The following is a 72089-nucleotide window of genomic DNA, read 5'->3' as shown; positions in this document are numbered from 1 at the left end:
TCTAAACTGTCCAGAGGAAACCCACAATGGATCCAAATGGAATGAAACAGTCAATTCACAGGACTTTTGCGCCGTTATTCAGATGACATTTTCACTGCAGCCTAGAGTAGAATTTTGTCCTTACTTTAAAACAATAATGCAATTATTCGTTGCATTGTAGAGTTGTAGGCTAGTCTGTGTAGGATCATTTTATTGTCCCTAAACAAGATCAATAGGGAAGCTTTTTGAGCTGTGTGTCTCATGTCTTCAGTGTCCTTCCATGGGAATGATGCACATGGCCTGTCTGCTGCCTATCTGCTATTCGTTCTTGTGGATTAAAATTGAAAATGTATGCTTTTATGTGTGGTATGATTGCTAGTTAACCTATTGCAGATCTGGACAAACTATACACCTTCCACTATTCTCACTGTGAATGGTGGATAGAGGGCAGGATAGAGAGTTAGACTGGTAGACTATATTGACCTGAGGTATAGTCAAGCATTAAGGCCCGGGGGGGGGTGTGGTATATGCCCAATATACCACGGCTAAGGGCTGTTCTTATGCACAATGCAATGCGGAGTGCCTGGTACAGCCCTTAGCCGTGGTATATTGGCCATATACAATAAACCCCCGAAGTGACTTATTACGTTGGTAACCAGTTTATAATAGCAATTACAGCAGTAAAGATAAATGTTTTGTCATACCCGTGTAATACAGTCTGATATACTACGGCTGTCAGCCAATCAGCATTCAGGGCTTGAAACACTCAGTTTATAAAAAAAGTTAGTACATGGAAAAGCGTAGTGCATTAGGGAAGTACCAAAACACCTTGATATGGGGGAGGTGCATGCAAGCAGATGAGGAAATGTGGCTAGGATGGAAGAAATGATATAGTAAAACCTGCAAAAGAGCTAATGTAAAGCCGGGAAAAAAACACACTACCATCCCCTGTGTCGAATAACAAACCACACAAACCTTCCCCTACTTTGGATCCCCCCCATCTGTCCCTTATTTCATTCAGATCCCATTTGTCACCCCAGTGAAACCCAATTCCCTGAGTCCCCCGAGCACTGTTGAAATGTATCCGACTGTTATTGAGTAATACGTCAAATCAAATCACATTTTATTTATTTGTCACATGCGCCAAATACAACAGGTGTAGGACCTTACCGTGAAATGCTTACTGACAAATGTGGTGATAAAGTGAGAACAATTCACTCAAACAATCAAATATGCTTGATTAGCTAGAAGAGATTTACTCAAATGGCATCCCGATTCATGAGCTGTGGTATTAAGTATTCTGTCATGAAGCGTAATTGTTATGGCAGTCACCTTTCTCTTCTGGAGTGGCATTCACAGTCTTAATAAAGCTATGGTGGATTGACCTTGACATTGTTAGCATAAGATCTCAACATTGTAGCAAGATTAGACAAGACAGAGATTCTCAGATTCCACTGAAGCGGACAGGCAGACCGAACGCTTGCTAGCACACACACGATATGCATCAAGGTATTGAAGCAGTGGACTCATAAGTCAATACATTGTATTCAAGGCAAAAAACACTTGGTGATAAAGCTGCAATGGATAGATTGGTCAGACTCAGATAGACAGGCAGGCAGGCAGGCAGACAGACATATAAACTTAGACATGTCTCTCTCTCTCTCACTCATTCTCTAATCTCCCACTCTCACAAAAGTGTACCAGACTTGAAGCTTATCAATGAAATCATGTCGACCACACAGACTGTATATGCGCACACACTCATTGTGAGGGTGGAGGCGAGTGTATGGCATTTTCAAACATTTACTCTGAGGGCTCTTGAGAAACTGTTTAAAGAGCAGGTTCCAGCAGCTTGCTGCATCGGATTGAACCCCATTATTTCTTGACCTCTTCGCGAAAATGTCTGCTTGTGATTTATGTAGCACTAATAACAACCACTGACCGCTTATGATCAAAGGTGCAGTGTGAAGATGTAGAGATCTCTTTACTATATGAGTGATCATAAAGAATGAGCAAGTGAGACAAGCTTCAGAGATTGTGCTAATGCACAGTGGAATGTATTCATGGATGCCAAGGGAAGCCAAGCTCCCCAATCAATTGACCAAGAAAAATAAATAATAAAAATGATCTTTAGTCTCTCTGTGTTTTCATAACTTTCCAAAAATTCGAAAGAGGCTGAATGTACTGTATCTCACTAGAGAAAGCATACGAGCGAGCGAACAGCACCCCTCTGTATGTGTAGGCCATCTATCTGATGCTGTCTGGTCATAAAGAGTATGACATTGTTGCGACCCGTAGCATTGAATACAACATTTTTAAAAAGTGTCAAGGGAAGCAAGTTTGGATTTGGCTTCACTCCTATCACATCGCATCAAAGGAAATACGTAATTGACAGAAACAACTTGAATTGTTGCTTTTTGTTGTGTTGTCCTCCGGTGGCTAGCTAGCTAGATAAAATCATCCCTTTCCTAAATTAGCCATGGATGGAGATCAGGATTTGAACTTGTGGTTTTACTTCATTCTCCGTACTGGCCATTGACCATAAAGGCGATTCTGATCCAACCATAAATTCATACATTGTGCCCCTGGACAGAGGTTGGAAGTTAAATATGTAGCTCGATGTAGAAGGCTAATGTTAACTAGCTAACATTGCCCATGAAGGAAGTTAGGCTAGCGAGCAAGCATTTTAGTCAGCTTGCCTAAGGACAACAAAAAATAAGTGTGCACTGTATGACAGAGTGATAGACAGTTTAATCAAAATGAAAGAGAGGATGGCGGCATTGGCATTTCTCTACAAGTAGGGTGAGTCAACATGTTTTTTTCTGCGAATGCATGCACACAAACACACAAATCAGAAACATGGACAGCCACATCATATTTAGCTTACGTTGATTGGACTAAATAGTTTTGGTATCTTTTAGTGGTCACTGTATTAGACAAAGCATTGGTGATTTGATCATGTAATGCTGTAGGTTATGTAACTGTTTGTTACATACAAAATGCTTTGTGGACTTCACCGTACAGAGGTTGCTGTCCAGTTTTGTGATGAAACAAAGGTGTGGTTGAATTTATTCTGCCACTGTGTCTTTGTATTGTCTTACCCGTAGGCCTATATATCACTGTCGCAAGGCATATGAACTAACAGGTTATAGAGCAAACAACGCAATTATCACAACACATAGGTTGTAATATGGATTTTTTCCCCTGGCTTGGCTTCCCCAGTGATTCTATCCACGCACCACTACTCCTGCTACAGGTTCTCCCAGGAGGGGATGTGGTCCATTCTACTACAGCAGATTTAATGAGTCCTATTATGGGTTGTGTTAACACAGACGTGAATGGGCCATACAATATAAAACAACATCCTCGGGGCAAACTTAACATTGAACTCCTCTTCTTCTCAGGTTGAACATAATATGCTATGTGCTTATTCTGCTGTAAAAACCTTTTCTCCGGTTGTTATACAAGTTTCAGCATCCCCCCCCCCCCTCTTGCTGATGGGGGATGGCCTGTGCTCATGCATATCTGCACTTTTCCTTACTGCGGTAAGGTGATGAGGTGAGGACACAGGCGAGGGAACTTACTTCCAAAATGCTGCTCTTGCTGTGGAGAAATGAGAAGTAATATGCATGGAGTGACTTTTATGGAAGTGTTCCTGTCCTCAGCAGAAAGTGAGATGTGACAGACGGAAATGAAGCGGTGGTGGGAGGTGAGATGGAACAGGAGACGTTTCACTGAGATTCTACAGCAGGGGGCTAATTAAGGCATCCATGGGCAACAGCACAGTACAATCTTCAGTACATACAACAGGAACTAGAATAGCCAATAAAGGTGCAATATGGCCTCCCGAGTGCCCCAGTGGTCTAAGGCACTGCATCGCAGTTGCTAGCTGTGCCACTAGAGCCCAGGCTCTGTTGCAGTCGGCCGCAACCAGGAGACCCATGGGGCGGCGCACAATTGACCCAGCATCGTCTGGGTTAGGGGAGGGTTTGGCCGGCAGGGATGTCCTTGTCCAGTTGCGCTCTAGTGACTCCTGTGGAGGGCCGGGCACACTGACACTGTCGCAAGGTGTACGGTGTTTCCTCCTACACATTGGTGTGGCTGGCTTCCGGGTTAAGCGAGCAGTGTGTCAAGAAGCAGCGTGGCTTGGTTGGGTCGTGTTTCAGAGGACGCATGGCTATCGACCTTTGCCTCTCCCGAGTCCATACAGGAGTGGCAGCAATTAGATAAGACTAAAGTACCAATTGGATACCACAAAAAAAGGGTAAAAGTTCAAAATATATATATATATTCTAATTATAAAAAAAGGTGCAATATGGGGGAATCGCTCCGCCATTGCCTGGTTGCTACAATTCTAATGGTTCAGCTAGTTTGAGTTTTGTGTGACAAGACCAGCAGTGCATAGTCATTGTACCACCTAAACCTCGAAATGTATTGCAGAGCTCTGATAGGAATTCAATTTCAATCATATTGTATGTGTAGGCTAAGTCTGAGATTTTTTTGATTCCCACTTAAACGACCGTATTTCAACAACACCCTACTTATTCTCCCCTCAGCGCTTTTCTTGTTAACCCGATGCAATTAACAGAACACTTAGCTAAACATCGACCTGTTAGTAGATATTTTACACATCATTCTTAATGACTAGCCCAGAAAGTGTCTTCCGGCAGTTAAATTTAATTGTCCCGCCATTCAAAGTGACACCATAGATTCCATGCTCACCACTTAGTACATAGAGTAAAACCGTGACTAAAATGTTTTGCTGCCTCAGTATGGGCAATGTCTGTTTTCTACCTAAAACACCCTATTTTCTGACATGTTACAAATTCTCTTTCTTTTCCTGATGATATCTTTAATCTAATTTTTAATGTAATCTTTAAGTCTTTAATAATACGTGTTTATTACAAAGACCTATTATGTATCATTCATAGGTGACAGTGAGATGTGAAGTAATGAACAGTTTTATGGTCAGACTTGGTAATGATGGTAAGTGAGCTGAGAGATGATGGTAAGTGAGTTGATGGTAAGTGAATTGAGAGAAGCTGTGTAATAACTAAGGGCTGGTTTACATCCTATTGAAGGCCATTAAATGTGATTGTGTCCTCTGATGCTGAAGACAGCGCCAGGCTGCCAGCCATACCAGGCATAAATCCCAAGCTCTCCTTTGAGTCATCGAGTTTTCATATAAACAGTCCCAGCACAAAAGGCTAAGTGATCTAATGTATGTGATATGCTAAATATGTTAAAATGTGTGTTCAGTGATGCAGTGTCCCCAAAGACTCACTGTATCCCTCTGTGGCAGAGCACAGGAAAAGGATTTGATTTACTTTCTGCCCTGATTATCAACTCTTTCTCTTTCTTCTCCCATCTCTTGCTACTCTTTCTTCTCCCATCTCTTGCTACTCTCTCTTTCTTCTCCCATCTCTTGCTACTCTTTCTCTTTCTACTCCCATCTCTTGCTACTCTCTCTTTCTTCTCCCATCTCTTGCTACTCTTTCTCTTTCTTCTCCCATCTCTTGCTACTCTCTCTCTTTCTTCTCCCATCTCTTGCTACTCTCTCTTTCTTCTCCCATCTCTTGCTACTCTCTCTTTCTTCTCCCATCTCTTGCTACTCTCTCTTTCTTCTCCCATCTCTTGCTACTCTCTCTTTCTTCTCCCATCTCTTGCTACTATCTCTTTCTTCTCCCATCTCTTGCTACTCTCTCTTTCTTCTCCCATCTCTTGCTACTCTTTCCGTCCTTTTATTGCTGTTACCTATAGGCTCAACTACCTCTTAACAAACCTACCATGCCATTTCTGAAATAACTTTTGGCAAGAACAATGGAAGTGCTATAGCTTCCACATTTAAAATCAAATCAAATGTTTATTTGTCACATGCATTTAAAACAACAAGTGTAGCAGAGTGCAGAGTTAAAAGATAATGAAAAAATAAACAAAATATAAATATGGTGGGGGGGGGGGGGGGGGTCCAATGCCTCACAAAGAAGGGAACCTATTGGCAGATGGTGTAAAAATAAAGAAAAATCAGACATTGAATATCCCTTTGAGCATGGTGAAGTTATTAATTACACTTAATTACCCTCGATGGTGTATCAACACACCCAGTCACTACAAAGATACAGGCGTCCTTCCTAACTCAGTTACCAGAGAGGGAGGAAACCGCTCAGGGATTTCACCATGAGGCCAATGGTTACTTTAAAACAGTTACATAGTTTAATGGCTGTGATAGGAGAAAACTAGGGATGGATCAACAATATTGTAGTTACTCCACAATACTAACTTAATTGACAGAGTTAAAAGGAAGCCTGTACAGAATATAAAATGTTCCAAACATGCATCCTTTTCGCAACAAGGCACTAAAGTAAAACTGCAAAAAATGTGGCAAAGAAATTAACTTTATGTCCTGAAAAGAACGTGTCATGTTTGGGGAAAATCTTAACACAACATCACTGATGTATTGTTGTCTCTACCGTCTTGCTCTTTGTGTTGTTGTCTATGCTCAATAATGTTTGCACCCTGTTTTGTGCTGCTACCACGTTGAGCTGCTGCCATGTTGTGTTGCTACCATGTTGTGGTCATGTTGTGTTGCTACCATGCTGTGTTGGTATGTGTTGCTGCCATGCTATGTTGTCATCTTAGGTGTCTCTTTATGTAGTGTTGTCTCTCTTGTCGTGATGTGTGTTTTGTCCTATATTTTAATTTAATGTATTTTTAATTGCAGCCCCCGTCCCCGCAGGAGGCCTTTTGCCTTTTGGTGAGCCGTCATTATGAATAAGAATTTGTTCTTAGCCGACTTGCCTAGTTTAATAAAAGGTTAAATATACAGTATATATATATATTTTTAAATTAACTCTTCATATTTTCAAGCATGGTGGTGGCCGCATCATGTTATGGGTGTGCTTGTCATTGTCAATGACTAGGGAGATGTTTTTTGGGGATAAAAATAAATGTAATAGAACACTGGCAAATTCCTAGAGGAAAACCTGGTTCAGTCTGCTTTCCGACAGATACTGGATACAAATTCAGCATCTTTCAACATAAACACTGGAGTTGCCTTCCAAGACGATGTGGAATGTTCCTGGGAGGCCAAGTCACAGTTTTGATTTACATCTGCAAGGAAATCTATAGCAAGACCTGAAAATGGTTGTCTAGCAATGACCAACAACCAATTTGACAGAGCTTAAAGAATTTAAGAATAAATGGGAAATGTTGCACAATCCGGGTGTGGAAAGCTCTTAGAGACATACCGAGAAAGACTCACAGCGCTAATTGCTGCCAAAGGTGTTTCTATGTATTGACTAAATCAAGATATATTAGTGTTTTATTTCTCGTGATTTTTTTTTATACGTTATAATTATTTTCCACTTTGACATTAGAGTATTTTGTATAGATCGTTGACCAAAAAATGACATTGTTGACCAAAACATGACCCCTCTCCCCCATCAATGAGACAGGGGAGAGGGATGGACCTGGAAACAGGAGACAAAGGGCTGTGAGACATGGGTTTGACTCTGGACACATGAAAGGTGGTATGTATACAAAGGGTATATAGCAACAGAAGACGAACAGCAGAGGGGCTAATCATTTTGGAGATGGAAAATGGGCCAATAAAGCGGGGGGAGAGTTTGCGGGATTCCACCCGGAGGGGCAGATCCCGGGTGGATAGCCATACCTTTTGCCCGAGATGATACCGGGGAGCCGGGGTCCGATGGCGATCTGCTTGTTGTCGATACCTGGAGGTGGTCTTGAGGAGGGCCCACTGGGCTCTCCTCCAGGTACGACGACAGCGGTGGACAAACATCTGGTATTTCCCGACCTCCTCTTCCTGCTCAGGGAAGAGAGGGGGATGATACCCCAGGGAACACTCAAAAGGTGACAGACCCGTGGGAGGGAAAGTGTTGCGGGTGTATTCGACCCACACCAGCTGCTGGCTCCACGTGAGGGTGAGGGTGCAGAACGCCTTCCAGAACCGGGACGAGAATTGAGGCCCCCGGTCGGAGACCATGTCCATGGATCGGGAAGACATGCTGCACCATGAGCTGCGCCATCTCCTAGGCCGAGGGTAGTTTGGGGAGAGGAATGAAGTGGGCGGCTTTGGAAAACCGGTCAACCACAGTCAGGATGGCAGAGTTGCCCTCAGACGGAGGGAGATCCGTGACGAAATCCAGGTATATGTGGGACCAGGGACGGTGAGGGACAGACAGTGGTTGCAGAAGACCGAGTAATCTTGTTCTGAGCACAGACAGTGCAGGCAGCAGCAAATGTGGTGACATCCGGAACCATAGTCGGTCAACACAATGAACGGATGTCCTACCCCTCCAGCCAGTGCCTCCATTCCTCCAACGCCATCTTCTCCAATGCCATATTCACCGCGAGAAGTTCTAGATTCCACACATTGTAGTTCCTCTCCATGACGGTGAGGCGGTGAGAAAAGAAGCCGCTGGGATGCAGCTTAAGGTCCAGGGCAGAATGTTGGGACAGGACAGCCCCTACTACAACATTTGAAGCATCCCCAACGAACTGACAGGAAGAGCCAGGATGAACCAAGACGGGAGCAGTGATGAACCGCTGTCACCTTCCCGTGATCCATCTGGACACTATCAGCAGAGATGATGTAACCCAGAAAGGGGATGGTGGAGTGATGGAACTCGCACTTCTCCGACTTCACAAACAGCTGATTCTTCAGAAGGTGTTCAAGAACCTGCCGGACGTGGAGCATGTGTTCTTTGGGGGAGCGAGAGAAGACGAGGATGTCATCAATGTAGAGGAAGACAAAATGGTTCAACATGTCACGGAGAACATAATTTACCAGAGCCTGGAACACAGAATGGGAGTTGGTGAGGCCAAAAGGCATGACCAGATACTCGTAGTGGCCGCTGGACATGTTGAAGGTGGTCTTCCACCCGCCCCCCTCTCGTATCCGCACCAGGTGGTAGCGTTCCGTAGATCTAGCTTGAAAAACAGTGGCCCCCTAGAGCGGCTTGAAGGCCGAGGAAATTAGTGGTAGCGGTTAAGGGTTCTTAACAGTAATGTCATTGAGTCCCCGGTAGTCAATGTACGGGCACAGGGTCTTGTCCTTTTTCTCCATGAAGAACCCTGCGCTGGCGGGAGAGGAAGAGGGATGGATAAATCCTGCAGCTAGGGAGTCCCCAATGTAGGTCTCCATAACATTGGTCTCCAGTCCCGACAGAGAGAACAGATGTCACCAGGGCATTTTGGTGCTAGGGAGAAGGTCAATCCCACAGTCATAGGGTCCGTGCGGCAGAACCGAAGTGGCCCAGGCCTTGCTGAACACCTCCCGGAGGTCCTGGTACTCCACGGTGATGGAGGAGAGGTCCGGGGCACTTTCCGAGCCCCCAGGAAGATGTCTCGGGACAGGTTGCGCTGTCTTCAGGCAATGGTCATGGCAGATCGGACTACAGACCATGATGGCACCCGTAGAACAGTTGATGAGGGGATTGTGTCGCTGGAGCCAGGAGAATCCCAAAACCACGGGAATCTGAGGAGACTTGATGAGCAGAAATTGAATAGTCTCGCTGTGATTCCCTGACACCCATAGGTTGATGGGAGTGGTATTATGAGTGACCCGGCCTATAGAGTGCCTGTCCAGCACTCTAATATCCATGGGAATGGAGAGGGAATTAGTGGGGATGTTCAGCTTGGACGCAAGGGTAGTGTCCAAAAAGCTCTCATCGGCCCCAGCTTCAATGAGGACATGGAGAGATGTAGACAGGTTTCCCAACAGCAGAATGGCATGAAAATATGGCCCACCAGAGTACTCGCTCCTATCGGTGAGTCTGGTCTTTTTAAAGACAAGAGGACACAAAATGAACAAGAGTCTCGCAATACAGACAACTCTGCGTGTTGATCCTGTATTGCTGTTCTGCTGGAAACAGCCCAGGTCTGCCTAGTTGCATAGGCTCGGGAAGCGGTGACTCTTGGGGGAGGTCAGGAAGCCTCGGGTTCTCTCGGTAACGGGAACGTTGGGGACTTCCGGGATGACTCGGAGGCAAGGTGGAATGTCTGGATGTGCGAGAAAAATCTAATTTCCTCTCCCTCCATCGTTCCCATACTCACCCATTGATACGGATGGTAAACACGATGAGGGAATCGAGATCCATAGGTAACTCCTGAGCAGCAAGCTCGTCCTTGGCTTCTTCCGAGACACCGTTCAGGAACATATCAAACAACGCATCCTGGTTCCAAGCACTCTCCGCTGCCAGTGTGCGGAAATCCACTGCATAGTCTGCCACACTGCGGGTGTCCTGCCGAAGCTTTATTGGCTTCCAGGCAGCCTCTCTCCCGGAGAACGGGGCATCAAAAACATTCTTCACCTCTTCCACGAACCCCTCCAAACTAACACATGTGGCCATCTGTTGTTCCCATACAGCAGTTGTCCAGGTGAGAGCCCTCCTGGACATCAGCGTGATGAGGTAGGCTATCTTGGAGTGATCCAAGATAAGCAGGGCAACCCGCCCTCCTCACCCTTTTCCTCCGTATTTTCTTCATGCTGATGACGGGGATGTGGGCATTGTCTTGACAAAGCTGTATATCCTTCGCTTTGTCCAGAATCTTTGTCCAGTTCAAGGTGAGTCATCGCTGTTCTGATGTTCAGAAGCTCCTTCGGTCATAAGAGACGGTAGGTAGCAGCAACATTATGTACAAAATGAGTTACAAACAAAACAAAAAACAAGCAAAATAGCACATTTGGTTTGGAGCCCGTAGAACTGCAGCCCTCCCCTCCGGCGCCATTATCATTACCTTCTGTAGCATCTTGCAGTCAGGTGCCTTGCAGTTGCCGTACCAAGCGGTGATGCAGCCAGTCAAGATGCTCTCAATGGTGCAGCTGTCAACCTTGTTGAGGATCTGTGGGCCCATGCCAAATCATTTCAGCCTCCAGAGGGGGAAGAGGCACTGTCGTGCCCTCTTCACAACTGTGTGGGTGTGTGGACCATGTTAATTCCTTAGTAATGTGGACACAAGGAACTTTAAGCTCTCAACCTGCTCCACTACAGCCCCAATCTATGCGGGTGGGGGTGTGCTTGCCCCTCCGTTTCCTGTAGTCCACTAGTAGCTCCTTTGTCTTGCTTGCTGATGCTGAGGGAGAGGTTGTTGTCCTGGAACCACATTGCCAGGTCTCAGCCTACCTATAGGCTGCCTCATCATTGTCGGTGATCAATACTACCACCTTCTTGTCATCAGAAAATTTGATGATGGTGTTGGAGTTGTGCTCGACCACTCAGTCGTGGATGAACAGGGAGTACAGGATTGGATTAAGCATACACATCTAAGGGGCCCCATATTGATGGTCAGCATAGCGGTTGCGTTGCTGCCTACCCACACCGCCTGGGCGGCCCGTCAGGAAGTCCAAGATTCAGTTGCAGACTGGTTCTGTATTAGTGTTGTGCAGCTCCATGGAAGTGTATAGCATTGTACCTTCCTGGGGAGCAATGTGGAGTTGTATTTTTACTGTAGCTGTGGAAAAGCTGTATTTGTGATGTTGTGATGGACTGGGACTGCAGGGAGTGAAACAGACGGGAGTAGATTAAGCCCGTCTGGTTCTGATCCACCAGGTGCTGGACCTACTGGCAGAAGGGGACACTGGGTCACCTTGGAGAAGAAGGTTAAATCCACAACATCTAGAGTGGTCACAGCAGTCTATCATATAAACTACCACATCTCCAAAATATGTTATGTACCTCAAATTGTTGCTCTTTATAATTTTTCCATGACATATGGCACAATTTTTCACCTGAAGCATCACCTAAGAAAGTGTACCTGTGAAAAATGTATTGTTAATATCCAAAAATATCTTAAGAGTTGGTTGTAATTTAAAAAATGAGCCTGAAAACACTCTAGTACATTATTTAAATTATCCAGAAGAACCTGCTATCACCCAAAGATGCCAATCTAATTTACTATGATATAAAATAATAAACAGGGATTTTTTAAATAGTTTGAGCAGGTTACACATGAGTCCAGACGCAGACAAACAGAAGACAAAACCCCACTAAAACACTGGATGCACATCACTGAAATTGATCTAATGGATGTAGCTAAGGGCAATACAGCAAACAGTGGTGCAATTTTTGAACACGAACAAATCAAATCAAGTTTTATTTGACACATACGTGTTTAGCAAATGTTATTGTAGTGAAATGCTTGTGCATCTAGTCCTGACAGTGGAGCAATATCTAACAAGTAATATCAAACAATTTCACAACAAATACCTAATACACACAAATCACAAAACAAGTAAAGGAATGGAATTAAGAATATATAAATATATGGACGGGCATTGTCAGAGCGGCATAGACTGAGATACAATAGATTGTATAGAATACAGAATACATGCAAGATATGTACACATAATTTTAAATGACATTATTTAAAATGACTAGTGTTCCATTTATTAAAGTGGACAATGATTTTAAGTCTGTATGTAGGCTGCAGGCTCTCTGTGCTAGTGGTGGCTGTTTAACAGTCTGATGGCCTTGAAATAGCTGTTTTTCAGTCTCTCGGTCCCAGCTTTGATGCACCTGTACTGACCTTGCCTTCTGGATGATAGCGGGATGAATAGGCAGTGGCTCGGGTAGTTGTTGTCCTTGATGATATTTTTGGCCTTCCTGTGACATCGGGTGCTGTAGGTGTCCTGGAAAGCAGGTAGTCTGCCCCCGGTGATGTGTTGTGCAGACCGCACCACCCTCTGGAGAGCCCTGCGGTTGTGGGCAGTGCAGTTGCTGTACCAGGCGGTGATACAGCCCGACAGGATGCTCTCAATTGTGCATCCATAAAAGTTTGAGGGTTTTATGTGACAAGACATTTCCTCAGCCCCCTGAGGTTGAAGAGGAGCTATTGCACCTTCTTCACCACACTGTCTGTGTGGGTGGACCATTTCAGTTTGTCGGTGATGTGTACACAGAGGAACTTAAAAACTTTCCACCTTCTCCACTGGTGTCCCGTCGATGTCGATCGGGGGCTGCTCCTTCTGCTGTTTCCTGAAGTCCCCGATCATCCCTTTTGTTTTGTTGGTGTTGAGTGAGAGGTTATCTTCCTGACACCTCACTCCCAGAGCCCTCACATCCTCCCTGTAGGCCGTCTCATCGTTGTTGGTAATCAAGCATACTACTGTTTTGTAATCTGCAAACTTGTTTGAGTTGGAGGCGTGCATGGCCACGCAGTCATGGGTGATGGGGGGTCTGAGCATGGACCCTTGTGGGGCCCAAGTGTTGAGGATCAGCAAAGTGGAGGTGTTGTTTCCTACCTTCACCAACAGGGCCAGACCTTCAGGAAGTTCAGGACCCAATTGCACAGTGCAGGGTTGACACCCAGGGCCTTAAGCTAGATGATGAGCTTGGAGGGTACTCTGGTGTTAAATGCTGAGCTGTAAACGAACAGCATGTTAGGAATTATGAAAAACTGAGTTTAAATGTATTTGGCTAAGGTGTATGTAAACTTCCAACGGAAGTCCTCATGATGCCATCTATTTTGTGAAGTGCACTAGTCCCTCTTGCAGGAAAGCACCCCCACAACATGATGCTGTCACCCCTGTGCATCACGGTTGGGATGGTGTTCTTCAGCTTGCAAGCATCCCCCTTTTTCCTCCAAACATAATGAGGGTCATTATGGCCAAACAGTTCTCTTTTTGTTCCAAAAGACCTGAGGACATTTCTCCAAAAAGTTTGATATTTCAATTTTTTTTTGTCACAAACACATGGTTAGCAGATGTTAATGCGAGTGTAGCGAAATGCTTGTGCTTCTAGTTCCAACAATGCAGTAATAACCAACAAGTAATCTAACCTAACAATTTCACAACAACTACCTTATACACACACAAGTGTAAAGGGATAAAGAATATGTATATAAAGATATATGAATGAGTGATGGTACAGAACGGCATAGGCAAGATGCAGTAGATGGTATCGAGTACAGTATATACACATACGAGATGAGTAATGTAGGTATGTAAACATATACAAGGGCCATTGTTTAAAGTGGCTAGTGATACATGTATTACATAAAGATTGCATTTATCCCCATATGAATTGCAAACCGTAGTCTGGCTTTTTTATGGCGGTTTTGGAGCAGTGGCTTCTTCCTTGCTGAGTGGCCTTTCAGATTATGTCGATATAGGACTTGCTTTACTGTAGATATAGATACTTGTATACCCGTTTCCTCCAGCACCTTCAAAAGGTCCTTTGCTGTCGTTCTGGGATTGATTTGCACTTTTCGCACCAAAGTACGTTCATCTCTAGGAGACAGAACGCATCTCCTTCCTGAGCGGTAGCAAGGCTGTGTGGACCCATGGTGTTTATACTTGCGTACATTTGTTTGTACACATGAACGTGGTACCTCCAGGCATTTGGAAATTGCTCCCAAGGATGAACGAGACATGTGGAAGTCTACCATTTATTTCAGAGATTTTGGCTGATTTCTTTTGATTTTCCCATGATGTCAAGCAAAGTGGCACTGGGTTTGAAGGTAGGCCTTGAAATACATCCCCAGGTACACCTCCAATTGACTCAAATGATGTAAATTAGCCCATCAGAAGCTTCTAAAGCCATGACATAATTTTCTGGAATTTTCCAAGCTGTTTAAAGGCACAGTCAACTTAGTGTATGTAAACTTCTGACCCACTGGAATTGTGATACAGTGAATTATAAGTGAAAAAATCTGTCTGTAAACAATTGTTAGAAAAATTAGCAACAAATTTGAGTAACAAATTTGAGTCGTGGTCAGATTTGCTGAAAGGAGGGCTTTGTATGCGTCGCGCAAGTTAGAGTAGCAATGATCCAGAATTTTGCCAGACCGGGTTGCGCATTTGATATGCTGACAAAATTTAGGGAGCCTTGTTTTCAGATTAGCCTTGTTAAAATCCCATATGTGTAATTTCCTAGTTTTGATGTCTTCACTATTATTCTACAATGTAGGAAATAGTAAAAAATAAAGAAAAACCCTTGAATAAGTAGGTGTTCTAAAACTTTTGGCCGGTGGTGTATATTGTCAGAGCAGAGAGACAGGCTGAGGGCTCCACTCTGTATCTGTATCCCTGAACCAACACCAGGCCTCCAGCACTCCCCTGGCTTGGCCACCCCCTTCTCAGTCATGTCCTCAGCAGAGAGGAAGGATACACCCACTTCCTAGAGCTCCACCCTGCCCAAGCCAAGCGTACCGAGAGGAAAGAGGAGGGAATAAAAATGTGGGCCTGAAAGACTCCCCAGGGGATAAACCAGAGGGTGGGAACAGACAAACATAAAACACAGTGGATCCACCAGTCCAAAGCCTCTTCACTGCAAACATGATGGAATGCGGCCTCTGTCTGTTATGGTTCATTAGCCTATATACAGTAGTTGCATAATAGTTCCCCTTTGCCCAGCATTGCAGTGGTAGGCCTACCTGACAATGTTGAACAATGAAAAATATGAACTGCCCATAGCTTACTAAATTCCAGGTTATTTTTGTTGCTCAGCAGATGACATTCTATATTAGAGAAACATAAGATATGGCTCGACAGGAAGTATACTGAGGAGGACAGGAAATAGGAAGCTCAAGCAGGAATAACAGGGTTAAAATAGCCTGAGAATAAATATCCGTTCCTCTGTCTTAAGGCTTCTAGTAGTAATAGTCCTGTGCTGTCCTTGAAAGACACAGCCTGTGATTATCTGTCAGATGCAGTGACTGATAGGAAACATCCAATACAGTGGCACAGATCAGCACCGAGGAGACACCGAACCACAGAGGTACATAGGGACTGAAAAATCTTTGTACAACACTATGTGTGAATAATATACAGGGAACCAACAAAATAATGGAAACACTTGAGTAAATGAGGGATACAAAGTATATTGAAAGCAGGTGCTTCTACCCAGGTGTGGTTCCTGAGTTAATTAAGCAATTAACATCCCATCATGCTTAGGATCATGTATAAAAACACTGGGCAGATCATTATTTTGTCTACCATGGCTATGCCCCCATCCACAGGGTACGAGTGGTCACTGAATGGTTTGATAAACATGAAAAAGATGTAAACCATTTGCCATGGCCGTCTTATGTTTTTTTTTATCATAGGTACACTTAAAACCTGTTAAGGATATGGCAGACATACGCCCCCTTTGGAGAGATTGGGTACCCCTAGTAAACTGGAAAAAAAATCTGTCAAAAATTGCTAATATATGCAAATAAAAATTATTATTGGATAGAAAACACTCTAAAGATTCTAAAACCGTTGGAATTATGTCTGTAAGTATAGCAGAACTCACAGGGCAGGCATTCTTCCAAACTAGTTTTTGTGGCCATGAAAGTTGGAGCAACTTTGACGTCATGGCCCCCACCCTTCCCAACCAGTTATGATTCTGGGGACACTTTCTATCTCTTCCGCTAGATGTCCTCTTTCAGTAGAGCTTTGAATCGTTCAAATCCCGCGAGAATTGACCCTATGGGAGTGAAATTAGTGCGTGCCACGAGAGAATAGGCTGTGCGTATGGGCGCGAATTGGTCCCAGCCATTCCTTTGTTCCAGCACTCAGGAGAAGGGGAGACGATGGCCGATTGAATTGAAGTTTGTTTTGCGTGTCTAAAACATCATAAAGCTTGCTTCTGCACTTAGTTTGACCTGTTTAGTCGACATATAATATGTAATTTTGAAGTTTTGATGCGCAACTTTTCCGGACCAGAGGACGTTTTGGGTGCATTTCAGCTGATGTTATTAGCAGTAGCTAATACAAAGACGCAAGACTTGAAACCAAACGATGTATTGGGTAAGTATGAAGCCTTCCAGAACATTCTGAACGAAGACCATCGAAGGTAAGGGAATATTTATGCTTAAATCTGTGTTTCTGTTGACTCCAACATTACGTAGAAATGTAGCTTGGAACTGAGCGCTGTCTCAGCATATGGAATAGTGTGCGATTTCTGTAACGTTAAAAATAAATCTAACACAGCGGTTGCATAAAGAAGCAGTGTATCTTTCTAACTATATGTAGAACATGTATATTTAGTCAAAGTTTATGATGTCTATTTACGTTATCTTGCCGCGCTACATAGATTTCCTGCGGGCATTTTTGAGTAATTTCTGAACGTGAACTCACTGTAAATGGACATTTATGGATATAAATGGCATATTATTGAAAAAAAAAATATATGTACTGTGTAACATGTCATATTACTGTCATCTGATGAAGATTTTCAAAAGGTTAGTGAGCGATTTTTTTTTAATCCTGCGTTTGTTGATTGCATGTTTTGGCTATTCAAATGAGCTGTGTCTGGTGGTGGTTTTACATATATATGTGCTACGTTTTCGCCGTAAAACATTTTAGAAATCTGACTTGCTGGCTAGATGAACAAGGTGTTTATCTTTCATTTGAGCTATTGGACTTGTTAATGTGTGGAGGTTAAATATTTTTAAGAATATTTTTGCGTTCCATGCGCCACCGTTTCAGCTGAACGTGGGAGGGTTGATTCCCAATTGGGAACCAGTATCGTAGACAGGTTAACTGTGAGAGATGAAATCTAAAACTAAAATCCAGAAAATCACATTGTATGATTTTTAAGTAATTAATTTGCATTTTAATGCATGACATAAGTATTGGATCACCTACCAACCAGTAAGAATTCCGGCTCCCACAGACCTGTTTTTCTTTAAGAAGCCCTCCTGTTCTCCACTCATTACCTGTATTAACTGCACCTGTTTGAACTCGTTACCTGTATAAAAGACACCTGTCCACACACTCAATCAAACAGACTCCAACCTCTCCACAATGGCCAAGACCAGAGAGCTGTGTAAGGACATCAGGGATAAACTTGTAGACCTGCACAAGGCTGGGATGGGCTACAGGACAATAGGCAAGCAGCTTGGTGAGAAGGGAACAACTGTTGGCGCAATTATTAGAAAATGGAAGAAGTTCAAGATGACGGTCAATCACCCTCGGTCTGGGGCTCCGTGCAAGATCTCACCTTCTGGGGCATCAATGATCATGAGGAAGGTGAGGGATCAGCCCAGAACTACACGGCAGGACCTGGTCAATGACCTGAAGAGAGCTGGGACCACAGTCTCAAAGAAAACCATTAGTAACACACTACGCCGTTATGGATTAAAATCCTGCAGCGCACGCAAGGACCCCCTGCTCAAGCCAGCGCATGTTCAGGCCCGTCTGAAGTTTGCCAATGACCATCTGGATGATCCAGAGGAGGAATGGGAGAAGGTCATGTGGTCTGATGAGACAAAAATAGAGCTTTTTGGTCTAAACTCCACTCACCGTGTTTGGAGGAAGAAGAAGGATGAGTACAACCCCAAGAACACCATCCCAACCGTGAAGCATGGAGGTGGAAACATCATTCTTTGGGGATACTTTTCTGCAAAGGGGACAGGACGACTGCACCGTATTGAGGGGAGGATGGATGGGGCAATGTATCGCGAGATCTTGGCCAACAACCTCCTTCCCTCAGTAAGAGCATTGAAGATGGGTTGTGGCTGGGTCTTCCAGCATGACAACGACCCCAAAACACACAGCCAGGGCAACTAAGAAGCATCTCAAGGTCCTGGAGGGGCCTACCCAGTCTCCAGACCTGAACGCAATAGAAAATCTTTGGAGGGAGCTGAAAGTCCGTATTGCCCAGCGGCAGCCCCGAAACCTGAAGGATCTGGAGAAGGTCTGTATGGAGGAGTGGGCCAAAATCCCTGCTGCAGTGTTTGCAAACCTGGGCAAGAACTACAGGAAACGTATGATCTCTGTAATTGCAAACCAAGGTTTCTGTACCAAATATTAAGTTCTGCTTTTCTGATGTATCAAATACTTATGTCATGCAAAAAAAATCAAATTAATTACTTAAAAATCATACAGTCATTTTCTGGATTTTTGTTTTAGATTCCGTCTCTCACAGTTGAAGTGTACCAATGATAAAAATTACAGACCTCTACATGCTTTGTAAGTAGGAAAACCTGCAAAATCGGCAGTGTATCAAATACTTGTTCTCCCCACTGTATGTGAGATTCTTGAGAGGCGCCCAAGACAGCGTTTTCAACCACCATCAACAAAACACCAAATTATGGAATTTCTTGTGGAAGAATGGTGTCACACCCCTCCAAGAGTTCCAGACACTATAATCTATGCCAAGGTGCATTGAAGCTGTTCTGGCTCGTGGTTGCCCAATGGCCTATTAAGATGCTTTATGTTGGTGTTTCCTTTATTTTGGCAGTGACCTGCATCATGCATGATTATAGATCCCAAAACAGATTTCCAACCCAATTAGTTGGTGAATGCTCTACTGTACTATGTCAAGCATAAACATTGTTAGATGACAGAAGAAATTGCCCTGCAGTAATTCAAAAACATTCTACGATCAAAAGTTCCTATATTTTCCATTGCTTATTCAACATGAATATGCTGTGTTTGGGCAATTATAAACACTGGGATCAATGCGTCTCTGATGTGTCTCTGATTGAGCCAACACCACAGTGGCAGGGCCTCTCCTCCATCTTAGAAAAGCTCCTGGGGACAACAGCGGGGAAAAACATGTGAGGCAAGGTCAGTGCAAGCCCTCCACCCCTCCTGGCAGGAAGTGCAGAGCACAAACTGCCTGTATGTGGGGCCCTGCCCATCAGAAAGAGGAAGTACAAAGTGCCTGCTACGACGTCCCAGCCTGCCCTCACAACAGAAAGACAGCAGAATCCAGAAGATGTTTTATTCAACTCTGTGGTTGTTTTTTAAAGACTGATTAAGACTGGTCTATGTATTACAGCTTGACTGATACCATTATGATGATGACAATCCCAATGCTGGCACAGTGTCAGTTGTTAAAGGGATAAAGTAAGGGTCAATTAAATTCAAAGCATTTTGGAGATTAAACTGTACATGGACATGAGATATTGCACAAGTTGGAAGATAGAGAGTTGAACACCCCTCAAATATATTTATGTGTAGCCATCTGTACTCAGTCATTTGACATTAAATTATCCTCTTTTATTACATCTATGTACTTACTTCCACCACTTCATTCACATCTAGGGACTCTTGACTCTTCCACTCTGTCAACCAGATGACAAAGACAAACTAGAGCTCACAGACCTGAACTATCAAAACACACAAAATTCATTTTCACAGCAGATAAGAAATATTTACTGAGCTTCTGAGACACAATGACCACACTCCAGGCAATTTCAGCTTTAAAGTGAACACATCCATCACATATGAAATAATTTAATAAGTGTCTATTAAAGGGGGATGTTATCCGCTTTAATACAAAATGAGTGATGGAAAGAGTACATTTCCTTATTCATTTATTCAGACACACTTGCCAAGTTATGGGATTTATATTATAGTAAGGAGACACACACATGCACACTACACACACATATGCACAACTCAAGAGTGTTTTTGTTGAGTGCATATAGGGATAGTATGATGATGTTCTGAATAGCATAGATAAATCACAGGAACCTTAATCAAACTACTAAGGCGGAGAGAGTAATCAATCACTTACAGCACAACAACACTCTGGGTAGGTCCCTCCATCCACTACTCTCCTCTTCCTGATAGTACTGCTCAGACCATAGAGACACATCATCGTTACTACCATCACCAGTAGAGTAAGCATACTTTAAAACGTGCAGTATGGCAAAGGCACTCATGTTAGAATAACCTTTACCCCCACAAAATACAATTGCTAATATTTTGTTTGATAGAAATAGATATTCAAAATTAAAAACCTTAACATAAGGAAGGCAATGCCACAAACAGACTGACTATCCCATGATTGAGGGTTGAACTAGGATTCTTCTTAACTTCTTCGAGCTAGGGGGCAGTATTCGGAAGTTTGGATGAATGAGGTGCCCAAAGTAAACTGCCTGTTACTCAGGCCCAGAAGCTAGGATATGCATATAATTGGTAGTATTGGATAGAAAACACTCTAAAGTTTCCGAAACTGTTAAAATAATGTCTGTGAGTATAACAGAACTGATATGGCAGGCGAAAACCCGAGGACAATCCATCCAGAATTTCTTTTTTCAGCTCACCCCTGATTACTATGGCTGTCAATGGGAATATAAAAGGAATACCTCCCAGATTGCAGTTGCTAGGGCTTCTACTAGATTCCAAAATGAGCTAGAATTTGTAGTTTTCCTAAGTGGCTCCCATTTTGGCTGTAGTGTTTGTAGCACGTTCCGGTGAAGGCGCGCACTTGGTTATTTATCTCCGGTAATGAATATACTATTCTCCTCCTTAAATTTGATCGTTTATTTACATATTAAGGTACCTGAGGATTGATTAGGAATGTTGTTTGACTTGTTTGTACCAAGTTTATTGGTAACGTTTGGGATTAATTCTGTATTCATTTTGAACGAGGGGAAATAGGTGGATTATTGAATTAAGCGCGCCAACAGAACTTACTTTTTTGGGATATAAAGAAGAACTTTATCGAACAAAACAACCATTTGTGATGTAGCTGGGACCCTTTGGATTGCAAACAGAGGAAGATCTTCAAAGGTAAGTGATTTATTTTATCGCTATTTCTGACTTTCGTGATGCATCTGCTTGATTGGAAAATGTTTTTAATGCTTTTGTATGCGGGGAACTTACCTCAGATAATTGCATGGTATGCTTTGCCGCAAAGCCTTTTTGAAACTTGACAAAGCGGCTGGATTAACAAGAAGTTAAGCTTTTAACCGATGTATAACACTTGCATTTTCATGAATGTTTAATATTACGAATTTTGTATTTTTTTAATTTTGCACTCTGCAATTTCACCGAATGTTGTCGAGGCCGGGAGTTAACGGTACACCTTTCCAATGCCAGAGAAGCCGGTGTTTGGAGGATATATTGGCACGGGTGTTGATAGGCCCGAGATGAAGTCGATATATCCTCCAAAACACCGGCTTTGAGGGCATTATCACTTTTATACAACGGGTTGCCGACATATTCAAATAATGATTTACATATTTTCATAAAAATGTATTCATACCATTTCATCCTTCCACAAGATATAGTCCCGACAGAAATATAGGGTTGCTATCCAAGCCGGCTGGTCTTTTGTTCTATCGGTTCGGTTGCCCGAGACGCAAACCAGTCGTTCAGTCTTTTTGTTCTGCATCTATGGACGCAATCCAGTCGTTTGTTCTAAATGGCAATGCTCTTATCCCTTGCTTGCTAGCTAGTCAACTACGGCTAACTTACAGTCACATCAAACAGTGCAGGCAGAATAACAGAAAAGTAGCTGCATTTGCATAAGCTCTTTTCTAGTGACATTTATTTGGATACATCCATAACACGGAGCTAATGATGTACGATTTCGCCCGGCATAGAAAATGTGCTGTCTCGTCAGGACACTGTTGTTCAGAGGAGCTAGCCAACAACATAGTTAACACAATCACTTCAAACTGAAAAGACTGCAAACTAGCTGTTTTCTATTGATAGTTCTTTGTATATATCCTTAAAAATGATCCCGTTTCATGATTTTGACCTGTCCCTCTCATCCAGACAAGTTCATTACCATGGGACAGCTGGAGATCGAATTTGAATATTGAAACAATGTTGCAAATGTCGGAGAGACAGACAGCAAGGTTTATACAAAACTCTGCTGTTGAAGACTAAATGTTAGTCTAAAAGAAAAGTGAGATCATATCTAGATGCTTTTATAGTGGAGATCAAATTCATAAATTGCCTGATGAGACAGCATTCATCATAGATTTAGCCGGTGGTAACTTGTGGAAATGACACAGGCTGGAATGTGCTTTTAACCGATAAGCATTCAGGATTAGACCCACCCATTGTATAATGGTCACTACAGCCCCTCCATGGTTCCAACAGTAACGATACTATGATGGATGACAAAAGGTTTGAGCACTTCAAAGGCAAACCTGTGACATTGAGAATGTTCTTGAAAAGAGAGAAGAATTGATGGATGATGTTGTCTTCTCACTTCCACAAAATGTCTCAAGTATCCTCAGCTAAGGAGGATTCTCACATTAAAAGGGCAGGTATGGATTCTGGAGTTTTTTCACTGTTATGTATTGCTATCACTTCCCTGTCAGCTGAACTATGTGGCATGTTATTATACTAATAAGAGCTTTCTGTCCTCTATCATGAAGGCATCTTAATTCCTTCACCAAGGTTACACAACACAGTACCTTATCACAGTTTTTTCGGCCATCAGTAGTTTATTTTCTGAATGTTGGTGTACTTCTCCAACTGTTGATATGAAGATAACATGTCTAAAAACACCCACCGATGAGATCACAATAACTGATCCAATTGCATATTCCACATAGAAATGTTTTCAAATGAAATTCTTGAACAGTGATTAAGATCCTTAGATAAAATTCTGACCGGTTTGCTCTGTTGTCTGCCATGTTCACATAATTAAGAGCAAATTAAAAAGAGAAAGATAGAGAGACCAAATAGAAAGAGAGAGAGAGGGAGTGAGAGAGATTGTAATGCCAGCCAGTCAGCTATGAAGGACATTGCTGGGTTAACAGGATTATTAGTCATCAGATTTCAGAGGCTGTCACATGGAACAAAAATCTCATTATAAAAAAAACTTTAATTCTCTCTTCAGATAATACCCAGAGAGCACTTTTTATTGCATGAATACACACATGCTCTGCATACATAAACACAAGGAGACTCACGCACACGCATCAATTCATCCACACACATATGGTTCCATTCTAAAATATCTCTGCATCAAACTACAAGGAGTTCCATGATGTAATTGCATACATTAGGCAGATTTTGGTGACCTCTGCAGGTAATGGTTGCAAATTTGCTTTAATGCGGGTGTGTGTGGTTGGACAGACAGATTAATGACATTTAATGTGCTCCCAGGCAAGTCTCTTAAAATGCGTTGAGGCACATCAAAGGTTTATTAATCATTTTGTGATGAGAAGAACCTCCCAGTGTCATTAGTGTAATCTGGGAAGAGTTGATCACTCAAGTAGGCCTACTGGTGAGGAGCAGAGGAATAGAGTGAAAGCCATATCCAACGGAGTAAAATCACACGTCTCTCTACACTGTAAAAAAAATAGGTGGTTCAACAACAGTTCTTCTAAGATCCTCAAAGTTCTTTGAGAAACCTTAGGGTTCTTGGCACTGAACATGGCCCCCCAAAAGGTTCTTCCAAGAACCCCATAGGAGGTGGGGTTCATCGAGGAACCTCCTTAGTTGGTGGGAGTACTTGCAGGAACCTAACTGCCCAACTGAAACATTTGGATTTCAATTTGAAAGGACTGCAGGTGCAGGCACTTAACTGAAACATGTAAAGATCCCCTCAGTTTAAGGTAAGGGTTGTCCCTCTATCTTTTCATATTTGTGCAAATCTTTCTAAAACAGAACATTTACAAAATTCAATGGATATCAATCAACAAAGAGGTAAGAATATGTAGGCTAAAAGAATGTGTTGAAGGCTGGCTGTATGGGGTGCAGATGACTGAACTGCTCACCTTTTGTGTCTGTAGGTATACAGACAAGGAGGCATACAAAGGTATGTCAAGCTGATCACATTTACCATTCTCCTCCCTTACCTCGTCAATTAATATCCCATAAGTCTCAACATTATGGACAAGATATGTGTATGAAAACCATGATCAAAACAGGTTTTTTCATTCACCATAAAAACCAAGGTATGAATACTGTTGTGTGCATGTTTTGTTAAACATCTGTACAATTCCTATATTTTGGATTCGCAGACTTCACCCTCCCTACACCTCTGATGAATATAACAGGAAACCTGTTCAATCACCATGCACTGCTAAATCATTCTGGCTATGGATACAGAGACCATCAACATCAACACGCCAGAGGATATACCCATTGGACTTGGGGCTCTGCTGGGCTATGCTGGGAGTCTACCTCATATTTCAATTTTTTAACTCTGCTTTGCCACTAAAATCACAAAACACTGAGAACTAAAATATTGTGGTATTGTGGTTATTGTTATGCATATTATTATTATTATTATTATTATTAATAATAATAATAATAATAAATAATAATAATATGGGAAGAGGGGTAGATCAAAAATGAAGCCCAAAATTGTCTTCAAAAGGTTCTTTGAGGATCCATTAAAAGGGGTTCTTTAGCTCTTTGAATAACTTACAGGGATTCCCCCACAGTTTCAATTTAAAGAACCCCTAATGGATACTGCAGGAACTTAATCTTTTTAAGAGTGTAGGCCAAGCCTACAGTACGTAAACATTTCTCCAGACCAAGTTTGTTTATCTCCTTTGCTCATTTTATAAAACAATTAACGTTGCTGCGGAAGCTGTGTTGTGTCCATTCATTTTCTGTCAATCATTTCTTAACTACGTTTGCAAAGCTGTAAATAGATAGCCCTTCATCTAAAAATAACACCCAAGAGAAAAATGACGTAAATACATGCCTAGGTATCCCTAAACAATCAATTGTGCTGTAGGTTGTATCCAGGCCAATAAGAACAACTGAGATGAATTGCCACTCAAGGAGAGATTTACTCCAGACAGGCCATTTTTCCGTCCCCTCCAAGACTGTTAACTGGTTTTATAGGTAATTGCTCATCTTAAAGAGCTGTTCCCTCAGCGGTGTAATTATCAAGTACTGTAATTACCACAGAGTCACATTCACCCTCTTTGCCATTATTAAACCACCATCCACCCAACACCTGGGATCTAATATAAACTTAGTTACAAAATAACACACAATTAGAAGTAAAATATAATATAGACCATGTGAAAGAGAAAGGCAAGACACAACATCCGGGTACCTGAAATACACTGCATGGTTGTTTTTAAGATGCACAGTAGACCTACCCGTTGACTTATTCAAATTTCAATCAAAATGTATTTTATGAAGCCCTTTTTACATCAGTAGTTGCCACAAAGTACTAGACAGAAACCCTGCCTAAAACCCCAAAGAGCAAGCAATGCAGATGTAGAAGCACAGTGGCTAGAAAAAAACTATAGAAAGGCAGGAACCTATAGGAATAAACCTACAGAGGAACCAGGCACACTGGGATGGCCTGTCTTCTGGCTGTGCCGGGTTGAGATGATAAGAGTACATGGGCATTTAGGCCAGATCGTTCTTCAAGACGTTCAAAGTTCGTGGATGACAAGGAGGGTCAAATAATATCCAAAGTGGTTATAGGGGGTGCAGCACTTCGACACCTCAGGAGGAAATTTCAGTTTCCTTTTCATAGCCGAGCATTATGATATCGAGACATTGAACTTTACTGCAATGGAACTCATAGTGTCTTCCCAGAGGCATCTCTGACATTTCCTAGTATATACTGCCAGCTTCTGGTATCATAGTGAATAAACAATTATTTTTCCTCTGAAGGTAGACTACGGAACAAAATATTAGTCACCTGACTGGTTTTATGCAGCTAATCTGGGACTCTTTTGCTAGCACAGGGCAGCCAAGACCTAAACTGGCTGTGACTTCAAGTCATCTTCTTCGGTGGGGTTTATCAACAGTTGGCATCCAACATTATGGTGCATTACCTCCACCTACTGTTTTATTTGACCTTTATTTAACAAGTCAGTTTAGAACAAATTCTTATTTTCAATGACGGCCTAAGAACAGGCCTAAGAACAGGGGCAGAATGACAGATTTTTACCTTGTCCGCTCAGGTATTTGATCTTGCAACCTTTCGGTTACTAGTCCAACGATCTAACCACTAGGCTACCTGCCGCCCCAGGTAGTGTGGACCAGAGACAGAAACTAAAATCCTACCTGCCAGCACAGTTGCTCTTAAAAAAGATAAAATATTTGAGACTATCTAATGACATTCTACTCAATATACACTTTAAACTAATTTCCCTATATCCCCTTCTCCTTCATACTAGATCTCATCATCTCTCCTTCCCTCCAATAATGTCCACACTGTATCAGTACATGCTCCACTGTCTCTGTTTACTGGCAATACTCACATTTTCCCGATGGATGCTTTCCTGTCACATGCAAGGTCTTATTCAACTGGCTGTGTCCCACCCTTAATCTTGTAAATATAGCCTCCTCTCTTCTGTTCCTTCCTGCCGTTCTCCCCTCCCCAACTTTCCTCTGTACTTGAACTAAATGCCTGCCCTTAGTATCTCTATTCCCCTGCTCCTGCCATTAGTATCTCTATTCCCCTGCTCCTGCCATTAGTATCTCTATTCCCCTGCTCCTGCCATTAGTATCTCTATTCCCCTGCTCCTGCCATTAGTATCTCTATTCCACTGCTCCTGCCATTAGTATCTCTATTCCCCTGCTCCTGCCATTAGTATCTCTATTCCCCTGCTCCTGCCATTAGTATCTCTATTCCCCTGCTCCTGCCATTAGTATCTCTATTCCCCTGCTCCTGCCATTAGTATCTCTATTCCACTGCTCCTGCCATTAGTATCTCTATTCCCCTGCCATTAGTATCTCTATTCCACTGCTCCTGCCATTAGTATCTCTATTCCCCTGCTCCTGCCATTAGTATCTCTATTCCACTGCTCCTGCCCTTAGTATCTCTATTCCCCTGCTCCTGCCATTAGTATCTCTATTCCCCTGCTCCTGCCATTAGTATCTCTATTCCACTGCTCCTGCCCTCAGTATCTCTATTCCCCTGCTCATGCCATTAGTATCTCTATTCCCCTGCTCCTGCCATTAGTATCTCTATTCCACTGCTCCTGCCATTAGTATCTCTATTCCCCTGCTCCTGCCATTAGTATCTCTATTCCACTGCTCCTGCCATTAGTATCTCTATTCTATACCTCATAAAGCAGGTCTTGTCTGCTGCGTGATATAAAGGACTGGAGTCTCCTTAACACTGCACATGAATCAGAGCAAATAACTACTCTTTCTGGCTTAACTTCCTCCACCCACTGCAAGGCCATCATCATCTCCGCCGTTTAAAGAGCCAGATGATCTGTAACACGTTTCCTGACTCTCACCTCACATTCCTGCACTACAAATACTGACCCAGTACGTCCTGTCCTTGAATCTTTTGAACCATCTGTGTATATGGCCATAAAATCCTGATACACAGTATCCAGACGTGTCTTAAACCAATCAGATGGATCAACACCCTCCCTATCTTTGCCTAGTCTCTTCAATACTTCTAGATCTACTACTGGAGGTGGATTCACAGGGATAGCTACCGTTGAACTCCCTTCCATACAGTCATCTCCTTCGCCTGGGTATTACCCATCCACCCAAAGCTTGTGTTCCGTCTTCGCTCATGTTCCCAGCATGCCTGCAAAATCCTTTTCGCAGGATGAGGTACCCCATGTCCCTGTAGGTTGACCCAATAATTAATTGCCAGCTGCTGTCTCCTAATCTACAATGGCATTTTCCCCACCTCCACCATATTCTGAGTCCTTGCCCCTGTATGACATCTAGCCTTTCCAATGATGTCTGGGCTGCCGAACCATACGCTTTACTGCCAGTCTATTACAGATCAGATCAATGGTCTTCAATGAGGAACACCCAGCCCCCCACTCCTTCCCCGTCAGACAGCACATCACATTTAGTACCTTCTTACACTTTCCCACCACTCTCTCAATGTGTTCTGGCCAGGTCATTCTAGTATCAAAGTATACCCCGAGGAACCTGAAGGGCCCCACCCTCTCCCATATAACCTCAAGCATACCTCATCTCCCAACTTCCTCCTGTTAAAGAACACTGAGTTCCCACCTGATTCCCACATTAATGCCCACCGCTTTACCTCATCAATTGCTTCCTGTACCTTCCTGACTATTCATGGCACATTTCTTCCTCTCTCCCATAAGGCCTCATCATTTGCAAATAACTACCTCCCAATATCCGGCTGTACCTGAGTAAACATCATTGATCATGATTGAAAACAACAGGACTAATCACGCTCCCCTGTGGTGTACCATTAACCACCAAGTAACTGCCTGAGAGAGACTTCTCCACCCTCACCTGGATAGATCTTTCAAACAGGAAATCCGTTATCCAGTTGTACATTCTTCCTCCTACCCCCATAATATCAAGCTTGATTAACAACCCCTCCTTCCACATCATATGCCTTCTCCACATCAAAAAATACAGCTACAACAGTCCTTCCTGACCTCTGTGTCTAAGCAGAGCACTGGGTCCATTGTTCCCCTACCCTTCCTGAATCCGCTCTGATGTGGCGATACTAACCCCCAGCTCTCCAGGAAGTAACTTAGCCTCTCCGTTATCATACGCTCCATAATCTTACATACATGTGATGTTAAGGCTATTGGTCGATAGCTTGTTGGCCTCATTGGGCCCTTCCCTGGCTTCCGGATTGGTACCACTACTAACTCCTTCCAGCTGCCTGGTAGTTTCCCTTCCTCCCACACTCTGTTGTACAACACCAATACCTTATCCAGTGCCTCATCACTAAGATGGGCCAACATAACATAGAACACCTCATCTTTCCCAGGTGAAGTTAACCCAGCCTTACCTTTTGCCCTTTTCACCTCTGCCATGGTAAATGGCTCATTCAATGCATCATTTACATCCTCCCTCCTATCCAGCACTCCAGGATGCTCCTCTCTTCCCCTCCTCTGACAAATTTGCCAAGCTGTACACTTGGACAAACGCTTTGGCCATCATCTCTGCCTTCTCCTCTGTTACTGCCACATCCTTCCCCCTCGTCAACACTGGATAATCCCACTCCCTTCTGACCCCACTCATCCTCTTAATCATCCTCCACACTTCTCCCACAGGTGTCAGCCTTCCAATGGTGTCACAGAACCGACGCCAACATGACCTCTTTGCCTGACGACTAGTTCTCATCAGAGCCTGGGCCTGCTTATACTGAAACAGATATTGGAAGTTGTGTCCTTTTCAGTACTCCAAATGCCCTGATCCTACTCCTCACCATTGCCCCACACTCCTCCATCCACCACGGGTCTACTTTCCTCCTCCTCCCTGAACTCTTGGGTATCGCCTCAGTAGCTGCTCTTACCCAGTTATTCATACTATCCACTTCCCCTCACATCTAGTCATCATAACTTTGTAGCTAAAATGTACTCAAACTTTATGATGAAACGAACATGACTTACAGTACCATTTCATTTGTGATCTTGGTGACGATTTGAATAAGCAATTTCTTATTGGTCCATTCCGGTTTCTGTGCAATGCATTGTGAGTAGCTAGATTATTCTTCTTTGGTGAAGTTTAATAAAGGTTGGCATCCAATATTAATGGCGCATTACCACCACCAACTGGACAGGGGTGAAAAAGGAAACTCCATATGGTGAAATGCCACCACCTACTGTACGGGCATTGAACGACAAAATAAAAATCCTTTGCGGGAAAGGGGGAAAAACGACATTATACAAAATACAAAAATAGATACATCAACAAACAAAACTTATTCCACTCCTTCAGTGACAAAATACATCCATACACAGGTTCCAAAATACATCCATACACAGGTTCCAAAATGCATCCATACACAGGTTCCAAAATACATCCATACACAGGTTCCAAAATGCATCCATACACAGGTTCCAAAATACATCCATACACAGGTTCCAAAATGCATCCATACACAGGTTCCAAAATACATCCATACACAGGTTCCAAAATACATCCATACACAGGTTCCAAAATACATCCATACACAGGTTCAGGGACCTGTGAGGGCGGAACATTGGTCGACAGGATTCCATGCAAGGCCTAGCTTTGGAATCACAAAGACCCCCAAAAACTTTTAGCTGCACTCACAATGATGCCAATTTCCTCCAACTTCTGTGCTGCTTGTGCTGTAAAGTGTATGACCATTGTAATAATAATAAAAAATGTAAAAAATTTAAATCAACCTTTTTAACACTTAATACTGCATATCATAATCCCTCGGTTGGTGAGAAACCTACACTGGTGGTGGTGGCTCTACTACCATTGTTTATTCACCGCCACTCGCTCCTTCCACTCTTCTCATCGTCTCCAGACAGGAGACACGCTGAAAAGCCACTACTCTTGCCACCTCTGTCTCCTTCATCCTAAAAGGGCACTCCAGGATTTCGGGTGCATTTTAGCCTCCAGGAATTCGGGCAGCATTTCACCTCAGCTTGCATACAATACTGTTCCCGTCTGCTTACACTTGACACACACGACCAAATCTTTTGCATTTGACACTGAAGGGGCTTGTGCACAAAAGTTCTTACAGGGTGTCTCATGAACCCTAACTTGACATGAGAAGGAAGAGACTGCTAATCAAAGAACAATAGAATGGATTAAGTGAATTTATTTTTTCCATCCACAATATAGTCTTGTAAACCCAACCGCAGGCAAACATAGTGACTAGACTAGGGTCTGGTTTCAATGATGGACTATTTTGGCATAGAGGAACTACAGTGCCTTGCGAAAGTATTCGGCCCCCTTGAACTTTGCGACCTTTTGCCACATTTCAGGCATCAAACATAAAGATATAAAACTGTATTTTTTTGTGAAGAATCAACAACAAGTGGGACACAATCATGAAGTGGAACGACATTTATTGGATATTTCAAACTTTTTTAACAAATCAAAAACTGAAAAATTGGGCGTGCAAAATTATTCAGCCCCTTTACTTTCAGTGCAGCAAACTCTCTCCAGAAGTTCAGTGAGGATCTCTGAATGATCCAATGTTGACCTAAATGACTAATGATGATAAATACAATCCACCTGTGTGTAATCAAGTCTCCGTATAAATGCACCTGCACTGTGATAGTCTCAGAGGTCCGTTAAAAGCGCAGAGAGCATCATGAAGAACAAGGAACACACCAGGCAGGTCCGAGATACTGTTGTGAAGAAGTTTAAAGCCGGATTTGGATACAAAAAGATTTCCCAAGCTTTAAACATCCCAAGGAGCACTGTGCAAGTGATAATATTGAAATGGAAGGAGTATCAGACCACTGCAAATCTAACAAGACCTGGCCGTCCCTCTACACTTTCAGCTCATACAAGGAGAAGACTGATCAGAGATGCAGCCAAGTGGCCCATGATCACTCTGGATGAACTGCAGAGATCTACAGCTGAGGTGGGAGACTCTGTCCATAGGACAACAATCAGTCGTATATTGCACAAATCTGGCCTTTATGGAAGAGTGGAAAGAAGAAAGCCATTTCTTAAAGATATCCATAAAAAGTGTCGTTTAAAGTTTGCCACAAGCCACCTGGGAGACACACTAAACATGTGGAAGCAGGTACTCTGGTCAGATGAAACCAAAATTGAACTTTTTGGCAACAATGCAAAACGTTATGTTTGGCGTAAAAGCAACACAGCTGAACACACCATCCCCACTGTCAAACATGGTGGTGGCAGCATCATGGTTTGGGCCTTCTTTTCTTCAGCAGGGACAGGGAAGATGGTTAAAATTGATGGGAAGATGGATAGAGCCAAATACAGGACGATTCTGGAAGAAAACCTGATGGAGTCTGCAAAAGACCTGAGACTGGGACGGAGATTTGTCTTCCAACAAGACAATGATCCAAAACATAAAGCAAAATCTACAATGGAATGGTTCAAAAATAAACATATCCAGGTGTTAGAATGGCCAAGTCAAAGTCCAGACCTGAATCTAATTGAGAATCTGTGGAAAGAACTGAAAACTGCTGTTCACAAATGTGGCAAAGTAAATACAATATAGCAAGTAAAACACTGGAATGGTAGATTTGCAGTGGAAGAATGTGCAAAGTAGAAATACAAATAATGGGGTGCAAAGGAGCAAAATAAATAAATAAAATAAATACAATAGGGAAAGAGGTAGTTGTTTGGGCTAAATTATAGGTGGGCTATGTACACGTGCAGTAATCTGTGAGCTGCTCTGACAGTTGGTGCTTAAAGCTAGTGAGGGAGATAAGTGTTTCCAGTTTCAGAGATTTTTGTAGTTCGTTCCATTCATTGGCAGCAGAGAACTGTAAGGAGAGGCCGCCAAAGAAAGAATTGGTTTTGGGGGTGACTAGAGAGATATACCTGCTGGAGCGTGTGCTACAGGTGGGAGATGCTATGGTGACCAGCGAGCTGAGATAAAGGGGGGACTTTACCTAGCAGGGTCTTGTAGATGACATGGAGCAAGTGGGTTTGGCGACGAGTATGAAGCGAGGGCCAGCCAACGAGAGTGTACAGGTCGCAATGGTGGGTAGTATATGGGGCTTTGGTGACAAAACGGATTGCACTGTGATAGACTGCATCCAATTTTTTGAGTAGGGTATTGGAGGCTATTTTGTAAATGACATTGCCGAAGTCGAGGATTTGTAGGATGGTCAGTTTTACAAGGGTATGTTTGGCAGCATGAGTGAAGGATGCTTTGTTGCAAAATAGGAAGCCAATTCTAGATTTAACTTTGGATTGGAGATGTTTGATGTGGGTCTGGAAGGAGAGTTTACAGTCTAACCAGACACCTAGGTATTTGTAGTTGTCCACGTATTCTAAGTCAGAGCCGTCCAGAGTATTGATGTTGGACAGGCGGGCAGGTGCAGGCAGCGATCGGTTGAAGAGCATGCATTTAGTATGACTTGTATTTAAAAGCAATTGGAGACCACGGAAGGAGATTTGTATGGCATTGAAGCTTGCCTGGAGGGTTGTTAACACAGTGTCCAAAGAAGAGCCAGAAGTATACAGAATGGTGTCGTCTGCGTAGAGGTGGATCAGAGACTCACCAGCAGCAAGAGCGACATCATTGATGTATACAGAGAAGAGAGTCAGTCCAAGAATTGAACCCTGTGGCACCCCCATAGAGACTGCCAGAGGTCGGGACAGCAGACCCTCCGATTTGACACACTGAACTCTATCAGAGAAGTAGTTGGTGAACCAGGCGAGGCAATTATTTGAGAAACCAAGGCTGTCGAGTCTGCCGAGGAGGATGTGGTGATTGACAGAGTCGAAAGCCTTGACCAAATCAATGAATAGTAATGTTTCTTATCGATGGCGGTTAAGATATCGTTTAGGACCTTGAGCGTGGCTGAGGTGCACCCATGACCAGCTCTGAAACCAGATTGCATAGCAGAGAAGGTGTGGTGAGATTCAAAATGGTCAGTAATCTGTTTGTTGACTTGGCTTTCGAAGACATTAGAAAGGCAGGGTAGGATAGATATAGGTCTGTAGCAGTTTGGGTCAAGAGTGTCCCCCCCCTTTGAAGAGGGGGTTAAGGGTAGAGAAAGCTTGTTGGACACTAAGAACACTTTGTTGTAAAGCATTTAACACAAAATCCAGGGAGGGGCCAGCTGAGTATAAGACCACCATCATCATGCATATAAATGGATGAGAGAGCTTCCTACTGCCCTAGCTATGTTGTTGATGTTGATGATTGAGAAGAGCGTGGGGCCTAGGATTGAGCCTTGGGGTACTCCCTTGGTGACAGGCAGTGGCTGAGACAGCAGATTTTCTGACTTTATACACTGCACTCAGAGAGGTAGTTAGCAAACCAGGCCAAAGGCGACTCAGACACCAATACCCCTTAACCGGCCCACAAGAACGGAATGGTCTACCGTATCAAAATGTTTGGCCAAGTCAATAAAAATAGCAGCACAATATTGCTTAGAATCAAGGACAATGGTGACATCATTTAGGACCTTTAAGGTTGCAGTGACACATGCATAACCTGAGCAGAAACCAGATTGCATACCCGGGAGAATACTATAGACATCAAAGAAGCCAGTCAGTTGATTATTAACAAGTTTTTCCAGAACTTTTGATAAACAGGGAAAAATAGAAATGTTTGACCCTGGTACAGTTAGGATCTGCTTGATCTCCCCCTTTAAATAAAGGACGAACTGTGGCTGCCTTCCAAGCAATGGGAACCTCACTAGAAAGGAGAGACAGGTTAAAAAGGTCTGAGCTAGGCTTGGTGATGATAGGGGCAGCAACCTTAAAGAAGAAAGGGTCTAAACCATCTGACCCAGATGGTTTTTTTGGGGTCAAGTTTAAGGAGCTCCTTTGGCACCTCGGACTCAGTGACTGCCTTCAGGGAGAAACTTTGTAGCGGGGCAAGGGAAAAAGAGGGAGAAGTATCGAGGATAGTCGCGTTAGAAGGGTTGGGAGATGAGGAAATGTTGGATGGGCAAGGAGGCATGGCTGAGTCAAATAGGAATCCTGACTTAATGAAGTGGTGATTAAAGAGCTCAGCCATGTTCTTATTCAGTAACAACCACATCATCAACATTAAGGTATATGGGCAGCTGCGAGGAGGAGGGTTTATTCTCCAGGTCTTTAACCGTTTTCCAGAATTTCTTGGGGTTAGACACACAGAGAGAGAACTGCTCCTTAAAGTAACTAACTTTGTCCTTCCGGATAGCCTGAGTGCACTTATTTCTCATTTGCCTGAACGAGAGCCAGTCAGCCTGAGTATGCATGTGCCGAGCATTTCGTCAACTCGGCAAGATCACGGTCGAACCAGAGGCTAAGCCTGTTTTTAATTCTCATTTTCTTTATGGGGGCGTGCTTGTTAACAATACCATTGAAAATATCAAAAAAGGAGGTCCAAGTGTTCACCTGGTTACCATGGTACATTAGAGCGACTCCAGTCATGTTTGTGCCTGTGAGATGGAGTCTGACTAGTAGAAGTGGTCTTCTCTTCCCTAGCAGTTGAAACTCAAACATAGAAAAACAACCTAGCTTGTGAACAAAACAATGTAAATAGCCAAGAAACACAAAGTCTCACTTCAGTAGACTTTAATTTCAAGTAAATTAGACCAACTTTTATGCCTGTGTGCAGAGCTTCTAAAAATGAGCTCTTCAGGTGCGCACAGCCCCAAGCCAGGTAGTGTTGCAGCGTGAAGTGGAATAAGCTATATAGGATTTGTGGTTGTTTTACTTTGTGTGATTAATTTACCAGCTACGAAACAAAAGAGGAAATACTTTGAAAATAGCTACCGCAGCATTTATTTTCCTATAAATGTGATCATATTTGACTATTTTTATTCACAAATGTGAGTGAAATGCTTTGTGTACATTGTGGAACCCTGACCACCTGTCAATGTGGCTGGTGAAATAGACATTTTACCCTTCAATGCCAAAATCTACCCGAATTTGGCAGGTGGCCAGTGTTCATTTTTGACCCTAGTACCTTGACCACCCAGCAGTCCAGACTTTAGTACAGCAGACTACACCAACAACTCCAGCCCTGATCTGCTGAGGCTGATGATGACCCAGCAGCTGATGTTGGGTTAGCAGTTGACAGGCCTGAGACCAAGCCTTCTCACCCAGGCCCACGACAGATGAGTGACCTTCCCAACACAGAATGACATCATGGCAGGTATGTGAACAGTTATGGTAGAAGCTGGTTCTTTACTTTCCTTAATTCTTCTAATAACAAAAAGAGTGTTCCGTCCCCCATCCTTTTCCAAATACTGAACATGTTTACAATATATTTTCAACATAATTCACAACAGGTTTTAAATGAAGTCTTAAATTCTAATGTAATATGACGTAGTTATAATTTGAAGTTTGACTCTTATTAACTGCTCTGTCTCCCCCTGTGACAGACACTCTGCTGCTCACCGCTACTAAGTTGAACACTATAACCTCGCCCATACACACAGCACAGACGCCCAATAACGCAGTGTCCCCACCCTCCATGCATCCCCTCTACCCTTCTGTGGACATCGGTGCACATGTTCGTCACACGAAAAATATAGCTATCTTTTCAGGGAACATGGTAATTTGTGTGTAGAGGTGGGAGTCTATCTGTCTGATGGTGTTGGAGAGCAATCTAACTATCTGTCCCCAAGTTTCACTCCTCTAATTCTGATGGATCATGTTGAGGTGGAGATCCTGCTGGATAAAGGAGAGGAAATCGAGAACCCAGTCTGAGAGAACCAAAATCACAATTATGTTGCATGGGTGAGCTGGATGGATGGCACACACCACTAACTCAAGCTGAACTGCAATAGGTGGCTGCAGCTTAGGACCATGTTCTGTCTACAACCATCTCCACACTGGCAGGAAAAGACACACTGCTGTGAAGGGTCCTGCCCGACCCAAATGCTTCAAATGGCACAAGCATCAAGCCTCTGTCGATATTTACAGTGCCTTGCGAAAGTATTCGGCCCCCTTGAACTTTGCGACCTTTTGCCACATTTTAGGCTTCAAACATAAATATATAAAACTGTATTTTTTTGTGAAGAATCAACAACAAGTGGGACACAATCATGAAGTGGAACGACATTTATTGGATATTTCAAACTTTTTTAACAAATCAAAAACTGAAATATTGGGCGTGCAAAATTATTCAGCTCCTTTACTTTCAGTGCAGCAAACTCTCTCCAGAAGTTCAGTGAGGATCTCTGAATGATCCAATATTGACCTAAATAACTAATGATGATAAATACAATCCACCTGTATGTAATCAAGTCTCCGTATAAATGCACCTGCACTGTGATAGTCTCAGAGGTCCTTTAAAAGCGCAGAGAGCATCATGAAGAACAAGGAACACACCAGGCAGGTCCGAGATACTGTTGTGAAGAAGTTTAAAGCCGGATTTGGATACAAAAAGATTTCCCAAGTTTTAAACATCCCAAGGAGAACTGTGCAAGCGATAATATTGAAATGGAAGGAGTATCAGACCACTGCAAATCTACCAAGACCTGGCCGTCCCTCTAAACTTTCAGCTCATACAAGGAGAAGACTGATCAGAGATGCAGCCAAGAGGCCCATGATCACTCTGGATGAACTGCAGAGATCTACAGCTGAGGTGGGAGACTCTGTCCATTGGACAACAATCAGTCGTATATTGCACAAATCTGGCCTTTATGGAAGAGTGGCAAGAAGAAAGCCATTTCTTAAAGATATCCATAAAAAGTGTTGTTTAAAGTTTGCCACAAGCCACCTGGGAGACACACCAAACATGTGGAAGAATGTGCTCTGGTCAGATGAAACCAAAATTGAAATTTTGGCAACAATGCAAAACGTTATGTTTGGCGTAAAAGCAACACAGCTGAACACACCATCCCCACTGTCAAACATGGTGGTGGCAGCATCATGGTTTGGGCCTGCTTTTCTTCAGCAGGGACAGGGAAGATGGTTAAAATTGATGGGAAGATGGATGGAGCCAAATACAGGACCATTGTGGAAGAAAACCTGATGGAGTCTGCAAAAGACCTGAGACTGGGACGGAGATTTGTCTTCCAACAAGACAATGATCCAAAACATAAAGCAAAATATACAATGGAATGGTTCAAAAATAAACATATCCAGGTGTTAGAATGGCCAAGTCAAAGTCCAGACCTGAATCCAATCGAGAATCTGTGGAAAGAACTGAAAACTGCTGTTCACAAATGCTCTCCATCCAACCTCACTGAGCATGAGCTGTTTTGCAAGGAGGAATGGGAAAACATTTCAGTCTCTCGATGTGCAAAACTGATAGACATACCCCAAGCGACTTACAGCTGTAATCGCAGCAAAAGGTGGCGCTACAAAGTATTAACTTAAGGGGGCTGAATAATTTTGCACGCCCAATTTTTCAGTTTTTGATTTGTTAAAAAAGTTTGAAATATCCAATAAATGTCGTTCCACTTCATGATTGTGTCCCACTTGTTGTTGATTCTTCACAAAAAAATACAGTTTTATATCTTTATGTTTGAAGCCTGAAATGTGGCAAAAGGTCGCAAAGTTCAAGGAGGCCGAATACTTTCGCAAGGCACTGTATTTGAAATCTAGATCGCTGTGCACTTTCACCACCCTGTGCAGTTCATCATCATTTATTTCATATGTAGCCTAATAAACTGCATGGTTTCCCAAGACATAGTGGGAGGACCACACACCATATAATCGCGTGGCTCCCAATTAACTTTGGAATGATGTTATTTGTCAATACTTGTTCACAAAGGCGTTTAACCACCATTTCTTGCATAATTAATTTTACCGACACAAAAAGATCCCACCATGTCGAATGAACAAATTATCTGTCTACATTTATACAATTTTACGGAAACTGTACCCTTTTCGATCACAGCTGTTATTCCATTTTTTTACGATATGACTTCACTCGCATAAAACCTGTGGATGAAAACGTAGTTATTGCTGGTAAATGATTAGACACTAAAAGGAAATGTGTGCGTTTTATTTAGCTAGTTAAAATATAAATAAAGTGTTTTATGACCTGGTTTAAACAGACAGCATTAGATGTGTATTCTGGAATTGAGACGCTCTGCAACCAGGTTGTGTGATAGGACCTTCTGTGTTTGCTTTCAATAAATAGATTTGATAACTGCTTTCCCCCCCCATTTTAGCTGCTTGTGTCACGGATGTCTTCAAAATAGCATCAATATGAGTTTTCAATTGCTGATTATCACTAGACAAGTCCATATGTACATGTAAGTGAAGATGCATTTCACGACTTTCTGCTTTGTCTGCAGTGCCTACATTCCTCTGAACAACATGGTGTTTGTTTAATGACGTTGATGGTCTGTACACCACAGCGAAAGGTAGGTTTTCTGTTTACATCTTTCTGGTTAAGAATACTATGATGAAAGGTACCTGGTAATAAATTGTTATCTAATTCCACTATATTTATTTCAAATGTCAAGGGAACTGTTCAGCCTGCAGCCAAGTTAAGACTCAAGTCTCTATCTACACATTTGATTCTGGAAAGCCAAACTACTCCACTGTCATATTTCATATCTGGAATTGTTAGTGATATCTCTGTGTTATATGCACTGCAACCTCACAAGCTCTCTTGCACTGGAGAAAAGAGAACAGTACCATACTTAAACAATAAACTTTCTTCTTTTACAGTTTTTTGTGAGTTCTTTATTATTGTTTTTTATTTCGTTGCAGTAATTCCTTCATTGGGTTTCACACACCCAGACATAACTGAAATAAATGTTTTCCTACACAAAACATATGTGTGTCTACAAGTCTGTCAGAGAACTGGAGATGAAATGCATTGACTTACATATTTTCAATTAAATACACGGTAAAACTTCTAGTTTCGTTGTCATGTCAAATCCCCTGTATTCTGTTGGCAATGTAATGACAGCGACGTCTGGTGCTTGATGTTGGGGAGAACACACTCGTTCAATTAGGTCAAGCTGAGTTTGAAGAGCAAAGTCTTGGGAGATTTATGACTGAGACTTCAGGCCTGAGTGGGTAAATGGTTTTCCTTGTTGCATATCCATCATGTTCAAATGTGTTCCTTACCTGCCACCCTAGACCCACTTCAGCTTGCATACAGCCCCTAGAGGTCCATAGACCATGCAATCGCCATCACACTGCACAATCCCATCTGGACAAGAGGAAAACCTATGTAGGAATGCTGTTCATTGACTCAGCATTTAACACCATAGTACCCTCCAATCTCATCATTAAGCTGGAGGCCTTGGGTCTCAACCCCGCCCTGTGCAATTGGGCCCTGGACTTCCTAAAGGGCCGCCCCCAGGGGGTGAAAGTAGGAAACTTCATCTCCACTTCGCTGATCCTCAACACTGGGGCCCCACAAGGGTGCGTGCTCAGCCCCCTCCTGTACTACCTGTTCACCCATGACTGCGTGGCCATGCACACCTCCAACTCAATCATCAAGTTTGCAGACAACACAACAGTAGTGGTCTTGATTACCAACAACGACGAGACAGCCTACAGGGAGGAGGTGAGAGCACTCAGAGTGTGGTGTCAGGAAAACAACCTTCCACTCAACGTTAACAAAACAGAAGAGATGATCGTGGACTTCAGGAAACAGCAGAGGGAGCTCCCCCCGATCCACATTGAAGGGACAGTAGTGGAGAAGGTGAACAGTTTTAAGTTCCTTGGCGTACATATCACAGACAAACTGAAATGGTCCACCCACACAGACAGTGTGGTGACAGAGGTGCAACAGCACCTCAGGAGGTTGATGAAATTTGGCAAGTCACCGAAATCCCTGACAAGCTTTTATAGATGCACAATTGAGAGGATCTTGTTGGGCTATATCACCACCTGGTACGGCAACTGCACCACCCTCAACTGCAAGGCTCTCCAGAGGGGGGTGCAGTCTGCACAATGCATCACCTGGGGCAAACTACATGCCCTCCAGGACACATATAGCACCCAATGTCACAGGAAGGCCAAAAAGATCATCAAGGACAACAACCACCCGAGCCACTGCCTGTTCACCCCTTTACCATCCAGTAGGCGAGGTCAATACAAGTGGATCAAAGCTGGGATGCTGAAAAACAGCTTCTATCTCAAGACCATCAGACTGCTAAACAGAAAATCTAATCAAATTTTATTTGTCACACACGCCGAATACCACAGGTGTAGATCTTGCAGTGAAATGCTTACTTACAAGCCCTTAACAAGAATATCATTTTCTTAAAACTGCTTTATTGGTTAAGGGCTTGTAAGTAAGCATTTCACTGTAAAATCTATACCTGGTGCATGTGACAAATACAATTTGATTTGATTTTCTGTTTAGCAGTCTGATGGTCTTGAGATAGAAGCTGTTTTTTTAGCAGGTAATCTTTCAGGAATATAATTACATTTCAGTAAAAATTACATTTCAGTAAAAATTGAAGACCTCCCAACTTATTATTATTAACACATTATTTGGAATGAAATACCATATTGAATCAGTATTGATCAAACATCTTTTCAACCAGTTAATCTTGAAAGTGTTATTTAACAAAATCCAACACTTCCAGACCGCCTTCAGCTCTTTTGTTAGAAAGGACTGACTTTTAGTTTGTGAGATTTATTTTTACAGATGAAGTAAAAAAAAGTATTATTGATCTCTTTACAAGTAGCTGGATCATTAACGATAATGAGAGGTACGCAAAACAAGACAAAACAAGATTCTGCCTTGGACAGAAGTACTCTAAATGTAGCCAATTATTAAATATATTTTGGGATTTCTTAATTTTGGGAGAGAAATTCAAATGTTGTCTGACTAAGTGTTTTATTGACAGATGTGTTCCTAAATATTTAACACGGTCCTTTACAGGAATATTTTCTATTTCTGTTGAATTTTACCCCTTTTTCCTCCCCAATTTCATGGTATCCAATTGTTTTTAGTTGCTACTATCTTGTCTCATCGCTACAACTCCCGTACGGGCTCGGGAGAGACAAAGGTTGAAAGTCATGCGTCCTCTGATACACAACCCAACCAAGCCGCACTGCTTCTTAACACAGCACACATCCAACCCGGAAGCCAGCTGCACCAATGTGTAGGAGGAAACACTGTGCACCTGGCAACCTTGGTTAGCGCGCACTGCGCCCGGCCCGCCACAGGAGTCGCTGGTGCGCGAGCCAATCCCTCCGACGCTAGGCCAATTGTGCGTCGCCCCACAGACCTCCTGGACGCGGCCGGTAACGACAGAGCCTGGGCGCGAATCATGAGTCTCTGGTGGCACAGCTGGCGCTGCAGTACAGCGCCCTTAAACCACTGCGCCACCCGGGAGGCCCTGTATTTTCTATTTCTTTATCATCAGAGTCAAATAAATATATGATTTCACATTTAGAAACATTCCATTTTAACCCTGATGCAATAGAAAATGCAGTTATAGCATTAAGGGCATGGGCAACCTGGTCTTTGGCTCTTAAGAAAAGAGTAGTATCATCAGCCAGTTGGGAAATGTGGATTTCTTTGTTAAAAATGGTTAAGCCATACAAATTTGCATTAATCAGAATATCTAGAGATAGAAGTTCCACAACCAAAATGAATAAAAATGGCGAAATTTGGTAATCCCTGTGGTACACTTCTGTTGATACTACATCTTTTGGACGTATTAAGGTTTAGTAACACAGAACTATTTATATCTTTGTAAAACATGCAAATTACTTTGATAAAATGTTCACCAAATCCCAAAAGTTTAAGAGACCTAAAGAGAAATTCATGTTCAATTGTGTCAAAGGCTTTACAGAAGTCCAAAAACAAGACAACCGCATCTGAGTCAATTGCATCTGAATAATCTATAAGATCCAAGACTAAACGAATGTTAGAGCTTATGTGACGGCCCTTCGTAAATCCTGTTTGAGTCTCACCATTATAAGTATCTATTCTTTTCTTTAATCTTTTGGCATAAACCAGAGCAATCAATATTTAATAAAGTAATTGGTCTCAAATTGTCAATGAGACACAGGTCTTTATAGGGCTTCAGAATCAATTAAATAAAGCCCTGTTTCATAGTGGAGACCATTTCCCCACTTTTAATGCAATCTTGAAACATTAAAAATCGGGTCTTCTAGTAACTCCCAAAACTGTGTATAGAATTCAACTGACAGGCCATCAGGGCCAGTTGATTTCCCTTTTTTCATTGAATTCAGAGCCTCTCTAATTTCTTCAATTGCCACAGGTGAATCACAAACTGACATAATTCTAAATGTGGCAAATGTAGCTTCCACAACCATCTTCCTGAAATTGAGAGCTGTAAAGGTTTTCATAAAAGGAACTGACAAATTATGATATTGTAATGGGATCTTTGCATAAAACTTAGTTAATTTTGAGTGTAGTTATAGACTTTCTTTTGTAGTTTCTCCTTTCAAGTGCAAAAAAGTAACTAGTGTTTCTTTCCCCCTCTTCAATCAATTTTGCTCTTGACCTTACAAAGGCACCCTTTACCAGATCCGTGTAAAGCTGTTCTAATTCTAGTTGTAAAGACTTGAATACAGACTCTTCTTCAGAAAACTGTCAAGCTTGCTCATCTCTTTTTCTAAGGTTATTTCAGTGCATCAGCTCTTTAGCTACCACTGACTTTATATTTGAAAAATTCCCATCTACTTCCATGACCCAAGTCCAGGTATAACCCTTCGTATCCGGATTGAAATAATGCCAGGCATCCTCAACACAGAGATCCTTGTATAATGTGGTGATAATATTGCTATTTTGAGGGCTTCATTAAAATCCCCTGAAATAATTAGAAAATACTGAGTATTTGTTACTTAAATCCTGTACTTTCCTGTTAAGTTGGGTAAAAATGGTCTTATTTGGAGCATGTGAGTTATGTCCGTACACATTACAGATGATGAAAAAAGCATTGTCAAGTTGAACAGTTACTACGACCCAACTCACATCTTGTGAATATGTGGATTCTAGAACGTCACCTTTAAACTTGTGAATAAGTGTCAAAACACCGGCAGAATGATTTGACCCATGACTGAAATAGGAAATATCTCCCCGTTGTGATTTCCAAAATTTCAAATAATTTTCACCCGAATGAGTTTCCTGAAGAAGGACAAAATCGTTACTGCGTTTACAATATAAAAATAAAGCTTTCCTTTTTGTAAGATTTCTCGAACAATAAAACAAACAGTGAACCTCGGATTACTCCGGCGGTGGTTAACAGTATAACAAATCTATTTACTTCCTTTTTTAGTTGGCAAGCGTTCATCAGTTGTAGTTCGAACGGTACATTTATTCGTGGCATTACATTAACTGTACTCTTGGTAGTACTCACAGTTCCAGTTTGGTTAATGTCAACAGAGTTACCCAGTAATCATTCTTCCTTCGATAAACGCGTGTGGGCCCTTCAGGACAGGAGCCTCCACTTCATCAGACGGTAGCATGACGTCACATGTGGGTGGTTGCTGCTACGTGGACAGGAAGTACCTAGCTCAGCTAGCCAGTCGCCAAAAATACCAAAACAAATCGACGGTGCAGGCGAAAGACGGTTCATGAAGCAGCATAACATTTAAACATGTCATGATTGAGGCAAGGCATTTCATTGCACTTTATGGATGACCGAGCTTTCTCTATGGAGTATCATTTGACGTGGATCGATGAAAGGTTTGCCTGATTGTTGTTAGCTAGCTAACATTAGTTGCCTAACCAGCTAACGTTAGCTAGGTAGCCAAGTTAGACAACTCGCTGCTTAGCATTTCCTTTTTTGGAGTAACAAAACTTAGCTATACCAGATCGAGATTGTCATAAGTCAACTATATTGTTAGCTAACCTCATTTGAAAGTGCATACTCCTAGCTAGCTAACCTGGTCACTAACGTTAGCTAGCTAGCAATAGACCGCTATGAGTTGGTTCAGTTCTACCCAACTGTCAAGCTTTGCCAAACAAGCTTTGACAACAGCTCAGAAGTCCATCGACCGAGTACTGGACATTAAAGAAGACGAATGGGGTGACACAGTGGTAATGCCTTATGACGGTAGGTAAACCGTTATCTAACTAGCTAGCTTAGCATGTCAGTGTGCTGTTGTTTTGGGGTCAACATTATACAACCTTTTTCGTTTGAACATTATTGATGTGATTACCAATGGAAGCAAGACACTAGTCATCTTGATAAGGAAGGTAGTCATGACGAGGTGTATAATGTACTCTACCCAATAAAGCTAATATGTGATATGCTTTGGAGTTTATATGACCTTATCTTCTCGACATTAACCAACAAGGGTTTTCACGTTAGATCTACCAGGGAAGACTCCATTGAGCGGTGGATGGGGGATGACAGAATGGGACTCTCCCCCGGAGGAATGCACCACAACTCTCCCCCCATCATCTGAGGCCATCACGACCCCTGTCACCCGCATGGTTGTGGATGAAACAGAGAACTTCTTCAGTGCTTTTCTTCCCTCAGGAGAGCTCCAAGGTGTCATGGACACGCAGGTTGTCTCTGTGCCGCCCACCAAGTCCCACAGGCGGCCACAAGAGAAGGATGAGGAGGACAAGGACGACGTGGACCCTCACAAGACAGGCCTGACAGAGACCAACAGACTGGAAGACCAGGAAGCTACTGAGAACCAGGCTGTCCTGACTGAGTCCTCAAGTCTATGGTCTTCCTCTGAAATTGTTCTCGTTCAGACACCAGAGCCTCCAGTCCTGGCTCAGGGTGATTCTCCTGATGACACTGACAGTCCACTAATCAGTGAGAGCTGGATAGAATCAACTGTGGATGATACAACTGCTGTTTCTGAGGATGCACGAACCGAACGACCATTTACTCCCTCAGAAACCCAACATGATTATGATGATCACATCTCTGAACCCACCGTCAACACTGAACTAGAACCCCCCTTCAATCCATCTCCTCCCACACCCCCTAGGGAAATCTTATTGGAGGCCAAAGACCCCAAAGCGGGGGACAGGCAGAGTGACACACCCTCCCCTAAATCGGAGGACAGACAGAGCAACACCCCCTCCCCTCCTGTCAGCGCCTTCTCCTCAGGCACCTCCACCACCAGTGATATTGAGGTTTTGGACCATGAGAGTGTACAGAGCGAGAGTTCAGCCAGTTCCAGGCAGGAGATAGCAGAGGCCAAAGCAGGCCTCCACCTGATGCAGGGCTCCTTCCAGCTTCTCTCAGCCTCTGCCTGTGGGGACTTCCCCCGCATAGAGGACTACCCCAAGCTGACTGAGAGCTGTGGATCCTCCTCAGATGCCTTTGAGCGCATCGACTCGTTCAGCATGCAGTCCCTGGACAGCCGCAGTGTCAGCGAAGTCAATTCTGATGATGAGATCCCAGGGAGCCGGACACTGGCATCTGTCACCGCAGGGCCCACGCCTTCTCCGCCTGTCAGAGTGGCAACCAATGCACAGGAACGGGAAAAAGAAGAGGCGGAGGAGAACCAGCAGCAGCAGGAGGAGGAAGAAGATGAAGAGGGGCTAACAGAAACAATGAAGGATCAGTCTCTGGATGAGAATGAGATGGAGGAGAGTGGTCGCAGTGCCACACCTGTTAACAGCGAGCAGCCTGAGGACCTAATAGAACAGGAATCAGAGGCGGACGTCACGCTGTCAGGTCCCACCCCTGATCATGAGGAACAGTTGCCCCCACCAATAACGGAAGAGAAAAGAGGGGTGTCAACATGCCAGATTCTGGAGCTTCAAAAGGTAACACACCTGTTCAGAACATGACCTTTGTGACTTGTAACAACACTTTTTAATGAACTGCTTGTGTGTGCATGAGTTGGTGTGTCCCCATTTTTAAATACCAATGCCTGGAGAGCAGAATAGTAAAACACCTGGTTGGACAATCCTGTTCATATGCCCAAGTAAATAGTCACTGTGGATAAGATGCATTCTCCCAAACCATCATGAATTAAACAATGTGCACCTCAATTTGAACAACACATTTGATGGAGACTGTGAGACAAGAATGAAGTACTAATCATTTATTAAGGTGCCTTATCAGTGTTTTCAATGCGGTGGTTTGTGGAAAATCATTTCTTTGTAGGTAATTGATGAGCTGTCAAGCCGCCTTGAGAAGAGGGAGTTACAGCTGCTGTCAGTCAGCAAAGACAAAGCCAGGCTGGAGGAGGAGTGTGACAACCTTAAAGAGTGAGTATAAAGATCCTAACAATGTTTAAAACCCATTTCTTAAATGCATTGTAAGAGCAGAAAGAAGCATTCTCCAAACACACCTATGGAAATACCCTGAGTGTACAAAACATTAGGAACACTTTCCTAATATTAAGTTACACCCCCTTTTGCCCTCAGAACAGCCTCGTGGGGGCATGGACTCAATAAGGTGTCAAGCGTTCCACAGGGATGCTGGCCCATGTTGACTCTAATGCTTCCCACAGCTGTGTCATGTTGGCTAGACGTCCTTTGGGTGGTCGACTGTTGTTGATACACACAGGAAACTATTGAGCGTGAAAAACCCAGCAGCGTTGCAGTTCTTGACACACTCAAACCGTTGTGACTGTCACCTGCTACCATACCCTGTTCAAGGGCACTTAAATATTTTGTCTTGCCAATTCACCCTCTGAATGGCACACATACACAATCCATGTCTCAATTGTCTCAAGGCTTAAAAATCCTTATTTAACTTGTCTCCTCCTCTTCATCTACACTGATTGAAGTGGATTTAACAACTGACATCAATAAGGGATCATAGCTTTCACCTGGTCAGTCTGTCATGGAAAAAGTAGGTGTTCCTAATGCTTTGTACACTCAGCATGCTCTATAGATGGGTTGGCTGACAAAGTCACAAAAATGATGCACAAAGCCCGAAGCTGTGTTTTGTTATGATTCTGAACGGTCAGATAGCTAGCAATAATGACAAGAATCTGTCATGTGGGGAATCGCAGGTGTCTTGTTTCAGCTAGTTTTTATCTTGTCTTATTTTGACTGATTTTCATGTCAATGCTAATATGGCCAAAATGTACTAGCAAACTAACCAACAACTGTAATAATGTATGTGAGAGACTAGTGCTAATTGTGCAAATGTATTTGTTTTCAATAAACATTTGGAGATGAAATATAGGTTACATGTTGTCAACGATCTAAGCCAACCATGTCTGTTTTGCCCCGTAGTTTCGCATGTGTCAGTTTTGTTTCTAAACAACTAACCCATCTATACATGAATGGTAAAGTAAATAGCAAATAGTTTGTCGGCCAATTTGTCCTCTTGGTTGTGTCTATGGTGAAGTATAGTCTATAGATAAGGATGGTCCTTTAAGAGACTGAGAAGTCTCTGTGTGTTGCAGTGAGGTGATAGGTCTTAAGGAGGAGAGTTCCAGTGTGCAGTCTCTGAAGGAGGAGTTCACCCAGCGCATCGCAGACACAGAGAGGAAAGCCCAGCTAGCGTGCAAGGAGAGGGATATTGCCAAGAAGGTAAAACAGAAACCGATATCTGTCTGTGTCAGGTATTACTGTCCCTGGTTACTCTACCCCCATAAGAATTGATTTAAGATCATTGAGTCAAATAACTGAAAATGAGTGACCATGATAGTCACATTATGCACAAAGCCTCTCCAGCCTATTTTACTGTTATGTTTCCTCCGGAGGAGATAAAGGGGATGAGGGAAGAGCTGTCCACCAGACTGAACTCCAACGAGACTATGGAGATCATCAGAGAGAAGGAGGAGCAGATCCGCGAACTGCTGGAGGAGGGTGAGAAGCTGTCCAAGCAGCAGCTGCAGCACTCCAACATCATCAAGAAGCTGCGTGTGAAGGAGAAGGAGAGCGAGACCAAAATCACCAAACAGAACAAGAAGCTGAAAGATCAGGAGGAAGAGCTCAAACACCTCCAGCAGGTCAGTGGAAATATACACTACTGTTCAAAAGTTTGGGGTCACTTAGAAATGTCCTTGGTTTTGGAAGAAAAGCACATTTTTGGCCATTTAAAATAACATCATATTGATCAGAAATACAGTGTAGACATTGTTAATGTTGTAAATGACTATAGCTGGAAACGGCAGATTTTTTTAATGGAATATCTACATAGGCCCGCTATCAGCAACCATCACTCCTGTGTTCCAATGGCATGTTGTGTTAGCTAATCCAAGTGTATCATTTTAAAAGGTTAAATGATCATTAGAAAACCCTTTTGCAATTATGGTAGCGCAGCTGAAAACTGTTGTTCTGATTTAAAGAAGCAATAAAACTGTCCGCCTTTAGACTAGTTGAGTATCTGGAGCATCAGCATTTGTGGGTTCGATTACAGGCTCAAAATGACCAGAAACAAAGAACTTTCTTCTGAAACTCGTCAGTCTATTCTTGTTCTGAGAAATGAAGGCTATTCCTTGTGAGAAATTGCCAAGAAACTGAAGATCTTGTACAACGCTGTGTACTACTCGCTTCACAGAACAGCGCAAACGGACTCTAACCAGAATAGAAAGAGGAGTGGGAGGACCCGGTGCTCAACTGAGCAAGAGAATATGTACGAGAATAAGTCCTCAATTGGCAGCTTCATTAAATAGTACCCGCAAAACACCAGTCTCAACGTCAACAGTGAAGAGGTGACTCCGGGATGCTGGCCTTCTAGGCAGAGTGTCAAAGAAAAAGCCATATCTCAGACTGGACAATAAAAAGGGAAGATTAGATGGGCAAAAGAACACACACTGGACAGAGGAACTCTGCCTAGAAGGCCAGCATCCCGGAGTCGCCTCTTCACTGTTGATGTTGAGACTGGTGTTTTGCAGGTACTACTTAATGAAGCTGCCATTTGAGAACTTGTGAGGCGTCTGTTTACAACATTAGCAATGTTTACACTGTATTTCTGGTCAATTTGATGTTATGTTAATGGACATCAAAATGTGCTTTTCTTTCAAAAACAAGGACATTTCTACGTGACCCCAATCTTTTGAACGGTAGTGTGTATATTTTTAATTTTAAGGATTTTATTGAACAATCACATTACTTCAGTAGTCATCAGAAGTGTATCCTGATCCTGAAAGCCCATTTGGTATTTAACCCTGCCTGGCTGTATATGTGTCTGAAGGTTCTGGATGAAAAGGAGGAAGTGGAGAAGCAGCACAGGGACAACATTAAGAAGCTGAACGTGGTGGTGGAGCGCCAGGAGAAGGACATGACCAAACTCCAGAGTGACTCAGAGGAGCTCCTGGAAAACAACAGGAGCCTGCAGGCTGCCCTCGACAACTCCTACAAGTGAGGTTACATTCTGTACTCCACTCTACTAGTATAACTCGCACTGGTGAAATAATAACTCACTCCACCCTACTTTTCTTACTCCTGCTTCAGACGTGCAATGTGCTTGTCATTTTGAAAACCCACAAAGACATAACGTTCTGACGGGTAAAGACGGTCACAGAAGCACCAACTCATACAGTATATCCAAGTCAGTGTAATGTGGCGGAAGGTAGCCAGAAGTTAAGAGCGTTGGGCCAGTAATTGAAAGGTCACTGGTTCGAATCCCCGAGCGCACTAGTGAAAAATCTGTTGATTAGCAAGTCACTTAACCCGAATCGCTCCTTTTAGTCACTGTTGATAAGAGCGTCTGCTAAATGACTAAAATGTCAACGTGTGTCTGTGATGTCAGAGAACTGGCTGTACTGCACAAAGCTAAGGCAAGCCATGCCAGCGAGGCCCAGGAGGCTGCTTTGAGCAGGGAGACCCAGGCCAAGGAGGAGCTGGCTCTGGCCCTGGTGAAGGCCCAGGAGGAGGCCCGCATGCAGCAGGATGCTCTGGTCAACCAGGTGGCTGATCTGCGGCTGGCTCTGCAGAGGGCTGAACAGCAGCAGGCCAGGAAAGAAGACTACCTGAGGGAGGAGATCAGTGACCTGCAGCAGGTAAGAGACACTCATGACTTCTTTGGAGTTGTCTGCAAGGGGAAGCCGTGCTTGTGTTAGGGGTCAAAGGTCACACACTGATGTGTTTGCTGGTTGTCTCCATAGAGACTGCAGGGGGCGGAGAACAGGAACCAAGAGCTGAGTCAGAGTGTTACCTCTGCAACGCGGCCGCTGCTCAGACAGATCGAGAACCTGCAGGCCTCGCTGGGGGGCCAGACGGCATCATGGGAGAAACTGGAGAAGAGCATCTCAGATCGACTAGGTTACTCCCAAAAGTTACTCTAGTTTGTAACAAGCTTTTTAAGAGTCTCCTCTGGACAACCGATTGTTCCTATTTAAAAAAATAAATATATGTTTTATATGTAATTCCTTTAACCTCCCACCCTTTAACTCAACAGTGGAAGCACAGGCCCAGCTGGCTGTTGCCGTGGAAAAGGAGCGTGCAGCAACGGAGGAGCTGATGGCTATTAAGGCCCAGCTGGCCTCACTGGAGTCCCAGAATTCCCTGCTTCGACAAGAGAAAGGGCGTCTCCACGGTCAGCTGGACGCAGAGAAGACCAGGCGGGAGAAACTGGAGGATGACAGCAGCAGGTACTGGAGGGCTTTTTTCATAGGTTTTGTGAGACTATAACTGTCGCATTGTAGTCAGTTGCCTTTACTTTCCTTAAGTTGGACCTAGCAGCTATCCATTACAAAGCTTTGGAGCCTTCCCATTAATGGCCATTTCCTGTCATCCTTATGGTGTAGGGAGCATGTGGAGCTGGAGAATCTGAGGGGAGAGCACACTCGAACACAGGAGGAGGCCAAGAAGGAGAAGGTATGTTCCCTCCCCTGCCCTACTCACCCTGCAGTAATGGAACAACACTTCTTACACAACTGTAACCTTCTCTGTTCCTCCCGCCAGCTCCTCCTGACCAATCAGCTGGAGATGGAGAAAATGAAGGTGGAGCAAGAGAAGAAGAAATGCTACCTAGCACAAGAGGCCCTGAAGGAAAAGGTAGATCTATTTATCAATGTAAGTTCTATATCAATGACCAGCCGTGTTTGTCTGTTCTTAAATCAATCTGTGTGGAGTGAGACTGGCCTGATGTATATGATGTTTCTCTGTCATTAGGAGCGGAAGGTATTGGTTCACTCTGTGGGTGAGCCCCCAGCCTCATCCACCCCCTCCCTGTCCCGTTCCAGCTCCATCAGTGGGGTAGACCACGCCGGCCTGCACTCCTCCTTCTCCCAGGTACTTGCCACCCTTTACGCTTTCGTACCCAGCCAGACTTCCATTTCTAGCCCTGTATTTGGGATGGTGACCTAGAAAGTTCTGTTTATTTTGTTTATTACATGCAGCTAAGTAAGATGAATAGGGAACATATGACAAAGGGCCAAATCCTAACTAGTTTGCATATTTGGTTCGTTTGAGGTTGGATGGTTAACAAGACAGACCTGTTTTGAATTTCGTTAGGAGGACTCTCTGGGTCACTCATTGGGGACGATGACAATGTCTATGAGTGGGACTAACCTGTATGAGGCTGCTCGGCTCAGTGGAGGCTCAAGCATCATAGAGAACCTGCAATCCCAGCTCAAACTCCGAGAGGGAGAGATAGCACAGCTACAGGTACCAGCTGCCTGTCTGACACCTTGCTTTGAGGACTGCCGTTGGAAGTGTCCTACATGCATTTCTTTAAATGCCTTCTGGTTTTCAATTAAGTGATTTACAAATATACTGATGTTGAAAAACAATGCTTGCCAGGATATTACCTCTTGCTTCTCGTCTCCCTCCCTCTCTCATCTCTTTCTCCCTTAGCTGGAGATCGCTAGTCTGGAGAGGACTCGCTCGTCCATGGCGGAGGAGATGGTCAGATTGACCAATCAGAATGAGGAGATGGAGGACAGTGTGAAGGAGATCCCCACACTGAAAGTACAACTTCAGGTGAGGAGAGGATCAGCTCACACAAGTGCCACTAAGCCAGTGAAATACAAGTGCTACTAAGCCAGTGAAATACAAGTGCCACTAAGCCATTGTAATCATATTAGGGTCAATCCTTGTTGTGATTCTTTAATTAAAACCCAAGATGTTATGTGAAAACTTACATCTCACAAGATGAGTTACTGGGCAGAGATGTGTGACCATCTAGGCACAGATAAAGGAAAGGTAAAGTCCATTAGTAAACCCTCTTGTGACTATATAGATCTAGTGTTGTCCTCTGAGCCTGTGTTGTGCGACTGACTATTGTAGGAGCTGGAGCAGAGACACAACACCATCCTCCAGATGTATGGAGAGAAGGCTGAGGAGGCAGAGGAGCTGAGACTCGACCTGGAGGACGTCAAGAACATGTTCAAAACTCAGATTGACGAACTGCTCAAGAACCAGAAGTAGACTGTTCCATCTAACATCTTGACCATACACAGATACAATAAACCGTTTTTTGTAGAAGTGCATTTACTGTAAAGGATGGGAAAAGAAGAGTTAATGCACCTTTTTATTTCTGATTACAGAACAGTTATTGTTTTCTTTAGGTTTTCCATCACTGTCTCTAAAGGAAGGGACATTTGAAAATCTGTCATATTATTTTAACAATTAGAATCAAACTATTTAAGTGGGAAATGATGGGTAACAAATCAATATCTTAACATGTACAGATATGAAGGATAGTCACAATTAATATTCTACATTCATCATTTACTAGTTCCTTTGCATTGATTCATAACCCAACAGCCTGTTAAACAGATTGTTTTAGATGTCATTGTCCTTTATTGTGATCAACTGGCTTCCTTTTTCACTTTGTGTGTAGTGGGATGATTCAGAATGGACTATCAAGTTATATTGACAGTCTCAATCCCCTTGACCCCAGCATCCTAATTGTCATCACTGCGTATGTTTCTGAAAACTGTACATCTTACTTTAGGATGAAAGACCAGAAAGAGTAAAGATTTTATATATTGCTTGTTTGCATTTGCTTCAGAGGTGTCATGTGTAGACAACCAAACCTTGCCCTTGGTGTGTATCAGTGGACTAGGAAATCTGTAGAATTGAAAGTTATGCTGTGTTGAGGCAAGGCAAGGGTAATCTGCAGATATCTCGGAGGCATTTTCTTTAATTTAAAAAGAAAGCTATTTAATCTCATGTTAACATAGATAAAGGTATAAGATGGATGTTTACTCTAAAATTTTTGGTCTTTCCCTTGCTTGGTTTCTGTCCAAATTCAAACAATTAACTGTTATAACAAATGTATCAAAAAGAAAGAATATTGCACAGTGGTATGTAGTCAATAGTTTACAGGTTTCTTCACAAATCACACATGGGGCATAGACATGAAGTTAGAAACACTGTTGAGTCTGTAAATAAACATTTATTGGGGTGGGGATTTATTCTTGATGTGATTTTTTTTTTATTGTTGCAGAATTGTAGGCAAAAACAATTGCACTTCTGCAAGTCTGAACTACATCCTACAACTCCACCTTGTGACTAATAATATACTGCATGCCGGTGTAAGGTTTCCGGTGTTATGGCGACCTGGAGCATACATTTTTGTTTGCAGAAGGTAAGCGCCAGGTTTCATGTGTAGGTTAATCTACCGATCGACCACATAATGTTTCTATTTCCGATAAGTAGTTTTCGAAGTTTGCTGGTTCTAAACTTTCACTGTCACCCTTTTCACTCGGATTGCAGTCAATTGTACGGTGTACCAGCAAAAGCGGTGCCACCAAGAATGTTGCAAGCTGTCGATGTCTGCGTAGCGGGAGCACAGTGATGATGATTTGTCCAGCAATGCAAATAAATATTTAGTCCAGACATTTTAGGGGCGTTTTGCAATGTGAGTGTATTAGTAATATCGGTGCAACTTGTTAACGAGCGGAGATAGTCGTTCCCTTCCTGTAAGCTACAGATAATTATATTGTAGCTGGATAACTAGTTAAAATCGGATACAATGTGTCACTGCGCCGTATAGTTTATGGTGTGGTTTACATTGTAGCATTCAACAAAACAATTGTGTTCTGGATGCGCAATGTATTACTTAGGTACAATAGACGGCCAGCGACACTCCCTGAGAGAAGTCTAGACGGCTAACTTAATAGCTTCAGGGAGCAGAAACGGATGTCGTAGTTATGTTATCCCACATATAGCTTGTTGGTGTTATTATTCAAGGCTCTGAACTTACATATATATAGCCCACTAACAACTTGAGCATCTTTATGTTTTGAAGCCTTATGGCATTTTCCCACGGACTCAAAAGCATCTCAGACATTTGGCTCATTGTTCCACCAATAAAATAAAAAGTCTCCCAGCGGGTGTGTAAAGCAGGCTAGGCAACTGTATACTGTCTTTAACGTTTTGCTCTGCTCAGCAGTCTATGGTTGTGTCAGCATATGCATCAACAAACACATTTTCCACCATGAAGTTTTTTTTCCCCAGGACAAGCACAGAAGCATGGGAATATGATGATGTTATGTGGATATTCTTCTAGTCTGACCTTTTTTGGTAGCTGTGTTCTCATGGGTCACATGTCATACAGGTCCCGCACTTGTTTTCTCAAACAATGGTAGGAAAAGGGTCACTAATGTTTCCTTCACTAGGACCTCTCCTATATGGAGTTCAGATCCGCCTCGGCAGGTTCCCGCACTATGGTCTATACCCACACGCTTGTAAACTGCAGTATACATCTCTATCCTAGATTACAGTGTATCTGTCTCTATTGCACTTTCTTTCCCCATCTCTTTCTCTGTCTCTCTTTTTTTCTCTCTCTTTCCACAGAGTTTGGGTTGTGCTGTGAGGTAAGCCAAGGCGACTCTCCCATGTGTTTCTGTGGGACTGACTATGCTGCTGTTGGTAGCACTGGTCATGGTCTGTACTTACACTGTGGTAGCTGCCGAGGAGGCTGAGAACACCAGCCACAAACCACCACTCCACTACAGCAGCCTCGCGCTGCCACAGCACCATATCCCCTACTTCCTCCACAATAACAAGAGAGTGGCCAGGCTCTGTCGAGAGGACCCGCTCTGCCCTTTTAAAGTAAGAACTGCACTTTCATTGTTTTTAATAGTACAGGGTGAGCTACTGTTTTATTATCACTGTGTTATTATCAACACTGTTATCATCACTGTGTTATTATCACTGTGTTATCATGACTGTGTTATCATGACTGTGTTATTATCACTGTGTTATTATGACTGTTTTATTATGACTGTTATTATCACTGTGTTATAATGACTGTTATTATCACTGTGTTATTATCACTGTGTTATCATCACTGTGTTATTATCACTGTGTTATTATCACTGTGTTATTATTATCACTGTTATTGTGTTATTATCACTTTGTTATTGTGTTATCATCACTGTGTTATTATGACCGTGTTATTGTGTTATTATCACTGTGTTATTGTGTTATTATCACTGTGTTATTGTGTTATTATCACTGTGTTATTATCAACACTGTTATCATCACTGTGTTATTATGACCATGTTATTGTGTTATTATCACTGTGTTATTGTGTTATTATCACTGTGTTATTGTGTTATTATCACTGTTATTATGTCTGTTATTATCACTGTGTTATTGTGTTATTATCACTGTGTTATTATCACTGTGTTATTGTGTTATTATCACTGTGTTATTATCAACACTGTTATCATCACTGTGTTATTATCAACACTGTTATCATCACTGTGTTATTATGACCGTGTTATTGTGTTATTATCACTGTGTTATTGTGTTATTATCACTGTGTTATTGTGTTATTATCACTGTGTTATTATCAACACTGTTATCATCACTGTGTTATTATGACCATGTTATTGTGTTATTATCACTGTGTTATTGTGTTATTATCACTGTTATTATGTCTGTTATTATCACTGTGTTATTGTGTTATTATCACTGTGTTATTATCACTGTGTTATTGTGTTATTATCACTGTGTTATTATCAACACTGTTATCATCACTGTGTTATTATCAACACTTATCATCACTGTGTTATTATCAACACTGTTATCATCACTGTGTTATTATGACCGTGTTATTGTGTTATTATCACTGTGTTATTGTGTTATTATCACTGTGTTATTGTGCTATTATCACGGTTATTATGTCTGTTATTATCACTGTGTTATTGTGTTATTATCACTGTGTTATTGTGTTATTATCACTGTGTTATTATTATCACTGTGTTATTGTGTTATTATCACTTTGTTATTGTGTTATCATCACTGTGTTATTATGACCGTGTTATTGTGTTATTATCACTGTGTTATTGTGTTATAATCACTGTGTTATTGTGTTATTATCACTGTGTTATTGTGTTATTATCACTGTGTTATTATCAACACTTATCATCACTGTGTTATTATGACCGTGGTATTGTGTTATTATCACTGTGTTATTGTGTTATTATCACTGTGTTATTATCAACACTGTTATCATCACTGTTATTATGACTGTGTTATTGTATTATTATCACTGTGTTATTGTGTTATTATCACTGTTATTATGTCTGTTATTATCACTGTGTTATTGTGTTATTATCACTGTGTTATTATCACTGTGTTATTGTGTTATTATCACTGTTATTATCAACACTTATCATCACTGTGTTATTATCAACACTGTTATCATCACTGTGTTATTATCAACACTGTTATCATCACTGTGTTATTATGACCGTGTTATTGTGTTATTATCACTGTGTTATTGTGTTATTATCACTGTGTTATTGTGCTATTATCACGGTTATTATGTCTGTTATTATCACTGTGTTATTGTGTTATTATCACTGTGTTATTGTGTTATTATCACTGTGTTATTGTGTTATTATCACTGTGTTATTATCACTGTGTTATTGTGTTATTATCACTGTGTTATTATCAACACTGTTATCGTCACTGTGTTATTATGACCGTGTTATTGTGTTATTATCACTGTGTTATTGTGTTATTATCACTGTGTTATTATCACTGTGTTATTGTGTTATTATCACTGTGTTATTATCACTGTTATTGTGTTATTATCACTGTTGTGTTATTATCACTGTGTTATTATCACTGTGTTATTATCACTGTTATTATCACTGTTATTGTGTTGTTATCACTGTGTTATTGTGTTATTATCACTGTTATTATCACTGTGTTATTATTACTGTTATTGTGTTATTATCACTGTGTTATTGTGTTATTATCACTGTGTTATTATCACTGTTATTGTGTTATTATCACTGTGTTATTGTGTTATTATCACTGTTATTATCACTGTTATTTTGTTATTATCACTGTGTTATTGTGTTATTATCACTGTGTTATTTTGTTATTATCACTGTTATTGTGTTATTATCACTTTGTTATTGTGTTATAATCACTGTGTTATTATCACTGTGTTATTATGTTGGGTATCGTACCATGTTGGGTGTCGTCATTCATACTGTGGAGTGGGATTAGCTCTTTTAAATTCTTGAACTGAGTTGGATTTTTGTCAAGGTGAAACTATTTTCTAAGCAAGCCAGTCTTGTGGACAGAGAGTGACAAAAACGTTAAGAACTTAAGTTTACGATTATTGCAAATTTAAAGCTTTGGACAGTGACCACACACCGATTTTTATGTGTATCATGGTGGTACAAGTAGCTGTTTAGTGTGGACTTTCATGGTCTATGCAAGTATGTGTTAGCACATCTTTACTCCGTCTCTCCCCCTCCCCCACCCTTAATGTTTTACGACAGGATGCTCTGCCGGATGTGTCGTCCTGCTGGGGGTATGAGAAGAACTGTGCCCCAGAGAACCGCTTTGGCTATCCTGTCTGCACCAAGATCGACTCTGGATGGTACAACACAATCCCCCTCTCTGCATTTCCTTTTATTCATTAGCATATTGTGCCAAGCTCCTGTCATACATGTGGATGTGCATAATGTATTTCTGCAGCTGGTTTGGCCTAACAGAGCTCTTTGTCCTCCCTAGGGCTAGCTCAGTGGAGGCAGCCCAGGAGCTGTTCTGGAAACAGGCAGACTTTGGTTATGTCATGGAGCGCCTCAGTGAGATGAAGACCCTCTGCAAGGCCACCAATCCTGTAAGACCCTGCCATCCCTCGGTGCAGCTGCACACAGAGGACTCAGGGATCCACAGGGATAAACAGAAAAGGCATTTGCTAAATGCTTACATTTTATTTCTAGGGAGATTCATCTCTGAAATGCTCCAGCCACACTCGCTTCTGCAGGGCGACCAATCTGTACCTGGACCTGAGGAACCCTCGCAGGGGTCATGAGAGGTCAGTGCACCTTGGTTGACACTTCCTGTCTAGCGACCCATCTGGTTTCCTTGTTTTCCTTTGTGGACCATGTCAGGGGAAGAATTCCCTAGCCGTAGTTTATTTTGGATCTGTTTCTTCCATTTGCTTGTCCCTTCATCTTCATCGAACTAAAAGACAGGACAGGCAATATTGCAGACACTTTTCTTAGACTAATGAAATAAATTATTATCAAATTAAAGAAGTGTGGGACACACCTGTGTTTTCTCTGCAGGTATAAGGAGGACTTTCTCCAGGAGGGGGAGATTGGGGGGCGTTGCAGTCTTAACAGCCGAGCGCTGGCCGCAGAAGGAGAGCACAAGAGCCCTCTGCAGTCCTGGTGAGACAACACAGAGAATCCTTATGCCCCTCCCTGAACTGTCAGATTCATATCAAGGTTTCTTCTTTCTAAATACATTTCACTTCGTAACAAAAGTATTTGATTGATTGATGAATGACACATACATGAAACTCTCTGAAACACACTCTTTTTCCTTCCCAAGGTATGCTGAACTGCAGGCATACACAGAGCTGGACTTCAACCCCACAGATGAAGAGCATTGTGACATCATCATTGAGAAACCTACTGTATTCATGAAGCTTGACGCAGGTGGGAACAATCTTCATGCCTTTAGTACAATGTCAAATAACTTATTCTGTTTATGTACAGTGTATAACTAGTGACACAGTAACAGATGTACTGAGATGTGATGGACAACCTGAATGTGTCTTTTTCACAGGGGTGAACATGTACCATCATTTCTGTGACTTTGTCAACCTGTACATTTCCCAGCACATCAACAACTCCTTCAGCAGAAACATCAATATCCTCATGTGGGATACGGTAGGTACAACATTCTGCAGCCCGCATCCATTTCACTGAGCTGAGAGGACTGGATAGGTGCAAGAAATCTGTTGAGGACTCCGCTGGGCCCTCCATAGGCTAATTGGAGATTCCACCATGTTGCAAGCTGTTGTTTTGTTCAAAGCTGTATGTACTGTACAGAAAGAAGTATGGTTGTTGACCAGAGGGTTGTGTAAAGAAGTGTTAGTATGGTTGGTGACCAGAGGGTTGTGTAAAGAAGTGTTAGTATGGTTGTTGACCAGAGGGTTGTGTAAAGAAGTGTTAGTATGGTTGGTGACCAGAGGGTTGTGTAGAGAAGTGTTAATATGGTTGTTGACCAGAGGGTTGTGTAAAGAAGTGTTAATATGGTTGTTGACCAGAGGGTTGTGTAAAGAAGTGTTAGTATGGTTGTTGACCAGAGGGTTGTGTAAAGAAGTGTTAGTATGGTTGTTGACCAGAGGGTTGTGTAAAGAAGTGTTAGTATGGTTGTTGACCAGAGGGTTGTGTAGAGAAGTGTTAGTATGGTTGTTGACCAGAGGGTTGTGTAGAGAAGTGTTAGTATGGTTGTTGACCAGAGGGTTGTGTAGAGAAGTGTTAGTATGGTTGTTGACCAGAGGGTTGTGTAGAGAAGTGTTAATATGGTTGTTGACCAGAGGGTTGTGTAGAGAAGTGTTAATATGGTTGTTGACCAGAGGGTTGTGTAAAGAAGTGTTAGTATAATTGGTGACCAGAGGGTTGTGTAAAGAAGTGTTAGTATGGTTGGTGACCAGAGGGTTGTGTAAAGAAGTGTTAGTATGGTTGGTGACCAGAGGGTTGTGTAAAGAAGTGTCAGTATGGTTGGTGACCAGAGGGTTGTGTAGAGAAGTGTTAGTATGGTTGTTGACCAGAGGGTTGTGTATGGCGGTGCTGTGTTTTACATGTGACTACTTGCGTGCGGAGGGGGTCAACAGGAAGTAGTAGGTGAAAAACAGAATGATTTATGGGAAACCTTATCCTGTCCATTGTTCCCCCCTCTGGCTGTGGAAGTGAAGGATAAGGGTAAAGAAATAGAGGGAGGGAGAGAAAATGACAGCGAGAAGGAAAGGAAGGGCCTTTCATCTGACAAACAACACAAGTTGTAAGGTAAACTGGTGACTGACTGCTGGGAAAGGTTCTAATGAAACATACTTCATAATGCAAACCACTGTTTCCTAATAGTCTCCATGTAATCTGGAATTGAGTTTAGCCAGTTTGATGAAGCAATTGAATTTCGAAGTCGGCTTTCTTATGTATGTTTCTTCCTTTTCAGAGTTTTAGTGGATATGGGGATCTGTTCAGTGAGACATGGAAGGCTTTCTCTGACTATGACATCATCCATCTGAAAACATTTGACACTAAAAGGGTAAAATAATCAAAGCTCGGTTGTGTGTGTGTGTGCGTGTGCGTCTGTGTCTCTGTGTGTGTGCGTCTGCGTCTGTGTCTGTGTCTCTGTGTGTGTGCGTGTGCGTCTGTGTCTCTGTGTGTGTGCGTGTGCGTCTGTGTCTCTGTGTGTGTGCGTCTGTGTGTGTGTGTGTGTGTGTGTGTGTGTGTGTGTGTGTGTGTGTGTGTGTGTGTGTGTGTGTGTGTGTGTGTGTGTGTGTGTGTGTGTGTGTGTGTGTGTGTGTGCGTGCGCATTCGAGTGTGGTCGTACATGGTTGTTTGACGTGTCCATTACCTTGAAACAGGTGTGCTTCAAAGATTCCGTGTTCTCCCTGCTCCCCAGGATGAGATATGGGCTGTTCTATAACACACCTTTGGTACGTATTCTGTCTGTCTCTCCTATGTAGTAAAAATATAGAGATAGAATTGCGCCGCCTTTGAGGAAATCTGAATCCCTTTGAACTTCTTGGGATATCCCTGCCTTTCTGACTCCATGCGTTTGCCTATTTTTATCACGCAGACTTTATGTCCGTGCTTTTTTTTGTTCATGCTTCTCGCCTCCTCATTCCGTTTTCCTGCATCTTCTGATATCCAGTTTGGTAATAACATGCAATTTAGGTCAAATATTTATGTTTTGTATTCATCGTGTCCAGCTCTTATGTAATTTAAATGATAATTTCAAGGAGATTTGTGTACACATGGTAACATGTAAATACGGACAGTACCAGTCAAAAGTTTGAACACACCTACTCATTCCAGGGTTTTTCTTTATTATTCTACAATGTAGAAAATAGTAAAAATAGTGAAGACATCAAAACTATGAAATAACACATATGGAATCATGTAGTAACCAAAAAAGTGTTAAACAAATCAAAATATATTTTACATTTGAGTTTCTTCAAAGTAGCCACCCTTTGCCTTGATGACAGCTTTGCATACTTTTGGTATTCTCTCAACCAGCTTAATGGGGTAGTGACCTGGAATGCATTTCAATTAACAGGCATGCCTTGTTAAAAGTTCATTTGTGGATTTTTTTCCCTTAATGCGCTTGAGCCAATCAGTTGTGTTGTGACATGGTAGGGGTGGTATACAGAAGATAGCCCTATTTGGTAAAATACCAAGTCCATATTATGTCAAAAACAGCTCAAATAGCAAAGAAAAACAACAGTCCATCATCACTTTAAGACATGAAGGTCAGTCAATTTGGAACGTTTAAAAAACATGTTGAAAGTTTCTTCAAGTGCAGTCGCAAAAACCATCAAGCGCTGTGATGAAACTGGCTCTCATGAGGACCGCCACAGGAAAGGAAGACCCAGAGTCACTTCTGCTGCAGAGGATACGTTCATTAAAGTTACCAGCTTCAGAAATTGCAGTCTAAATAAATGCTTCACAGAGTTCAAGTAACAGACACATCTCAACAGAAATTGTTCAGAGGAGACTGTGTGAATCAGGCCTTCATGGTCAAATTGCTATAAAGGAAACCACTACTAAAGGTCACTAATAAGAAGAAGGGACTTGCTTGGGCCAAGAAACACGATCAATGGACATGTCTTTTTGTCCAAATGTGAGATTTTTGGTTCCAACCGCCATGTCTTTGTGAGACGCAGAGTAGGTGAACGGATCATCTCTGCATGTGTGGTTCCCACCGTGAAGCATGGAGGAGGAGGTGTGATTGTGTGGGGATGCTTTGCTGGTGACATTGTCTTTGATTTATTTAGAATTCACGGCACACTTAACCAGCATGGCTACCACAGCATTCTGCAGCGATATGCAATCCCATCTGGTTTGGGTTTAGTGGAACAATCATTTATTTTTCAACCGGACAATGACCCAACACAACTCCAGGCTGTTTAAGGGCTATTTGAGCATGAAGGAGAGTGATGGAGTGCTGCATATGACCTCCACAATCACCGACCTCAACCCAGAGTGAAAGATAAGCAGCCAACACGTGCTCAGCATATGTGGGAACTCCTTCAAGTCTGATGGAAAAGCATTCCAGGTGAAGCTGGTTGAGAGAATGCCCCGAGTGTGCAAGCTGTCATCAAGGCAAAGGGTGGCTACTTTGAAGAATTTAACACTCTTTTGGTTACTACATGATTCCAGATGTGTTATTTCATAGTTTTGATGTCTTCACGATTATTCTACAATGTAGAAAATAGTAAAAATTAAGAAAAACCCTTGAATGAATAAGTGTTTCCAAACCTTTGACTGGTACTGTAGGTTTAGGGGGCAGCCTTGAGGTGTGAAATATTGATCATGTTTAAATTCAGGTGTTTAAATGTATGACTGATGTGCTATGGCCTGTAGGAGTGAATAACAGACCTGTGCTCTGGCCTGTAGGAGTGAATAACAGATCTGTGCCCTGGCCTGTAGGAGTGAATAACAGATCTGTGCCCTGGCCTGTAGGAGTGAATAACAGATCTGTGCTCTGGCCTGTAGGAGTGAATAACAGATCTGTGCTCTGGCCTGTAGGAGTGAATAACAGATCTGTGCTCTGGCCTGTAGGAGTGAATAACAGATCTGTGCTCTGGCCTGTAGGAGTGAATAACAGATCTGCGCTCTGCATGGATTTGAAATGGGTCTTTTCATGTGCATGTTATGTTTGGATTTGGCAGATATCTATCAAATTACACATTTCACTGTGTGTGTGTTCTCTCTGTGCTTGTGTGTGTGTGTGTGTGTGTGTGTGTGTGTGTGTGTGTGTGAGGGACACTGAGTGTGTGTTCTCTCTATGCATGTATGTGTGTGTGCGTGTGAGGGACACATACAAATGGATCGGATGTTTTCTTCTTGGCATGTTAATGGCAGATATCTGACTGCTACAGTGAAGGGATGTTCAGGGCCTTCTCCCAGCATGTTCTATATCGACTCAGCGTTCCACAGGATGGACCCATGGTAAGGAATACTGCCCACACACACACCCCCACATACGACTACGCAGACACACACTGAAACACACACACACATACACACACCCACATATGACTATGCAGACACACACTGAAACACACACACACACCCACATACGACTACGCAGACACACACTGAAACACACACACACACCCACATACGACTATGCAGACACACACTGAAACACACACACACACACACACACACACACACACACACACACACACACTGAAACACACACACACCCACATACGACTACATACACACACACTGAAACACACACACACACACACATAGCACGGGTCACTTTGTTGGCGCACACACACCTTTTCTTCAGTGGTCTGTAACGCCCCGATACAGGCTTCACTGGTCTGTAACTCCCCGATACAGGCTTCACTGGTCTGTAACTCCCCGATACAGGCTTCACTGGTCTTTACGACCCCAGACTGAGTGCATTTGACTGTATCTTTATGACCATTGAAGACGTTTGCGAGGATGCAGCTCATTGTGTATTCTCGGCTGATGCTAAGAATATGTTAACAGGCTTCCTGTGAGATGACGGTGCTTGCGATAGCGTCTCCCAGCTGAATGAGAGGTGTGCCTGGCCCTGACCCCCCTCTCAGCCCCTTTCAGCCCCTCCTTTTATTCCTCTGACTAATGGCTAAGGGAGACACCATACCATTGTGCTCTTCTCAGCATCATATCAGCTCTCCTTATGCACACACTGCTGTTTCATCTCCTCCATCTAATATGTTTTATAGTTTGGTAAAGGCATGTATTTAGCACTATGCAGTGTTGGTGTACTCCCTCTGGGGTTCTCCTGGCAGTCTTTGTGGTTTGTGGCTGATCACTTTCACAGTTTCTCTGTTTTTAGCATCAGGAGTTGTCTTCCTCAGGCTATTTTCACCTCAGATGGCACAATGCCAGTGAGACTGAAAGGTAGTTTTGTAGCTCTTTTAGCCACTAGGAGATGGTAATGCTGTATAACAAGCTTGCTCTCAACCTTGTTAGCTCAGCCCGCTCGGCTGTAGCTCTATCATGAACATAATATTTGTAAAAAATAAATTATCAATACTTTTTTTTAAAGTTCTGTAGAAAACTCCCACTTCCCCTTACCTTATTTGTTGTGGCAGTTTTCTACAAGTACATAAAGTCTAAATGAAGGTCCTTGAAAAGCTATGGATGGCCTTAATATGTCAGATTATGAGATCAGCATAATATTTGCAGATGTTGCAATTGCTCTTACTGCACCATATAAAATATACATGTCATATTTATAATAATAAGATATGCCATTTACCAGATGCTTTTATACAAAGGATCTCAAAGTCGTGCATGCACACACTTACTTATGGGTGGCCCCAGGAATTTAACCCACAATGCTGGCGTTGCAGGGGCCATGTTCCACTTTACCAACTGTGCCACACAGTAAGTATAATCTCACCACCCTTATGTTCTTGGTTTCAGGAGGGGAGGATTCGGGTGACGTTGTTGGCACGCAGCACAGACTACCGTAAGATATTGAACCAGCAGGAGGTGAGTCCAGGCTGAGGCAGCACTGCCAACTCTATGCTCCCTCCCTCCCTCCCTCCCTCCCTCCCTCCCTCCCTCCCTCCCTCCCTCCCTCCCTCCCTCCCTCCCTCCCTCCCTCCCTCCCTCCCTCCCTCCCTCCCTCCATTGCCTCCTCCAGCTCTTAACTGGCCATTTAAAATTGTATTTGCTATAAACTGGCAGCGTAAAATGCCTATGATTTATGCAGCCAGTCTCTGTGTTTGTTTGAGCTCTCATTGATCGGAGAATGCATCTCACTGCGTTCATACAGCTCACAAACGCCCTGAAGACTGTACCTCTACTTGAGGTCAGAGTGGTGGATTACAAATACAAGTGAGTGAACAGTTTGTGTTCTTTAGACGCAGTTTAGGGGAAGTAATGTTGGTTTATATAGTAATGCTGGAGAACACAATGCAGCAGCACAAAGGGAATTGTGTAACAGCTGGATTTCATTGTCTGACACACCGCTTTTAGAGTGGAGTAAATATTGAATGTACAGTATAGTATGTTGGACTGAAGTCTGTCGGGGTATTGGGTTAAGTAGTAAGTTCAATTTAAATAGAAGCTCTTGATGTGAGTGCTGCAGGTGCTTGGTGGGTGACCTCTCTGTCTGTCTGGTCTGGTCTGGTCTGGTCTGGTCTGTAGGGACGTTCCGTTCCTGGAGCAGCTCAGCATTACCCACAACTCTGACATCTTCATCGGGATTCACGGGGCAGGACTTACTCATCTGCTCTTCCTTCCTGATTGGGCCGTCATCTTTGAGCTGTGAGTGACAATTGTCAGTCTGTCTCTGTGGGTCTACAACAGGTTTACTGTGTCTTTGTGTTTCTGGGTCTGTGTGTCTTGTCTGTCTCACTGGATCCTTGTCTCTGTCTGTCCTTCCATGCTCTGTGGATGGCGGTACGGGTCTACAGGCAGTGATGGAAAAAATACCCAATCGTCATAATTAAGTAAAAGTAAAGATACCTTAATAGAAAATGACTCAAGTAAAAGTGAACATCACCCACTAAAATACTGCTTGTCTAAAAGTATTAGGTTTGAAATATGCTCTAGTGTCAAAAGTAAATGTAATTACTAAAACATACTTAAGTGTAAAAGTATAAATAATTTCAAATTCCTTATATTAGCACAATTGTTTTATAATTTTTTATTTACGAATAGCCAGGGGCACAATCCAACACAGAGACATAATTTACAAACAAAGCATGTGTATTTAGTTAGTGCCAGATCAGAAGCAGTAGGGATGACCAGGGATGTTCTCTTGATAAGTGTGTGAATTGGACCATTTTCCTGTCCTGCTAAGCATTCAAAATGTCACGAGTGCTTTTGGGTGTCAGGAAAAATGTATGGAGTAAAAAGTACATTATTTTCATTAGGAATGTATTGAAGTAAAAGTAAAAGTTGTCAAAAATATGAATAGTAAAATACAGATACCCCCAAAAAACTACTTAAGTAGTACTTTAAGGCATTTATGCTTAAGCATAACAGGGCAGAGTGATATCTGGGCTGGATATGGTATTGTGTATCTATGTGTGTGATGGGTGGGTCTGGCAGCATGCTGTGCTCTGTTAGCCCTTAGCCGCAAGGCATGGCGGTGAAATACGGCCTAATTTAAACAGGCATTCATCAGGCAGGACGAGGAGGCGGACGCCACAGAGAGAGGAGAGAGAGAGCAGGAGATGAAGTGTCTCCATCTGTTCTCCACAGATATAATTGTCAGGATGAGAGCTGCTATCGAGATCTGGCTCGGCTACGGGGGATCCGATATATGACCTGGCAGAAAAGGGACAAAGTGCTCCCAGAAGATAAGGTGGGAAACTCCAACACCACTCTTGCCACCACCTCCACCTAACTCACCGCCCCAGATTCCCAGAGACACCTGACTAATGCTCACATGTAGCTTCAGCATTTATCACCACACTCATCTGTCATTTAGTTTTTAGTACACACACTCACGCTGCCTCACACACACACTCACAAATCACAGACCTGGAGTGCAGTGTTCATAAAGACTTTCTCTCACTTTACCCCCCCCACTCACCACACACAGGGTCACCATCCCACCCTGGGGGATCATCCTAAGTTCACCAACTACTCCTTTGACGTGGAGGAGTTCATGCGTCTGGTGCTGGAAGCAGCAGACTACGTCCTGCACCACCCCAAGTGGCAGCACCCACCCAGCCATGATGAACTGTAACCTGCAGCACCCCAAGTGGCAGCACCCACCCAGCCATGATGAACTGTAAGCCTGCAGGACCCCAAGTGGCAGCCCCCGCCCAGCCATGATGAACTGTAAGCCTGCAGCACCCCAAGTGGCAGCCCCCACCCAGCCATGATGAACTGTAAGCCTGCAGCACCCCAAGTGGTAGCCCCCACCCAGCCATGATGAACTGTAAGCCTGCAGCCCCCACCCAGCCATGATGAACTGTAAGCCTGCAGCACCCCAAGTGGCAGCCCCCGCCCAGCCATGATGAACTGTAAGCCTGCAGCACCCCAAGTGGCAGCACCCACCCAGCCATGATGAACTGTAAGCCTGTAGCACCCCAAGTGGTAGCCCCCACCCAGCCATGATGAACTGTAAGCCTGCAGCCCCCACCCAGCCATGATGAACTGTAAGCCTGCAGCCCCCGCCCAGCCATGATGAACTGTAAGCCTGCAGCACCCCAAGTGGCAGCACCCACCCAGCCATGATGAACTGTAAGCCTGCAGCCCCCACCCAGCCATGATGAACTGTAAGCCTGCAGCCCCCACCCAGCCATGATGAACTGTAAGCCTGCACCACCCCAAGTGGCAGCCCCCGCCCAGCCATGATGAACTGTAAGCCTGCAGCCCCCGCCCAGCCATGATGAACTGTAAGCCTGCAGCCCCCACCCAGCCATGATGAACTGTAAGCCTGCAGCCCCCACCCAGCCATGATGAACTGTATGCCTGCAGCCCCCACCCAGCCATGATGAACTGTAAGCCTGCAGCCCCCACCCAGCCATGATGAACTGTATGCCTGCAGCCCCCACCCAGCCATGATGAACTGTAAGCCTGCAGCACCCCAAGTGGCAGCCCCCACCCAGCCATGATGAACTGTAAGCCTGCAGCACCCCAAGTGGTAGCCCCCACCCAGCCATGATGAACTGTAAGCCTGCAGCCCCCACCCAGCCATGATGAACTGTAAGCCTGCAGCACCCCAAGTGGCAGCCCCCGCCCAGCCATGATGAACTGTAAGCCTGCAGCACCCCAAGTGGCAGCACCCACCCAGCCATGATGAACTGTAAGCCTGTAGCACCCCAAGTGGTAGCCCCCACCCAGCCATGATGAACTGTAAGCCTGCAGCCCCCACCCAGCCATGATGAACTGTAAGCCTGCAGCCCCCGCCCAGCCATGATGAACTGTAAGCCTGCAGCACCCCAAGTGGCAGAACCCACCCAGCCATGATGAACTGTAAGCCTGCAGCCCCCACCCAGCCATGATGAACTGTAAGCCTGCAGCCCCCACCCAGCCATGATGAACTGTAAGCCTGCACCACCCCAAGTGGCAGCCCCCGCCCAGCCATGATGAACTGTAAGCCTGCAGCCCCCGCCCAGCCATGATGAACTGTAAGCCTGCAGCCCCCACCCAGCCATGATGAACTGTAAGCCTGCAGCCCCCACCCAGCCATGATGAACTGTATGCCTGCAGCCCCCACCCAGCCATGATGAACTGTAAGCCTGCAGCCCCCGCCCAGCCATGATGAACTGTAAGCCTGCAGCCCCCGCCCAGCCATGATGAACTGTAAGCCTGCAGCCCCCACCCAGCCATGATGAACTGTAAGCCTGCAGCCCCCACCCAGCCATGATGAACTGTAAGCCTGCAGCCCCCACCCAGCCATGATGAACTGTAAGCCTGCATCCCCCACCCAGCCATGATGAACTGTAAGCCTGCAGCCCCCACCCAGCCATGATGAACTGTAAGCCTGCAGCCCCCACCCAGCCATGATGAACTGTAAGCCTGCAGCCCCCCAAGTGGCAGCCCCCACCCAGCCATGATGAACTGTAAGCCTGCAGCCCCCGCCCAGCCATGATGAACTGTAAGCCTGCAGCCCCCGCCCAGCCATGATGAACTGTAAGCCTGCAGCCCCCACCCAGCCATGATGAACTGTAAGCCTGCAGCCCCCGCCCAGCCATGATGAACTGTAAGCCTGCAGCCCCCACCCAGCCATGATGAACTGTAAGCCTGCAGCCCCTACCCAGCCATGATGAACTGTAAGCCTGCAGCACGAGGACAGTTTGGTGGAGTCAAACACACGACTAAAACACAGTCGTCTTATAAATCTAAAAGTATGTTTAATTCTAGTTCTTGTATATTATGAAGGTTAAATTTAAGTTCACAACATCACTTTTCAGCTATTTATTATTTCATTTTTTTCTGCAGTGAGTCTTTAACACAGCCTTCTAGGCCAACACAGCCCAAGGTCCATCTCAGTAGCGATAATTAAGAGAAATCCAATGGCCTTGGCAAACTTAGAGTACCTGCTACCATTTTCCTTGTTAGAGAACAGTAGATGTGCTATACATACACTCCTTACAACAAATGACTATTTCTATTACAAGCTGCCACTGGTGCTTACCGTAATGATCATTTGTTTACTTTCTAAAACAATGGGTTTATTTTCTGCATTTTCTGATTAAACTGGTGTGTTGTAGACAGACAGGGATGGAACTTTCAACATGTTGTAAATGTGCCCATTTTATCAACCCCGCAGAATTGTCTTTGCAACTATTTTGTCGTCACTACATATAGTAAACTTCCAGGAAAGGGAAAACACAAGTGATATAATCAATCTAAAGCTGGATGTTTTATTTATAAGTGAAAGGGAGTCAGACCTTTTGGTCAATGTTTTGGAAAGTCTTGTAAGTCATGTTTTATTTCAAAGCCATGGAAATTTTTTGAAATAAACATTTTCAAAAGTGTTGACATGTCTCTTTTTTTGGCAATTTAAGCAGCAATGATTTTATTAATCATTATTCAATTTAATATTTTTATAGTAACTGTGTACAGTATCTCCTGAACTTTTCAAACATAATTGCTGATCTCAGACAGTTATTTGCTGAGGGTTTCATTATTTTAGTTTGCAAGGGGCTGGGAGGAATGGCTCCCCACAAAAGGGCACTTGTTCAGATATTTTTGTCATCACCATAAATCTGGCTGACCTCAAAACCACCACGGCTGCGCTGTCGGTGACACCAATTTGCCATGACACCTGTGTACCACTAGATGGCAGTAGAACACCACACATGAGTCAATTTAGATTACTTTTTTTCCCCAGGATCACAGAGGAGAGAATTGCACGATGTGTGGAACGGCATTGATTGGTGTGAGAGTGCTTCTCTTGTATAAGTCTGTCGAAATCCTCTGAAATCTAGGTCAGGTTTTATTGAGTTGATCATAGAATGATAGATATGCTAGCTCTTAAATCTGAAGAGGCATCAGGCCGAATAGCTCATGTTCTAGAGTTGTGAACTGTTGTACCCCATACAAAACACTGCCACCACAAATGTCTCTATCTGAGCTGCTCTTGTCAATGTTGTGGTTGAACTTTCCCATTATTGACAGACACCAGTGCTGTCTGGGATGAACACTATTTCTAGGTCGGCTCAGTTTACAGCCAGTGACCAGCATAAAGAAAATAATCACCTCTACGCAGGAGATCAAAAGCAAAGAAACCAAGATGTCTGCTGCTCATTAACCTTCAGCAGGTTGAACATCGATGCCAAGCCCAATGTTCCCTTCTCTCCACTTTTTACTTTTAACAACGGAATAAGACATCATCACAATTTGTATTTTTGGAAAGAAATGAGAACATGGGAAAACTAAGTACAAAGAGTTATTGTCACTTGACTCATAAAGTCAAATATTGTGCGTGAGTGTGTGTGTGTGAGAGAGAGAGAGCTCTGCCCCTTGGAAACCCGATGTAGTCCATTGGCCACCCGTGCGCGGTGTGTGTGAGCGTGCCTCCTGTGTAATTAGGAAAAAGCATGTGCTAATTGAGTTATGGTCTTAGGGCGCGGTAGAATCCACCTCACCACTCATTATCTATGAGTGTCAGCCATTAGTGCTGATGACAGCAACGTTTGAGTGTTTGTTTCAGGTGTCCCACGTGGTGCTTTATGAACAGTTCTGCGTGGGTGGGCTTATTTGGTCATGTTAGAAGTAATGGTGTGAGTCCACTGAAGGTGTTGCATTACTGCCTCTGTTGCTCTTAATGCATGCCTTATGAGCTGGAAATATGCAAGCAGAGGGAGTGCTCCTTCAAAGACAGCCTATGTCTTCTTCATGGGGAAGTGTGCTGTGAGTAAAGTTATTACCGCACATCTCAGCCTGT

At 43.1% G+C, this 72089-nt stretch overlaps 2 protein-coding genes across 6 annotated transcripts; both read left to right on the top strand.

Annotated features, from left to right (window-relative positions):
* The first annotated feature begins 44323 nt into the window (after positions 1-44323).
* On the top strand, positions 44324-54132 carry tmf1 (TATA element modulatory factor 1). 4 transcript variants are annotated; one of them, XM_021569636.3, is made up of 15 exons: positions 44324-44949; positions 45208-46631; positions 46975-47078; positions 48230-48356; positions 48530-48778; positions 49966-50132; positions 50524-50773; positions 50879-51035; positions 51172-51364; positions 51521-51590; positions 51678-51770; positions 51888-52007; positions 52230-52382; positions 52572-52697; positions 53004-54132. In XM_021569636.3, exons 1-15 carry the CDS (start codon positions 44817-44819, stop codon positions 53142-53144), a joined length of 3507 nt encoding a protein of 1168 aa, XP_021425311.3. In that variant the 5' UTR covers positions 44324-44816; the 3' UTR covers positions 53145-54132. The 4 variants fall into 4 exon arrangements, with proteins under 4 accessions (XP_021425311.3, XP_021425309.3, XP_090062118.1 ...); XM_021569634.3 differs by having other exon boundaries at positions 51678-51788; XM_090205992.1 differs by having other exon boundaries at positions 44348-44949; positions 48533-48778.
* Positions 54133-54200: 68 nt separating this feature from the next.
* On the top strand, positions 54201-70677 carry eogt (EGF domain specific O-linked N-acetylglucosamine transferase). Of its 2 annotated transcripts, XM_036950576.2 has the most exons (16): positions 54201-54309; positions 55521-55778; positions 58475-58575; positions 58710-58818; positions 58922-59016; positions 59270-59374; positions 59538-59644; positions 59775-59878; positions 61167-61259; positions 61582-61653; positions 64085-64171; positions 65654-65722; positions 66009-66070; positions 66383-66502; positions 67445-67547; positions 67788-70677. In XM_036950576.2, exons 2-16 carry the CDS (start codon positions 55584-55586, stop codon positions 67932-67934), a joined length of 1569 nt encoding a protein of 522 aa, XP_036806471.1. In that variant the 5' UTR covers positions 54201-54309; positions 55521-55583; the 3' UTR covers positions 67935-70677. The 2 variants fall into 2 exon arrangements, with proteins under 2 accessions (XP_036806471.1, XP_036806472.1); XM_036950577.2 differs by lacking the exon at positions 54201-54309 and having other exon boundaries at positions 55443-55778.
* The last annotated feature ends 1412 nt before the right edge of the window (positions 70678-72089 follow it).

The sequence above is a fragment of the Oncorhynchus mykiss genome, chromosome 17 (assembly GCF_057628025.1).
Source record: "Oncorhynchus mykiss isolate SJ-2025 chromosome 17, ASM5762802v1, whole genome shotgun sequence".
Lineage (NCBI taxonomy): Eukaryota > Metazoa > Chordata > Actinopteri > Salmoniformes > Salmonidae > Oncorhynchus > Oncorhynchus mykiss.
Note: the sequence above shows the minus strand (reverse complement) of the source record. Positions and strands in the feature narration are given on the sequence as shown.

Coding starts and splice junctions, on each gene's coding strand:
- tmf1 (XM_021569634.3), top strand. CDS start 44,817: ATGAGTTGGTTCAGTTCTACCCAACTGTCAAGCTTTGCCAAACAAGCT. Junction 51,365..51,520: donor CTGGAGGATGACAGCAGCAG/GTACTGGAGGGC, acceptor CTTATGGTGTAG/GGAGCATGTGGAGCTGGAGA. Junction 52,008..52,229: donor TGCACTCCTCCTTCTCCCAG/GTACTTGCCACC, acceptor GAATTTCGTTAG/GAGGACTCTCTGGGTCACTC.
- eogt (XM_036950576.2), top strand. CDS start 55,584: ATGCTGCTGTTGGTAGCACTGGTCATGGTCTGTACTTACACTGTGGTA. Junction 59,879..61,166: donor ATATCCTCATGTGGGATACG/GTAGGTACAACA, acceptor CTTCCTTTTCAG/AGTTTTAGTGGATATGGGGA. Junction 66,071..66,382: donor GTGGTGGATTACAAATACAA/GTGAGTGAACAG, acceptor TCTGGTCTGTAG/GGACGTTCCGTTCCTGGAGC.